Below are 72,089 nucleotides of genomic sequence, written 5' to 3'. Positions count from 1 at the left end.
AATGTTATATTTTATCTATTTTCCTTTGTTATTTTATTTTATTTTATTTTATTTTATTTTTGTAGGTTGATGATCATAAGAAGTCACAAAATCAATTGAAAAAGCAAAAACAGAATGAAAAACAGGAAGAAAAACAGCACACCCTGGAGGAAGAACCTACTGGCGTTTAAATGCCAGTAAGGCTAGCAGGTGGGCATTTAACGCCCAGTCTGGCACCATTCTGGGCGTTTAACGCCAGAAAGGGGCACCAGACGGGCGTTAAACGCCAGAAAAGGGCAAGAACCTGGCGTTAAACGCCAGAAATGGGCACCAGCCCGGTGTTTAACGCCAGAATTGGCTAAAAACGCAATTTTGCATGCCATTTGGTGCAGGGATGAATTTTCCTTGACACCTCAGGATCTGTGGACCCCACAGGATCCCCACCTACCCCACCACCCTCTCTCTTCTTCACCCATTCACCAATCACCTCAACACCTCTTCCCCAAAAACCCTTCACCTATCAAATCCCATCTTTCTCTTCACCACTCACATCCATCCTTCATAAAACCCCACTGGTGGACGAAATTGTGATTCCTAGGAATGTATATTTGAAATGGAATTTGAAATTGGCACGAGTAAAGTCACAACTCCGTTCAACTAACCAGCAAGTGTACTGGGTCGTCCAAGTAATAACCTTACGTGAGTAAGGGTCGAATCCACAGGGATTGTTGGTATGAAGCAAGCTATGGTCACCTTGCAAATCTCAGTCAGGCGAATTTAAACATGATATTTTATTGGATTAAATAAAAGGAATAATAAAAAGGATAGAATACTTATGCAGATTCATTGGTAGGAATTTCAGATAAGCGGAATGAAGATGCTGTAGAGCTCTCGGACGCCTGCCTTCCTATTCCTCCCATTCAATCCTTCTTACTCCTTTCCATGGCAAGCTTTGTATAGGGGTTCACTATCAGCTGTGGCTACTTTCATTCCTCACGGGGAAATAACCTGTGCGGCTGTCACTCGCACAGCTAACCAGTCTGGAGGCATCACCCATGGTTGATAGCTACATCCCATCCTCGCAGTGAAAGCTACGCACGCACTCTGTCACAGCACGGCCAATCACCGGTTGGTTCCCGCTCCTACTGGAATAGAATCCCTCTTTTGCGTTTGTCACTAACGCCCAGCAGGTTAAAGTTTGAAGCACGTCACAGTCATTCATGAACGGAATCCTACTCGGAATACCACAGACAAGGTGAGACTTTCCGGATTCCCAGGATCCTACTCGGAACACCACAGACAAGGTTGGACTTTCCGGATCCAGATAAATGCCGCCATCCATCTAGCTTATACCACGAAGATTCTGTTGGGGAATCTAAGAGATACACATTCAAGCTTGTGGTGCATGTAGAACATAAGTGGTTGTCAATCACGCGCGTTCTTGAGTGAGAATGTTAATGAGGGTTATTAACTCATCACATTCATCATGTTCTTGAGTACGAATGAATATCTTGGAATAAGAATAGAAGAGATTTGAATAAAAGAAAATAGAACTTCATTAATCTTTGAGGTACAGCAGAGCTCCACACCCTTAATCTATGGTGTGCAGAAACTCCACCGTTGAAAATACATAAGCCAAGAGTTCAGGCATGGCCAAATGGCCAGCCCCTCTAACGTGATCAATGATCTCCTAAGATGAAGAATAAAACAAAACTGAGACCAAAGATGTCTAATACAATAGATAAGTGTCCTATATATACTAGACTAGCTACTAGGGTTTACATGAGTAAGTATTTGATGCATAAATCCACTTCCGGGGCCCACTTGGTGTGTGTTTGGGCTGAGCTTGATCAATCCACGTGTAGAGGCATTTCTTGGCGTCAAACTTCAGGTTATGACGTGTTTTGGGCGTTTGACTCCGGATCATGACGTTTTTCTGGCGTTTTACTCCAGACAGCAGCATGAACTTGGCGTTTAACGCCAAGTTACGTCGTCATTCTTCGAATAAAGCATGGACTATTATATATTGCTGGAAAGCCCTGGATGTCTTCTTTCCAACGCCGTTGAGAGCGCGCCAATTGGAGTTCTGTAGCTCCAGAAAATCCATTTCGAGTGCAGGGAGGTCAGAATCCAACAGCATCAGCAGTCCTTTTGTCAGCCTCTTTCAGAGTTTTGCTCAATTCCCTCAATTTCAGTCAGAATTTACCTGAAATCACAGAAAAACACACAAACTCATAGTAAAGTCCAGAAATGTGAATTTAACATAAAAACTAATGAAAACATCCCTAAAAGTAGCTTAAACTTACTAAAAACTATGTAAAAACAATGCCAAAAAGCGTATAAATTATCCGCTCATCACAACACCAAACTTAAATTGTTGCTTGTCCCCAAGCAACTGAAAATCAATTAGGATAAAAAGAAGAGAATATACTATAAAGTCCAAAATATCAATGAATATTAATTTAATTAGATGAGCGGGACTTGTAGCTTTTTGCTTCTGAACAGTTTTGGCATCTCACTTTTTCCTTTGTAGTTTAGAGGTATTGGCGTCTCTGGGGGAATTTAGAACTTGGGATAGTGTTATTGACTTTCTTAGTGAAGCATGTTGATTCTTGAACACAGCTACTCATGAGTCTTGGCTGTGGCCCTAAGCATTTTGTCTTCCAGTATTACCACCGGATACACAAATGCCACAGACACATAACTGGGTGAACCTTTTCAGATTGTGACTTAGCTTTGCTAAAGTCCCTAGTTAGTGGTGTCCACAGCTCTTAAGCACACTCTTTAGCTTTAGATCACGACTTTAACCACTCAGTCTCAAGCTTTTCACTTGGACCTTCATGACACAAGCACATGGTTAGGGACAGCTTGATTTAGCCGCTTAGGCCTGGAATTATTTTCCTTGGGCCCTCCTATCCATTGATGCTCAAAGCCTTGGATCTTTGGCTTTTATTCCTTTTGATTGTAATTATATATATATATATATTTTTTTTTTTTCACTGCTTTTTCTTGCTTCAAGAATCAATTTCATGATATTTTTCAGATCATCAATAACATTTCTCTTTGTTCATCATTCTTTCAAGAACCAACAATTTTAAACACTCACAAACAACAAGATCAAAAGACATATGCACTGTTCATTCATTCATTCAGAAAACAAAAGCATTGTCACCACATCAATATAATTAAACTAAATTCACTAATAATTTCGAAAATTATGTACTTCTTGTTCTTTTGAATTAAAACATTTTTCTTTTAAGAGAGGTGAGGGATTAATGGAATTGAATAGGATATCATCTTAATGGCACTGTTACATACTAATGATCATGAAATAGAGACACAAAAACATAAATAACATAATACTTAAAAACCGAAAACAGAAGGAAAATAAAGACAAGGAATGAATCCACCTGAGTGAAGGTGGCGCCTTCTTGAAGGTGCAATGGTGTCCTTAAGCTCTTCTATGTCCCTTCCTTGCCTTTGTTGCTTCCAATATTTGTGTGGTGGATAACTTATTCCCTGAGGTATCTCATGGATCTCTTGATTTGCAGCCACATGTTCTACCACTGAGCTAAGACGGCTTATATTTTTAAATTCATCTCCCAAGATTCAGAGGTGGAAGCTTTTGTCTTCCCTTTGAGGTTTCTCTGGCTTTTAGGTGCCATTAATGGTAATGGAAAAGCAAAAAAGCTATGCTTTTACCACACCAAACTTAAAATATTGCTCGCCCTCGAGCAAGAAAAGAAAAGAAAAGTAGAAGAAGAAAAGAGATGGAGGAGAGTGAGGGGAGATGGATTCGGCTATATGGGTGGGATTGGGTGGGAAAGAGAAGGTGAATTGTAAAGGTAGGTGGGGTGTATAGGGAAGAGTGGATAGATGTAAGTGGTGAATGAAGAAAAGATGGGATGAACATGAATATAGAGAGATAGGGCGAGGTAGATGGGGATCCTGTGAGGTTCACAGATCCTGTGGTGTCAAGGAATTCCATTCCTGCACTAAATAGGCATGTAAAATGCCTTTGTGCACCATTCTGGCGTGTAAATTGCCTCCATGCATCATTCTGGCGTTCGAACGCCCATTGGTGCACGTTCTGGGCATTAAACGCCCATGTAATGCATGTTTCTGGCGTTGAACGCCAGTTTCATGCTTGTTCTTGGCGTTCAGCGCCAGTTTGTCCTTGCTGTGCACCATCCTGGCGTTAAACGCCAGGATGTAGCTTGTTTTGGGCGTTCAGCGCCAGAATGGTGCACATTCTGGCGTTTAACGCCGGCCAGATGCACCTTCTGGGCGTTGAACGCCAGCCCGTGCGTCCTCCAGGGTGAAAATTTTTTTCTTCTGTTTTTGACTCTGTTTTTAATTTTTTGATTTTTTCGTGACTCCTCATGATCATGTACCTAATTAAACAAAAATAACAAAGAAATAAAATAAAATAAAATTAGATAAATAAAATTGGGTTGCCTCCCAACAAGCGCTTCTTTAGTGTCAATAGCTTGACAGTGGCTCTCATGGAGCCACAAGGTGATCAGATCAACTTAAGTGTGGTATTCCCAACACCAAACTTAGAGTTTGGATATGGGGTTTGGACACCAAACTTAGAGTTTGGTTGTAGCTTCACAACACCAAACTTAGAGTTTGACTGTGTGGGCTCTTCTTGAACTGAGAGAAGCTCTTCATGCTTACTCTCTTTTGTCACAGAGGGATGGCCATGTGCTTGAAACACAAGGTATTCTCCATTTAATTGGAGGACTAATTCTCCTCTGTGGACATCTATCACAGCTTCTGCTGTGGCTAGGAAAGGTCTTCCTAGGATGATGCATTCATCATCTTCCTTCCTAGTGTCTAGGATTATGAAATCAGTAGGGATGTAAAGGCCTTCAACCTTTACTAGCACGTCCTCTACTATCCCATGAGCTTCTCTCATGGACTTGTCTGCCAATTGTAATGAAAACAAGGCAGGTTGTACCTCAATGATTCCCAGCTTCTCCATTACAGAGAGTGGCATAAGGTTTATTCCTGACCCCAGATCACATAGAGCTTTTTCAAAGCTCATGGTGCCAATGGTGCAGGGTATTAGGAACATGCCAGGGTCTTGTTTCTTTTGAGGTAGAGTTTTCTGAATCCAAGTATCCAGTTCACTAATGAGCAAGGGAGGTTTACTTTCCCAAGTCTCATTACCAAACAGCTTGGCATTCAGCTTCATGATAGCTCCTAAATACAGAGCAGCTTGCTCTCCAATCACATCTTCATCCTCTTCAGAGGAAGAATATTCTTCAGAGCTCATGAATGGCAGAAGGAGATTTAAAGGAATCTCTATGGTCTCTAAATGAGCCTCAGATTCCTCAGGATCCTTAATAGGAGACTCCTTCTTGTTTAGGGGACGTCCCAGGAGGTCTTCCTCACTGGGATTTTCGTCCTTCTCCTCCCCTATGCATTCGGCCATGTTGACTAAGTCAATGGCTTTGCACTCTCCTTTTGGATTTTCTTCTGTATTACTTGGGAGAGTACTGGGAGGAGTTTCAATAACTTTCTTACTCAGCTAGCCCACTTGTGCTTCCAGATTTCTAATGGAAGATCTGGTTTCATTCATGAAACTGAAAGTGGCCTTTGATAGATCAGAGACAATATTAGCTAAATTAGAATTACTCTGTTCAGAATTCTCTGTCTGTTGCTGAGAAGATGATGGATATGGCTTACTATTATTCAGCCTATTACGTCCACCATTGTTAAAGCCTTGTTGAGGCTTTTGTTGATCCTTCCAGGAGAAATTTGGATGATTTCTCCATGATGGGTTATAGGTGTTTCCATAAGGTTCACCCAGATAATTAACCTCTGCCATGGCAGGGTTTTTAGGATCATAAGCTTCTTCAGAAGCTGCCTCTCCAGTACTGTTGGATGCATGTTGCAATCCATTCAGATTTTGAGAGATCATGTTGACCTGTTGGGTCAACACCTTGTTCTGAGCCAATATGGCATTCAGAGCATCAATTTCAAGAACTCCTTTCTTCTGAGGTACCCCATTGTTCACGGAATTCCTCTCAGAAGTATACATGAACTGGTTGTTTGCAACCATATCAATGAGTTCTTGAGCCTCTTCAGGCGTTTTCTTCAGGTGAATAGATCCACCTGCAGAATGATCCAATGACATTTTCGAAAATTCAGAGAGACCATAATAGAATATATCCAATATGGTCCATTCTGAAAACATGTCAGATGGACATCTTTTGGTCAACTGCTTGTATCTTTCCCAAGCTTCATAGAGGGATTCACCATCTTTTTGTTTGAAGGTTTGAACATCCACTCTCAGCTTGCTCAGCTTTTGAGGAGGAAAGAATTTATCCAAGAAGGCAGTGACCAGCTTATCCCATGAGTCCAGGCTATCCTTGGGTTGAGAATCTAACCATACTCTAGCTCTGTCTCTTACAGCAAAAGGGAAGAGCAAGAGTCTGTAGACTTCAGGATTAACTCCATTTGTCTTTACAGTGTCACAGATCTGCAAGAACTCAGTTAAAAACTGGTAAGGATCTTCAGATGGAAGTCCATAAAACTTGCAGTTTTGTTGCATTAAAGCAACTAGTTGAGGCTTAAGCTCAAAGTTATTGGCTCCAATGGCAGGAATGGAGATGCTTCTTCCATCAAACTTGGACGTTGGCTTTGTGAAGTCACCAAGCATTCTCCTTTCATTATTATTATTTTCGGCCATCACCTCTTGTGCTAATGTTTCTGAAAGGTTGTTTCTCTTAAAGACGTTGGCTTCTCTTAATTTTCTCTTCAGAGTCCTTTCAGGTTCTGGATCAACTTCAACAAGAGTGCCTTTATCCCTGTTCCTGCTCATATGAAAGAAAAGGGAACACAAAAAAAGAAAAGGAAGCCTCTATGTCACAGTATAGAGATTCCTTTATGTTAGTAGAAGAAGAAAGGGGGTAGAAGAATGAAGAAGGGGGTGACAAAGAATGTAATGTAATGGAAGAAACACAACTGTGAGGATGGCAGAGATGTGAGATGAGATGTTAGAATATGAATGAAGAGAGGTGAAGAGAAGTGTTAGTAATTAATTAATTAAATAGAAGAGGAGAAGAGAAGGAAGAATTCGAAAATAAATTAGAAAAGATGGTTAGTGATTTTCGAAAATTTAGAAATAAATTATAATTAAAATTTAAACATGAAACAATTAATTAATTAAAAAGAATTTTTGAAAAGGGAGGGAGATATTTTCGAAAATAGAAGAGGGGAAAGTAGTTAGGTGGTTTTGAAAAAGATAAAAAACAAACAAAAAGTTAGTTAGTTGATTGAAAAAGATTTGAAATCAAAATTTTAAAAGATAAAAAGATAAGAAGTTAGATAAGATATTTTGAAATCAAATTTTGAAAAATATAAAATTTTTTTGAAAAAGATAAAATAAAAGATAAAAAGATATATTTGAAAAAGATATTTTGAAAAAGATTTAATTTTAAAAATAACTTAACTAACAAGAAACTACAAGATAAGATTCTAGAACTTAAAGATTGAACCTTTCTTAACAAGAAAGTAACAAACTTCAAATTTTTGAACCAATCACATTAATTGTTAGCTTAATTTTCGAAAATTTGATAAAAAGATAAGAAAAAAGATTTTGAAAATATTTTGAAAAAGATTTTTAAGTTTTTCGAAAATAAATAAAAAATGAAAAAGATATGATTTTTGAAAAAGATTTTGAAAAGATAAGATTTTTAAAATTGAAATTTTGACCTGACTTGTAAGAAACAATTAATTTTGAAAATTTTTGACCAAGTCAACCCAAAATTTCGAAAATTGGAGGAAAATAAGGAAAAGATATTTTTGATTTTTAAATTTTTAAAGAAAAACACAAAAATGACCCAAAACATGAAAATTTTGGATCAAGACATAAGATGCATGCAAGAATGCTATGAATGTCAAGATGAACACCAAGAACACTTTGAAGATCATGATGAACATCAAGAACATAATTTTGAAAAATTTTTGATGCAAAGAAAATATGCAAGACACCAAACTTAGAAATCTTTAATGCATGGAAAATATGAATGCAAAAATGCACAAGAAAAACAAGAAACAACACAAAACATGAAATCATCAAGATCAAACAAGAGGACTTATCAAGAACAACTTGAAGATCATGAAGAACACTATGAATGCATGGAATTTTCGAAAAAATGCAAGAAAAATTTTAAAAGCATGCAATTGACACCAAACTTAAAAATTGACTCAAGACTCAAACAAGAAACACAAAATATTTTTGTTTTTTATGATTTTCTAATTTTTTTTGGATTTTTATTAATTTTTTTCGAAAAACAAAGTTGGAAAAACGAAAAATAAAAGAAAAAATTTTGAAAAAGATTTTTGAAAAGAAAATTACCTAATCTGAGCAACAAGATGAACCGTCAGTTGTCCATACTCGAACAATCCCCGGCAACGGCGCCAAAAACTTGGTGGACGAAATTGTGATTCCTAGGAATGTATATTTGAAATGGAATTTGAAATTGGCACGAGTAAAGTCACAACTCCGTTCAACTAACCAGCAAGTGTACTGGGTCGTCCAAGTAATAACCTTACGTGAGTAAGGGTCGAATCCACAGGGATTGTTGGTATGAAGCAAGCTATGGTCACCTTGCAAATCTCAGTCAGGCGAATTTAAACATGATATTTTATTGGATTAAATAAAAGGAATAATAAAAAGGATAGAATACTTATGCAGATTCATTGGTAGGAATTTCAGATAAGCGGAATGAAGATGCTGTAGAGCTCTCGGACGCCTGCCTTCCTATTCCTCCAATTCAATCCTTCTTACTCCTTTCCATGGCAAGCTTTGTATAGGGGTTCACTATCAGCTGTGGCTACTTTCATTTCTCACGGGGAAATAACCTGTGCGGCTGTCACTCGCACAGCTAACCAGTCTGGAGGCATCACCCATGGTTGATAGCTACATCCCATCCTCGCAGTGAAAGCTACGCACGCACTCTGTCACAGCACGGCCAATCACCGGTTGGTTCCCGCTCCTACTGGAATAGAATCCCTCTTTTGCGTTTGTCACTAACGCCCAGCAGGTTAAAGTTTGAAGCACGTCACAGTCATTCATGAACGGAATCCTACTCGGAATACCACAGACAAGGTGAGACTTTCCGGATTCCCAGGATCCTACTCTGAACACCACAGACAAGGTTGGACTTTCCGGATCCAGATAAATGCCGCCATCCATCTAGCTTATACCACGAAGATTCTGTTGGGGAATCTAAGAGATACACATTCAAGCTTGTGGTGCATGTAGAACGTAAGTGGTTGTCAATCACGCGCGTTCTTGAGTGAGAATGTTAATGAGGGTTATTAACTCATCACATTCATCATGTTCTTGAGTACGAATGAATATCTTGGAATAAGAATAGAAGAGATTTGAATAAAAGAAAATAAAACTTCATTAATCTTTGAGGTACAGCAGAGCTCCACACCCTTAATCTATGGTGTGCAGAAACTCCACCGTTGAAAATACATAAGCCAAGAGTTCAGGCATGGCCGAATGGCCAGCCCCTCTAACGTGATCAATGATCTCCTAAGATGAAGAATAAAACAAAACTGAGACCAAAGATGTCTAATACAATAGATAAGTGTCCTATATATACTAGACTAGCTACTAGGGTTTATATGAGTAAGTATTTGATGCATAAATCCACTTCCGGGGCCCACTTGGTGTGTGTTTGGGCTGAGCTTGATCAATCCACGTGTAGAGGCATTTCTTGGCGTCAAACTTCAGGTTATGACGTGTTTTGGGCGTTTGACTCCGGATCATGACGTTTTTCTGGCGTTTTACTCCAGACAGCAGCATGAACTTGGCGTTTAACGCCAAGTTACGTCGTCATTATTCGAATAAAGCATGGACTATTATATATTGCTGGAAAGCCCTGGATGTCTTCTTTCCAACGCCGTTGAGAGCGCGCCAATTGGAGTTCTGTAGCTCCAGAAAATCCATTTCGAGTGCAGGGAGGTCAGAATCCAACAGCATCAGCAGTCCTTTTGTCAGCCTCTTTCAGAGTTTTGCTCAATTCCCTCAATTTCAGTCAGAATTTACCTGAAATCACAGAAAAACACACAAACTCATAGTAAAGTCCAGAAATGTGAATTTAACATAAAAACTAATGAAAACATCCCTAAAAGTAGCTTAAACTTACTAAAAACTATGTAAAAACAATGCCAAAAAGCGTATAAATTATCCGCTCATCACCCACCCACCTCACCATTCAAATTTAAACCACTTTCCCTCCCAAACCCACCCATACATGACCGAACCATGAGCCCCCCTCTCCTATATAAACCCTTCTTCACCACCTCATTTTCACACAACCTAAACACCACTTCTACTCCTCTTTGGCCGAACACAAAGCCATTCCCTTCTTCCTCATTTCTTCTTCTTCTACTCTCTTCTTTCTTCTTTTGCTCGAGGACGAGCAAACCTTTTAAGTTTGGTGTGGTAAAAGCATTGCTTTTTGTTTTTCCATAACCATTTATGGCATCCAAGGCCGGAGAAACTTCTAGAAAGAGGAAAGGGAAGGCAAAAGCTTCCACCTCCGAGTCATGGGAGATGGAGAGATTCATCTCAAGGGTGCATCAAGACCACTTCTATGAAGTTGTGGCCTTGAAGAAGGTGATCCCCGAGGTCCCTTTTTCACTCAAAAAGAGTGAATATCCGGAGATCCAACATGAGATTCGAAGAAGAGGTTGGGAAGTTCTCACCAACCCCATTCAACAAGTCGGAATCTTAATGGTTCAAGAATTCTATGCCAATGCATGGATCACTAAGAACCATGATCAAAGTGTGAACCCGGATCCAAAGAATTGGCTTACAATGGTTCGGGGAAAATACTTGGATTTTAGTCCAGAAAATGTAAGGTTGGCATTCAACTTGCCTATGATGCAAGGAGATGAACATCCTTACACTAGAAGGGTCAACTTTGATCAAAGGTTGGACCAAGTCCTCATAGACATCTGTGAAGAGGGCGCCCAATGGAAGAGAGATTCAAGAGGGAAGCCGGTTCAATTGAGAAGGCATGACCTCAAACCCGTGGCTAGAGGATGGTTGGAGTTTATCCAACGCTCAATCATTCCCACTAGCAACCGGTCAGAAGTTACTCTAGACCGGGCCATCATGATTCATAGCGTCATGATTGGAGAAGAAGTGGAAGTTCATGAGGTTATAGCCAAAGAACTCTATAAGGTGGCGGACAAGTCCTCCACCTTGGCAAGGTTAGCCTTTCCTCATCTCATTTGTCACCTCTGTTATTCAGTTGGAGTGGACATAGAGGGAGACATCCCCATTGATGAGGATAAGCCCATCACTAAGAAAAGGATGGAGCAAACAAGAGACCCCTCTCATCATGAGATCCCTGAGATGCCTCAAGGGATGCACTTTCCTCCACAAGACTATTGGGAGCAACTGAACACCTGCCTAGGAGAATTGAGTTCCAACATGGGACAACTAAGGGTGGAGCACCAAGAACATTCCATCCTCCTCCATGAAATTAGAGAAGATCAAAGAATCATGAGAGAGGAGCAACAAAGACAAGGAAGAGACATTGAGGAGCTCAAGCACTCCATAAGATCTTCAAGAGGAAGAACAAGCCGCCATCACTAAGGTGGACCCGTTCTTTAATCTCCTTGTTCTTTATTTTCTTGTTTTTCGAAAATTATGCTTTATGTTTGTCCATGTTTGTGTCTTATGATCATTAGTGTCTTAGTGTCTATGCCTTAAAGTTATGAATGTCCTATGAATCCATCACCTTTCTTAAATAAAAAAAAATTGTTCTTAATTGAAAAAGAGAAGAATTGCATGAATTTTGAATTTTATAACAGTTTAATTATTTTGATGTAGTGGCAACACTTTTGTTTTTTGAATGTATGCTTAAACAGTGCATATGTCTTTTGAATTTGTGGTTCATGAATATTGGCTCTTGAAAGAATGATGAAAAAGGAGACATGTTACTGAGGATCTGAAAAATCATAAAAATGATTCTTGAAGCAAGAAAAAGCAGTGAATAAAAAAAAACGAAAAAAAAGGGGAGCAAAAGAAAAAGAAAGAAAAAAAAAAGAAATAAAGTTGTGATCCAAGGCAAAAAGAGTGTGCTTAAGAACCCTGGACACCTCTAATTGGGGACTCTAGCAAAGCTGAGTCACAATCTGAAAAGGTTCACCCAATTATGTGTCTGTGGCATGTATGTATCCGGTGGTAATACTAGAAGACAGAGTGCTTTGGGCCACAGCCAAGACTCAATAAGTAGCTGTGTTCAAGAATCATCATACTTAACTAGGAGAATCAATAACACTATCTGGATTCTGAGTTCCTAAAGAAGCCAATCATTCTGAATTTCAAAGAATAAAGTGAGATGCCAAAACTATTCAGAGGCAAAAAGCTAAAAGCCCCGCTCATCTAATTAATACTGATCTTCATAGATGTTTTTGGAGTTCATTGCATATTCTCTTCTTTTTATCTTATTTGATTTTCAGTTGCTTGGGGACAAGCAACAATTTAAGTTTGGTGTTGTGATGAGCGGATAATTTATACGCTTTTTGGCATTGTTTTTAGTATGTTTTTAGTAGTTTTAGTTGAGTTTTTAGTATATTTTTATTAGTTTTTAGTTAAAATTCACTTTTTTGGACTTTACTATGAGTTTGTGTGTTTTTCTGTGATTTCAGGTATTTTCTGGATGAAATTGAGGGGCCTGAGCAAAAATCTGATTCAGAGACTGAAAAGGACTGCAGATGCTGTTGGATTCTAACCTCCCTGCACTCGAAGTGGATTTTCTGGAGCTACAGAAGCCCAATTGGCGCGCTCTTAACGGCGTTGGAAAGTATACATCCTGGGCTTTCCAGCAATATATGATAGTCCATACTTTGCCCAAGATTTGATGGCCTAAACCGGCGTTCAAAGTCACCTTCAGAATTCCCAGCGTTAAACGCCGGAACTGGCACCAAAGTGGGAGTTAAACGCCCAAACTGGCACAAAAGCTGGCGTTTAACTCCAAGAAGAGTCTCTACACGAAAATGCTTCATTGCTCAGCCCAAGCACACACCAAGTGGGCCCGGAAGTGGATTTTTATGTCATTTACTCATCTCTGTACACCTTAGGCTACTAGTTCTCTATAAGTAGGACCTTTTACTATTGTATTTTAATCTTCTGATCTTTGAAATCTTTTGATCTTTAGATCTTTTGATCACTTTAGATCTCTAGATCATCTTTGGACATCTAGTTCTTAGATCATTGGGGGCTGGCCTCACGGCCATGCCTAGACCTTGTTCTTATGTATTTTCAACGGTGGAGTTTCTACACACCATAGATTAAGGTGTGGAGCTCTGCTATACCTCGAGTATTAATGCAATTACTATTATTCTTCTATTCAATTCCGCTTGTTCTTATTCCAAGATATTCATTCGCACTCAAGAACATGATGAATGTGATGATTATGTGACACTCATCATCATTCTCACTTATGAACAAGTGACTGACAACCACTCTGTTCTACAAGCAACAAGGCTCTAATGTTTATCTCTTGGATTCCTGATACACGACGCATGGTTGATCGCCTGACAAACGAGCCAGCCATTCCATGAGATCAGAGTCTTCGTGGTATAGGCAAGAACTGATGGCGGCATTCAAGAGAATCCGGAAGGTCTAACCTTGTCTGTGGTATTCTGAGTAGGATTCAATGATTGAATGACTGTGACGTGCTTCAAACTCCTGAAAGCGGGGCGTTAGTGACAGACGCAAAAGAATCAATGGATTCTATTCCGGCCTGATCGAGAACCGACAGATGGATAGCCATGCCGTGACAGGGTGCGTTGAACATTTCCACTGAGAGGATGGGAGGTAGCCACTGACAACGGTGAAACCCTTGCATAAGCTTGCCATGGAAAGGAGTAAGAAGGATTGGATGAAGACAGTAGGAAAGCAGAGAGACGAAAGGGACAAGCATCTTCATACGCTTATCTGAAGCTCTCACCAATGATATACATAAGTATCTCTATCTTTATCTTTATGTTTTATTCGTAAATCACCATACCCATTTGAGTCTGCCTGACTAAGATTTACAAGGTGACCATAGCTTGCTTCATACCTACAATCTCCGTGGGATCGACCCTTACTCGCGTAAGGTTTATTACTTGGACGACCCAGTGCACTTGCTGGTTAGTTGTGCAAAGTTGTGTTTATGCCATGGTATTGAGCACCAAGTTTTTGGGGCCATTACTAGGGATTATTTGAGTTGTGAAAAGTAGTGATCACAATTTCGCACACCAGCGGGGCGTTAGTGACAGACGCAAAAGAATCACTGGATTCTATTCCGGCCTGATCGAGAACCGACAGATGGATAGCCGTGCCGTGACAGGGTGCGTTGAACATTTCCACTGAGAGGATGGGAGGTAGCCACTGACAACGGTGAAACCCTTGCATAAGCTTGCCATGGAAAGGAGTAAGAAGGATTGGATGAAGACAGTAGGAAAGCAGAGAGACGGAAGGGACAAGCATCTTCATACGCTTATCTGAAGCTCTCACCAATGATATACATAAGTATCTCTATCTTTATCTTTATGTTTTATTCGTATATCACCATACCCATTTGAGTCTGCCTGACTAAGATTTACAAGGTGACCATAGCTTGCTTCATACCAACAATCTTCGTGGGATCGACCCTTACTCGCGTAAGGTTTATTACTTGGACGACCCAGTGCACTTGCTGGTTAGTTGTGCAAAGTTGTGTTTATGTCATGGTATTGAGCACCAAGTTTTTGGGGCCATTACTAGGGATTATTTGAGTTGTGAAAAGTAGTGATCACAATTTCGCACACCAGCGGGGCGTTAGTGACAGACGCAAAAGAATCACTGGATTCTATTCCGGCCTGATCGAGAACCGACAGATGGATAGCCGTGCCGTGACAGGGTGCGTTGAACATTTCCACTGAGAGGATGGGAGGTAGCCACTGACAACGGTGAAACCCTTGCATAAGCTTGCCATGGAAAGGAGTAAGAAGGATTGGATGAAGACAGTAGGAAAGCAGAGAGACGGAAGGGACAAGCATCTTCATACGCTTTTCTGAAGCTCTCACCAATGATATACATAAGTATCTCTATCTTTATCTGTGTGTTTTATTCGTATATCACCCATACCCATTTGAGTCTGCCTGACTAAGATTTACAAGGTGACCATAGCTTGCTTCATACCAACAATCTCCGTGGGATCGACCCTTACTCGCGTAAGGTTTATTACTTGGACGACCCAGTGCACTTGCTGGTTAGTTGTGCAAAGTTGTGTTTATGCCATGGTATTGAGCACCAAGTTTTTGGGGCCATTACTAGGGATTATTTGAGTTGTGAAAAGTAGTGATCACAATTTCGCACACCAATTGCCCACTGTAGGGTTCTTCCAGCTAAGTCTGTTTTCTGTAGGATGCTTTTTATAGGCTAGTTGGTCCAAACTCTAATAGTGTGAGCCTGAAAATATGGGCGGTGTTGTCGAGAAGAGAGTATGAGGGCATAGGCGAACTTTTCTATCTTTTGATAGTTTAGTTCGGCCCCTTGTAGAGCCTTGATGATGAAGTAGACGGGTTGTTGCCCACTTTTGTCTTTTCTAACTAGTGCTGTGGCTATTGCCCGACTTCCCACTGCGAGGTATAATATGAGTTCTTCACTTTTCCCGTGGTCTGGTAAGAATGGGTGGTTGCCCCAAGAAGTTTTAAAATCTCAAAAGTCTTGTTTGCCCTCCGTTTGTCCTTTTCAAACCTTTCTGCCTTCCTTAATATACCTCTTTGAGGTGTCTTTTGCGAGATGACTTAGAGATCCTTCCTCCTGTGAATCCTCCATGAACATGTCTCTCTGGGGTGTGAAGTGGACGTTCAACTCGTCCGACCTCTTTGGTGTGAGACGTTCGACTTGTCCGACCTCTTTGGTGTGAGGTAGACCTTCAACTTGTCCGACCTCTTTGGTGTGAGGTGGACCTTCAATGCGTCCGACCTCTTTGGTGTGAGGTGGACCTTCAACTTTGCCCACCCTCTTTGGTGTGAGGTAGACCTTCAACGCGTCTGACCTCTTCGGTGTGAGGTGGGCCTTCAACGCGTCCAACCTCTTCGGTGTGAGGTGGGCCTTCAACGTGTCCGACCTCTTTGGTGTGAGGTGGACCTTCAACGCATCCGACCTCTTTGGCCTTTCTGCTTTTGATTGGGCGAGGTGGTGAGATCTTCTCAGTGTTGCGTATTTCTCGTTAAACATCCACAAGAGATAGGTTTCTCAGTTGGTTGGTCTTCTTTCTTCCTGGTTTCTTCATCCTTGTCCTGTGGTGGATTAGGAGAATTTGATTTTTGAGCTCTCTCCTAGTCAAGAGTTCTGCTCCATTTTGATGTATTTATCTGCCCGTTCCTGTACCTCATTCCGAGATGTTTGGGTGCTTCTTGGATATTGAGTGGCTAAAAGGTCCTTCTCGTAGACCATTGATAAGACCCCTAATAGCTGCTTCTATTGGCAGACTTTGTATGTCCAGACATGTTTTGTTGAATCTTTCCATGTAGTTGCGAAGTCTCTCTCAATCTCCTTGCTTGATCCCTAATAGAATTGGTGCATGTTTGGCTTTGTCCTTCTGGATGGAAAATAACGGATTGCATCTTAGGCCTCCGTCAGATACATCTTGCTTCTGAAATTGCTAAGATGATAGCTTGGATCTGATGTGCCGTCGTACGGAGTCATGTTGGGAGCTTTGAAGTCCTTTGGGACCTTTAGCTTTCATGATCTCTTTGGTGAATGGGTTTTGATCTTTGTGGGGGCTATCTTCATGACTGGATCGAGCCGTCTTGGTTTTGAGATCGGCTTCGAGTTTTAAGAGCTTATCTTTTAACTCTCGGCGTCGCCTAGTTTTCCTTCGGAGGTCCTTCTTGGCTTCTCGTTGATGCTCGGCTTCTTTTTCGAGTTGTTGGAGGCGGTTTTGTTGAGCTTGTAGTGCTTCCATGATTTCTGTGTTTGGAGTTTGCTTATCTCCCCCGTTTTGGGGTGTGCTTTTTGAGGTGGCGTCCGCGTTTTTATGCGGCGTCCTATTTTCTGGATCAGAATCGTGGTCGTTGTCATGGTTGTTCGCCATAGTGATGGGATGACTTCCAGGTTCCCCGGCAATGGCGCCAATGTTCCGAGGGTTACCTGAAACTGTAGGTCGATCTCGGACGAGATCTTCTATACTGGTCGGAGCTGTTGTGTTCAATTTGATGATGGTGGCTGGAGCCGCCGTGTCTGACTTGTTGGACTTGGTGGTGGTGCTAATCTTTCATCCCCGGAGGGTGGGGGGTACCTGCAAGGGACTCCGATGCTTAAGTTAGCATGGGTATTAAGCAGGTATTGAGTAGAATCGGAGTATGAGTTATACCTGGGTGCTCCAGTGTATTTATAATGATGAGGAGTGACCTTTCTGGAGATAAGATAACTATCTTATCTTATCTTATCTTATCTTTATCTTTGAGTGAGGTCATCTTATCTTTAGGGAAACCGCCTTTATCTTTCTGAGCTTTGGCTACCTTTAGATTGGGCTGTGTTCCTTCGTTTTGGGCCTTCTTTGGGCTTCTTTGGCAATTTGGCCGAGCTCTTTGAGAAGAGGTCAGGCATTTGGCCGAGCTCTTTGAGAAAAGGTCAGATAGTCTGACCTAAAGAGGTCGGTCGGCTTGTCGCGAAACATCCCGGGTCGGACAGCTTGACCCTGGGTATGAACACTCACCAATGAATTACATAAGTATCTCTATCTTATTTTATGTTCTATTTATCTTTTAATTATCAAAAACCCCATTATCATTTGAATCTGCCTAACTGAGATTTACAAGATGACCATAGCTTGCTTCAAGCCGACAATCTCCGTGGGATCGACCCTTACTCACGTAAAGTTTATTACTTGGACGACCCAGTGCACTTGCTGGTTAGTTGTGCAGAGTTGTGAAAAATAGTGGAGATTATAATCGTGCATACCAAGTTGTTGGCGCAGTTGAGATCACAATTCCGTGCACCACTAAGCTTATTATATATATGCAATACCAAAAAAAATGCAACTAAAATTTCTAAAAGACCTAGTAATAGAAGAAAAATAAATGAAATGTGAAAGTGTTAGGATTAGAATTTGTCACCCAAAAATCGCCGATCGGTCGGACGACCTCCCCACACTTGAAAGTTTGTATCGTCCTCGGTACATTCAAAGATAAGCAAGAGGGTACGGCGACTTTTCGGATTGCCACCTTCAGCTGGTGGATCAACCGGCTGCTGCGTGTTCTTTTCTCCGCTTCCCTTTTGGCTTATGGTGACTTATCCTAAAAATAGAAAACAAGATAAGAAGACAAGTAAATGCAAAAGTAAGGAAGCATATATTGTTGGAAAGAGGTAAGAATTAATAAAATGAAGTGAGTGAATAAGTGTGTGACATTACGGAAAAATAGTGTGTGAGTTCTAAGTTTGTGCGCAGTTTAGAACACATACACTAGCATGAAAGGCTATGTCACAATTACACGAAAGAAGTACGTGCTTCACTCATTCTAGTGTACTTGAGATTGTAATTACCCAACTTCTAGCCTGTCATGACCAAGGCTAGTAGCCAGGCGCTACTATATATTTAGCTGACTTTAGATACTTTAGATACTTTAGATCATATATTAAGTGTATACATATGAGCCTGTAGTGCTAGTTGAGAATCATGTATCTAGTCGCGCATATTGGAATAAGTGTAAATCAAGTAGTTAATACAAGAAACGGAAAAGCATAGCATAGCATACTTATATAATACATGAAATGCCCGGAGGCTTAATTCATCACAAAACACAAGTTCATACTTAATTGCTTACTATATTATGTACATACTCTATCGATTATGCTTACAAGTCCCGGGACCCGTTCTATATTATTAAATAAATAAAGAATTAACCCTCTAAAAAGACTATTCAAGAGTGAAGGTAAGGACCACTATTATTAAGACTACTACCATTACTACCACTGTTGCTGCTGATACTAGATGTAAACCCCGTAAAATTAGCGAATAATTAGTCAATAAATTAAATTTTAATAAAGGAAATTAAAAATGTGAATTTCATACTTGTTCATACCCTGGGTCGAGATGTCTGACTCGGGATGATCAACGACAAAGTGACCGACTTGTTCAAAGCTGGAATCCCCGATCTCTTCTCAAAGAGGTCGGCCAAATCGACAATAGAGGCCCAAAGCAGGCCTAAATAAAGGAACGCGACCCAAATCCAAAGGCAGCTCAAGCCTATAAGGATAAGGGCGGTTCCCTTAAAGATAAAGATGACTTCACTCAAAGATAAGATAAGATAACTATCTTATCCCCCGGAAAGATCACTCTACAACATTATAAATACACTGGAGTACCCAGGTATAACTTATACTCTGATTCTACTAAAAACCTACGTAAAACCCATGCTAACTTAAGCATCGGAGTCTCTTGCAGGTACCACCACCTCCGGTGATCAAGGATCAGCAGCTCCACCAGATCCAACAAGTCGGACACGACAGCTCTGGCCACCAGATCCAACAAGTCGGACACGATAGCTCCGGCCACCAGCTCTAAACAGGTCGGACACAGCAGCACCGACCAGCACAAAAGATCTCGTCCGAGATCGACCATCAGTTTTAGGTAACCCTCAGAACATCGGCGCCGTTGCCGGGGAACCTGGGAGTCATCCCATCACGATGGCGGACAACCTGGACAACAACCACAACTTTGATTTGGAAAACCGAACGCCACATAAGAACCCGGAGGTTACACTAGATGATACTTCTCAACCTAACAAAGACAAGAACTCCCCAAGCACGGGAGCCATAGTAGCTCTTCAGGATCGCCTGAAACAACTCGAAAAAGAAGCTGAGTATCAACGGGAAGCCGAAAGAGATTTACGAAGAGAAGCTAGGCGATGTCGCGAACTAGAGGACAAGCTCCTAAATATCGTTGCCGATCTCAAAGCCAAAACTACTAGATCCAGCCACGAAGATAGCTCCCGCAAAGACCAGGACCCATTCACCAAAGAGATCATGAAGGCCAAAATCCCAAAAGACTTCAAACCGCCTGACATGACTCTATACAATGGCACGACAGACCCCGGCCATCATCTTAGCAACTTCTAAAGCAGGATGTATCTCACCAACGCCTTAGATGCAACACGGTGCAAAGCCTTCCCTACTACTCTGACAAAGACGGCAATTAAGTGGTTCGACAACCTGCCCCCCAGGTCCATCTCAAGCTTTGATGGCCTGGCCAAAAATTTTCTAGCTAGATTCTCCATCCAGAAGGATAAAACTAAACATGCCCCAAGTCTACTAGGGATCAAGCAAGGAGATCAGGAAAGCCTTCGCAATTACATAGAAAGATTCAACAAGGCATGTTTGGATATACAAAATCTACCAACAGAGGCAGCCATTATGGGCCTCATCAATGGCTTACGAGAGAGACCCTTTAGTCACTCCATATCGGAAAAACATCCCACATCTCTAAATGAAGTCCAAGAACGAGCAGAAAAGTACATCAACATGGAGGAAAACTCCGGATTAGGAAAGACCTCAAAATCCGGATTCACCTATAAAGATAAAGAGACTAAGAAAAAAAAGATCAGCACGGGGAGAAGATAAAAAAATACCACAATTACACCCCCTATTCGAGTGTCTCTTGTGGATGTCTATCGAGAAGTATGCCACACTGAAGAGATACCCGCACCTCGCCCACTCAAAAGCAAGAAAAGAGGAGGAAATCGGACAGAATACTGTGAATACCATCGAATCTATGGACATCCACCAACGAGTGCTTCAATTTGAAGAACATCATAGAAAAATTGGTAAGAGAGGGGAGGCTAGATCGGTACTTAGCCAACAAAGCAGATGAGCCAAGAAAAAGAAGAAGGGACGAAGAGGTCGGACGAACTGAACGACCACCTCGTACCCCGGAGAGACATGTCCACATGATACATGGAGGATTTGTAGGAGGAGGAGTCTCCAAATCATCTCGCAAAAGACATCTGAAAGAGATATATCATGTCGAAGGAGGAGAAGGAGCACTCGAACTCCCCACTACCACCTTCACTAAAGAAGACGCAGCTGGCATCATCTCAGGACATGACGATCCCATGGTCATCACTATTATATTAGCCAACGCTAATCTCCACCGTACGTTGGTAGACCAGGGAAGCTCGGCGAACATTCTGTTCAAAACGGCCTTCGACAATCTCGGCCTAGATGAAAAAGAGCTCAAAGCATATCCGAATAGCCTATTCGGGCTGGGAGACACTCTAATCCAACCACTTGGATATATCTTCTTACACACCACCTTTGAAAAAAGAAATCGGTAAAGGACACTCAGCATAGACTACATCATGGTTGACGTAGGTACAGCCTACAATGCCCTGATAGGTCGGACAACGCTAAATTAGCTCGGCGCAGTAGTCTCAACTCCACATCTATGCATGAAGTTTCCGACCATAGAAGGAATCACAACAGTAAGAGCAGACCAGAAGACAGCGCACCGCTGCTATAATAAAAGACTGAACTTCAGAGGCAAAGGAGAAGAGATCCACACTATTGAGCTCGGCAGAGTGCGAGGATGGGAAGAACTTCGTCCACAACCTGAAGGCGAAATAGGAAAAGTTCAAATCGGAGATACTCTAGATAAAACGACCAATATTGGCACAATCCTAAAAGGAGACCAAAAGGAGTCCCTCATACAGTTCTTATGAGACAATGTCGACCTCTTTGCATGGAAGGCCGCAGACATGCCGGGCATAGACCCTAAGTTAATGTGTCACAAGTTGGCAGTTTACCAGGATCTCGGCCAGTACAGCAGAGACATAGAAAGCTCGGACCAGAACGATCCCAAGCTATGGAAGAGCAGGTACAAGCTCTACTGGAGCCAAGATTCATAAGAGAAGTCAAGTACCCACTATGGCTAGCTAACGTCGTCTTGATGAAAAAATCAAATGGGAAGCGGCGGATGTGCACTGACTACACTGACCTCAACAAAGCCTGCCCAAAAGACCATTACCCACTCGCAAGTATCGACGCTCTGGTGGATGCCTCCTCCGGATACAAATACCTCTCGTTTATGGACGCCTATTCAGGATACAATCAAATCCCGATGTACCCACCTGATCAAGAAAAAACATCATTCTTAACCCCAAAAGCAAACTACTACTACATCGTCATGCCATTCGGACTCAAAAAAGTAGGAGCTACTTACCAAAGATTATTGAATAAAGTCTTCGCGGACCACATCGGAAAAGTTATGGAAGTCTACGGGGACGACATGTTAATAAAGACACAAAACGAAGAATTGTTACTGTCCAATCTCACCCAACTATTCGACACTATAAGAAGGCATGGCATGAGACTTAACCCTGCAAAATACACCTTCGCAATAGAAGCTGGTAAATTCTTGGGTTTCATACTCACACAAAGAGGAATCGAGGCAAATTCGGACAAATTCCGGGCCATACTTGATATGAAAAGTCCGACCTGTCTCAAAGAGGTATAACAACTCAATGGAAGATTGGCAGCCTTGTCCAGATTTTTAGCCAGATCGGCAATAAGATCTCTACCCTTTTACGCCACTCTAAGGAAAGGAAAAAGGTTTGAATAAACAATGGAGTGCGAGCAGGCCCTCCAGGATTTCAAAAGGTTCTTGGGATAACCACCCATTCTAACTCGGCCACAGAAAGGAGAACCACTTGTATTATACCTCGCAGTAGGAAATCGGGCAGTAGCCTCGGCACTAGTCTGAGAAGACGACAATGGACAACAGCTTTTATACTTCATCAGCAAAGTACTACAAGGGTCCGAACTGAACTAACAAAAATAGAAAAATTTGCCTATGCTCTCATACTAACATCTTGACGACTTCGCCCATATTTCCAAGCCCACATCATCAGGGTTCGAACCAACCAGCCCATAAAAGGCATTCTGCAGAAAACTGATTTAGCAGGAAGAATCCTGCAATGGGCAGTCGAGTTGTCTGAATTCGACCTTCAATATGAAGCTCGGACAGCCATCAAATTGCAATATCTGGCCGACTTCATTGTAGAGTTTACGGATACCCCGGAAATCCCTACATAATGGAATCTCTACGTAGACGGTTCCTCAAACAAAACTAGAAGTGGCGCAGGCATGATAATAGAAAGTGACCAGGGAACCCAAATCGAACTTTCCCTCAAATTTGGGCTCCCTGCTTCCAACAACCAGGCCGAGTATGAGGCACTACTAGCTGGTTTGAAGTTGGCTAAAGAGGTTGGAGCTCAAAAGCTTATCATCTTCAGCGACTCACAAGTAGTCACCTCACAAATAACAGGGAGCTACCAAGCTAAGGATCCTACCATGAAAATGTACTTGGACAAAACCAAGGAACAGCTCGGACAACTTGGGGAATATGAGATCCGCCATATACCTCGGTGTTCACACCCTGGATCGAGTTGTCCGACCCGGGTTGTTTGGCGATAAGACGACGACCTCTTTAGGTCATGACCATCCGACCTCTTCTCAGAGAGCTCGGCCAAATCACCAGGAAAAGCCCAATAAGGGCCCAACCAAGGGACACAGCCCAATTGATAAACCACTATTTTATAGTTTATATTGTGTTTAATTGTGTGGTTTTGTCGTGATCCTTACCCACTTATTCATCAATTTAGCATGCATTTAGATTTCCTTCCTGAATTTATTACATCTTTGAAAATTGCTTCCTAGAGATTTTAATTATTTAATTTTAATTCTCCTTTATTCCATTTGATGCTGTAATCTGTGTGTCAAGTGTTTCAGGCTTTATCGGGCATGAATGAGACGAAGATTGGAGAGAAAGCTAGCAAAAATGGAAGGAACACAAGAATTTGAGGAGATAACCAGCGAAAAGTGACGCGGTCTCATGGCTCACGCGACCGCGCGAAGGAGCGCAAATCGCAGTGACGCGGCCGCATGGCTTGCGCAGCCGCGCGGATTGGAAAGCACAAGCAACGCGGTAGCGTGGACGACGCGAACGCGTGAAGAGGAAAAGTGCAAGTGACACGTCCGCATGGACGACGCGATCGCGTGACATGCGCGATCTGCATAATCTGCAGATTCCGAAACCAGCGATTTTGGACCCTATTTCGCCCAGTTTTCGGCCCGGAACAGCAGACTAGAGTCAGAGAATATGCAGAAATAACGGAGACACATTCATTGAGTAGTTTAGATCTAGTTTTTCGCTCTCTTAGGTTTTTCTCTCTAGTTTTTAGAATTTTAATTTTCAATTGGTCTTAGCATTGGAACATTGAGAAGAGTTATTTCCTCATCAAGGCATCATCATTCTAGTTTGTTCTCTTAACTTGGTTTTATTCTTCTATGTTCTTTGTTATGTTCAATTTTGTCATTCAGATACTTTTATGATTAATTAATGCAAGGATTATTTCTTTTTAATTTAATTTCAATTCCAATAATCATGTCTTCTTTTAATTCCCTTTCATGTGCCATGGATTCTTTATTTACGATGCGTGAGTAGTTTCATTACTTGATGGGGAATTGATTAAAAGGAACTCTTGAGTTGGAAGGATTGAAGGAAAAAATTTGTAGTTGGGTTAATTGTTGGATTGCTATCCTGTCACCAACGCCAATCCCTCTGAACTAAGTGGGTTGTAACTCGTGAACAAATCTGGCATTCCAACTTAATTGTTTGACTTTCCCTTACCTAGTAAAGGATAACCAAACAGAGTAACCATTAATTATAAATCAATCTTAAAAAAATCATTCCATCAATGATAGAGATTCTAACCAATCAATTCCCAGTCAAGGCTTTTATTTATATTATTTAAAATTCCTCAATTTAATCCCAATTTACTTAGCTCAACTTTTTGGAATATCTGATTAATAAAACAGCACACTTTTCTGCAACTCGTTGGGAGACGACCTGGGACTTAAAATTCCCAATAATTTTAATTTAAACTTTCTGTGACATATTTCTAAATTGATAGGCAGATTTTCGGTGAGTTAAGAACTATACTTGCAACGTAACCATTTAAATAAATTTTTAATTCACCAGCTTCTACACTCTATCACCAATCTAAAGGCAGTTAAGGCCTAAAAAGATAAGGGCGGTTCACAGAGAGATAAAGATGACTTCACTTGAAGATAAGATAAGATAACTAACTTATCTTATCTAGAAAGGTCACCCCACACTACTATAAATACACTGGAGCACCCAGGTATAACTCATACTCTGATTCTACAAAAAACCTGCTTAATACCCTTGCTAACTTAAGCATCGGAGTCTCTTGCAGGTACTACCACCCTCCGGTGACGAAGGATCAGCAGCATTGCCAGTCCAACAAGTCAGACGCGACGCTCCGGCCACCACCCGCAAGTCGGGCACGTCTCCGACCAGCTTAGAAGATCTCGTCCGAGATCGACCTACAGTTTCAGGTAACCCTCGGAACATTGGCACCGTTGCTGGAGACCTGGAAGTCATCCCATTGTCATGGCGGACAACCTTGACAACGACCACGACTCTGATCTAGAAGACAAAATGCCGCACAAGAATGCAGACGCTACACCAAAAGACACTCCTCAACCGAAAGACAAGGATTCACCCAATACAGGAGACATAGAGGCGCTTCAAGACCGTCTAAAACAACTTGAAAAAGAAGCTCAACATCAACAAGAAGTTGAGAGAGACCTACGAAGGAAAGTAAGGCGGCGCTGAGAATTAGAGGACAAACTCCTAAAGCTCGAAGCTGATTTCAAAGCCAAAACTACTCGATCTACTCTGAGGGCGGATCTGAAAGTGAATCTGAGGAAGAAACCAGCCCCCGTTCTACTGATTCAATTGTTTTACGTGCAGAAAACATGGCAGCTAGAAGAGTTACCATTCAGGAGGAAGGAGCTCCTGATTTTACAATGCAACCATTTCAAGCGCATCATCCAACGGTAGCTACGGTTTTTAAAATAAAGACCGCACTGCTAAATTTGATGCCCAAGTTTCGTGGCCTACCTGCTCAAGAGCCTGTCAAGCACTTGAGAGATTTCCAGGCAGCCTGTTCTACTGTCAGGCGTGATGGCACTGATGAAACTTCAATTTTGCTGAAAGCTCTTCCGTTCTCTCTTGAGGGAAAAGCAAGAGAGTGGTACTACACTCAACCTCTAGCAAATGTATCCTACTGGGATACTCTCAGAAAAGAGTTTATAGAGAAATTCTTTCCATCTAAAGTTACTGATAAACTGAGAAAGGATATCTCTACAATTGTTCAGGATGACAATGAGACTCTCTTTGAATACTGGGAGTGCTTCAATAATCTTCTGGAAGCATGCCCCCACCACATGATTGACAAGATCGTGCTACTCAGTTATATCACACAAGGTATGAGGCCCCGAGATAAGACCACATTGGAAAGTGCCAGCAATGGGTCTATGAAGAAGTACAAGACCACTGATGAAGCTTGGCAATTGATCAGTGATTTAGCTGAATCTACTCGGAACCACAGACAGAAGCAAGGCCGTTCAAGGGCCGTTGCAGAATTATCTTCTGGCATAGAGACTGCTGCTCTAAATCAAAGCATCTGTGAAATGACTAACCTGCTGAAGCAATTGCAGTTAAATCAACAAGCTCAGCAAACTCAACAGCAGCAAAACCAACAACTAGTTCCACAAAGAATTTATGGAATTTGTGCTGATTACAGCCATTACACTGATGAATGCCCGCAGCTCCAACAAGAAGACAACATGGTGGCATCCACTCACAACTTCTATGACCGCCCCAACCAAGGGTACAATCAAAGTGGAAATAATAACCATGGATGGCAGGACAATTCAAACCAGAATTGGAGGGACAACAATAATAGGGGAGGCAGAGATAATCAGGGAAATCAGAGGTGGAATAATTACAACAACAGGCAGCAAAATCAACCTTACCGAGCACCTCACCTGAGGCAAAACCAAGGACCACTGAACAATTAGCAGCAAACCTCTCAATTTACTCATTCTTCTGTATCTTCTAATGAAGATTTATTACAAGCTTTTGAGAAGAGACAACTGACCATGGAAAATACCATCGTGAACAGTATTAACGCCTGTCTGAATGGTTTCACCTCTACTCTGCAAGCTTTTATGACACAACTTGGTTCAGCACAAAATTCCAGTAACTAACCTTCAAGCACCACTGGAATCCCCTCTCAACCATTACCCAATCCAAAGGGAGGCATTAATGCCATCACCCTGAGGTCCGGAACCACACTGCAGGAGAGGAATCAGGAGGAACCAAGCTCACCAGAATACGCCTCAGCTGAAGAGGTGGTAGAAATCGAAGATGTTGAATAGGAAGAGGATATACAGGACATAGCTGAAGAAGAGATAGCTCAACCACAGGAAGAAGCACAAAAAGATGCAGGCACCACAGAAAACACTACTCCCATTCCATTTCCATAACTTGCAAGGAAGCCTAGGAAGTAGCTGGAACCTGATCCTAAAATGGTAGAAATATTCAAAAAGGTTGAGGTAACTGTTCCCCTTTTTGATGTTATTCAGCAGGTACCTAAATATGCAAAGTTTCTAAAAGACTTATGTATCCATAAAGACAAAATTAATGAATTAGAAACTATTCCTTTAGGTAGTTCTATATCTGCTTTAATGGGATAATTACCTGAAAAATGTAGTGATCCAGGTCCTTGCATAGTTAGTTGTACTATTGGTGGTGTAGTAATTTATGATTGCATGTGTGATTTAGGAGCATGTGTCAGTATAATGCCTTTGTCTATATATGATGTTTTAAGGCTCCCTCCCTTAAAAAGGTCGGCAGCTCGTTTTGTGTTAGCAGATAAAAGCATTATTACAGTGGCTGGAGTTGCTGAAGATGTTTTGGTGAACATTAAAGGGCTCACATTTCCCACTGATTTTTATATCATGGAGATGCCCCATAATGATTCAGATAAGCCATCATCAATCCTACTTGGAAGACCATTCCTGAAGACATCAAAATTCAAATTGGATGCTTTTTCAGGGACATACTCCTTTGAAATAGATGGCCGCATAGTAATCTTCAATCTGAATGGAGTCATTGACAACCCCCCAGAAGATCGTTCTATCTTCCAGTGTGATGTCATAGACGAAAGTGTGGCTGAAGTTCAAAAGGAAGAGTTTGAAGAGAGGCACACTGGACAAGGTCCAAGTGTGGGGACCCTCTTAACCGACAATGAGGACACTTCGCCATTTTCACAAGCCCCAGATAACCCAGAGCCTGCCCATGATCAAAAGTTAGAATTGAAACCTCTCCCTCCACATCTCAAATATGCTTACCTTGAGGATGAGCAGAAGCTTCTGGTTATTATTGCAAGAGAACTGACTTCTCAACAAGAAGAACAGCTACTTGATGTGCTAAGGAAGCATAAGAATGCAATCGGGTGGAGTTTGGCAGACATAGTGGGAATCAACCCTCAAATATGCGAGCACAGAATATTTTTAGAAGAGGGAGCAAGACCTGTCCGTCAACCACAAAGAAGATTGAATCCTACCATTTTGGAAGTTGTCAAAAAGGAAGTGACCAGACTATTGAAGGCCGGTATCATATATCCCATTTCAGACAGTGAATGGGTAAGCCCAGTACAAGTGGTGCCCAATAAGTCCGGAGTCACTACCGTGAAAAATGAGCATGGAGAGCTCATAGCAACTAGAGTTCAGAATGCTTGGAGAGTCTGCATTGATTATAGGCGTCTCAACCAAGCTACTCGTAAGGATCACTACCCACTTTCATTCATTGATCAAATGCTGGATCGCCTGTCAGGTAAATCACATTATTGCTTTTTAGATGGTTACACAGGTTATTTCCAGATTCATATAGCTCCTGAGGATCAGGAAAAGACTACTTTTACATGTCCTTTAGGGACTTACGCTTATAAGAGAATGCCCTTTGGCTTGTGCAATGCACCAGCTACTTTCCAAAGGTGCATGATGAGTCTTTTCTCTGATCTTATTGAGGACTGTATGGAAGTTTTTATGGACGATTTTAGCGTTTATGGTGATTCTTTTAACCTTTGCTTAGATGGATTATCTAGAGTATTAGATAGATGTATTAATACAAACCTTGTATTGAATTTCGAAAAATGCCACTTTATGGTAAAGCAAGGGATTGTATTGGGACATGTGGTATCTAATAATGGCATTTATGTAGATCCAGCAAAAGTGAATGTTATTTCTAGTTTACCTTACCCCTCTTCTGTGAGGGAAGTCCGTTCGTTCTTTGGCCATGCAGGTTTCTACAGGAGATTTATTAAGGACTTTAGTAAGGTGGCACTTCCCTTATCCAGATTACTACAAAAGGATATTGAGTTCGAGTTCAGTGAGGATTGCAAACAAGCATTTGATAAGCTAAAGACTGCTCTAACTCAAGCTCCAATTGTGAGAGGACCCGACTGGAGCCAGTGGTGCGCGAAATTGTGATTCACTACACAACTTTGCACAACTAACCAGCAAGTGCACTGGGTCGTCCAAGTAATACCTTACGTGAGTAAGGGTCGATCCCACGTAGATTGTTGGTATGAAGCAAGCTATGGTCACCTTGTAAATCTCAGTCAGGCAGACTCAAATGGGTATAGATGATGAATAAAGCATAAAGATAAAGATAGAGATACTTATGTATATCATTGGTGGGAGCTTCAGATAAGCGAATGAAGATGCCTTCCCTTCCGTCTCTCTGCTTTCCTACTGTCTTCATCCAATCCTTCTTACTCCTTTCCATGGCAAGCTTATGCAAGGGTTTCACCGTTGTCAGTGGCTACCTCCCATCCTCTCAGTGAAAATGTTCCTATGCTCTGTCACAGCATATGGCTAATCAGCTGTCGGTTCTCGGTCAGGCCGGAATAGAATCCAGCGATTCTTTTGCGTCTGTCACTAACGCCCCGCCTGCTAGGAGTTTGAAGCACGTCACAGTCATTCAATCATTGAATCCTACTCAGAATACCACAGACAAGGTTAGACCTTCCAGATTCTCTTGAATGCTGCCATCAGTTCTCGCCTATACCACGAAGATTCCGGTTAAAGAATCCAAGAGATAAACACTAGAGCCTCGTATGCTTGTAGAACAAGAGTGGTTGTCAGTCACTTTGTTCATGAGTGAGAATGATGATGAGTGTCATGGATCATCACATTCATCAAGTTGAAGAACAAGTGATATCTTGGACAAAGAACAAGCGGAATTGAATAGAAGAACAATAGTAATTGCATTAATACTCGAGGTACAGCAGAGCTCCACACCTCAATCTATGGTGTGTAGAAACTCCACCGTTGAAAATACATAAGAACAAAAGTGATCATTGGTTTCGGCCCCAAAGAGGGAACCAGAAGAACCAAGATGATAATACAATAGTAAAAGGTCCTACTTATAGAAAACTAGTAGCCTAGGGTGTACAGAGATGAGTAAATGACATAAAAATCCACTTCTGGGCCCACTTGGTGTGTGCTTGGGCTGAGCAATGAAGCATTTTCGTGTAGAGACTCTTCTTGGAGTTAAACGCCAGCTTTTATGCCAGTTTGGGCGTTTAACTCCCATTTTGGTGCCAGTTCCGGCGTTTAGCGCTGGGAAATCTGAAGGTGACTTTGAACGCCGGTTTGGGCCATCAAATCTTGGGCAAAGTATGGACTATCATATATTTCTGGAAAGCCCAGGATGTCTACTTTCCAACGCCGTTAAGAGCGCGCCAATTGGGCTTCTGTGGCTCCAGAAAATCCACTTCGAGTGCAGGGAGGTCAGAATCCAACAGCATCTGCAGTCCTTTTCAGTCTCTGGATCAGATTTTTGCTCAGGTCCCTCAATTTCAGCCAGAAAATACCTGAAATCACAGAAAAACACACAAACTCATAGTAAAGTCCAGAAAAGTGAATTTTAACTAAAAACTAATAAAAATATACTAAAAACTAACTAAAAGATACTAAAAACATACTAAAAATAATGCCAAAAAGCGTACAAATTATCCGCTCATCACAACACCAAACTTAAATTGTTGCTTGTCCCCAAGCAACTGAAAATCAAATAAGATAAAAAGAAGAGAATATACTATAGACTCCAAATTATCAATGAAACTTAGCTCCAAATTAGATGAGCGGGACTAGTAGCTTTTTGCCTCCGAACAGTTTTGGCATCTCACTCTATCCCTTGAAATTCAGAATGATTGGCTTCTTTAGGAACTCAGAATCCAGATAGTGTTATTGATTCTCCTAGTTAAGTATGATGATTCTTGAACACAGCTACTTATTGAGTCTTGGCCGTGGCCCAAAGCACTCTGTCTTCCAGTATTACCACCGGATACATACATGCCACAGACACATAATTGGGTGAACCTTTTCAGATTGTGACTCAGCTTTGCTAGAGTCCCCAATTAGAGGTGTCCAGGGTTCTTAAGCACACTCTTTTTGCCTTGGATCACAACTTTATTTCTTTCTTTTTTCTTTCTTTTTCTTTTTCTCCCCTTTTTTTCGTTTTTTTTTGTATTCACTGCTTTTTCTTGCTTCAAGAATCATTTTTATGATTTTTCAGATCCTCAGTAACATGTCTCCTTTTTCATCATTCTTTCAAGAGCCAACAATTTTAACATTCATGAACAACAAATTCAAAAGACATATGCACTGTTCAAGCATACATTCAGAAAACAAAAAGTATTGTCACCACATCAAACTAATTAAGCTAGTTTTAAAGATGAATTAGAAATCCTGTACTTCTTGTTCTTTTGTAATAAAAACAGTTTTCATTTAAGAAAGGTGATGGATTCATATTCATAGCTTTAAGGCATAGACACTAAGACACTAATGATCATAAGACACAAACATAGACAAACATAAGCATGAAAATTTCGAAAAACAGAAAAACAAAGAACAAGGAAATTAAAGAACGGGTCCACCTTAGTGATAGCGGCTTGTTCTTCCTCTTGAAGATCCTATGGAGTGCTTGAGCTCCTCAATGTCTCTTCCTTGTCTTTGTTGCTCCTCTCTCATGATTCTTTGATCTTCTCTAATTTCATGGAGGAGAATGGAGTGTTCTTGGTGCTCCAGCCTTAGTTGTCCCATGTTGGAACTCAATTCTCCTAGGGAGGTGTTGATTTGCTCCCAATAGTCTTGTGGAGGAAAGTGCATCCCTTGAGGCATCTCAGGGATCTCATGATGAGAGGGGTCTCTTGTTTGCTCCATCCTTTTCTTAGTGATGGTCTTGAGGTCATGCCTTCTCAGTTGAACCGGCTTTCCTCTTGAATCTCTCTTTCATTGAGCGCCCTCTTCACAAATGTCTGTGAGGACTTGGTCCAACCTTTGATCAAAGTTGACCCTTCTTCATGGCCACAACTTCATAGAAGTGGTCTTGATGCACCCTTGAGATGAATCTCTCCATCTCCCATGACTCGGAGGTGAAAGCTTTTGCCTTCCCTTTCCTCTTTCTAGAGGTTTCTCCGGCCTTGGATGCCATAAATGGTTATGGAAAAACAAAAAGCAATGCTTTTACCACACCAAACTTATAAGGTTTGCTCGTCCTCGAGCAAAAGAAGAAAGAAGAGAGTAGAAGAAGAAGAAATGGAGGAGAGGGAGATGGCTTTGTGGTTCGGCCAAAAGGGGAAGAAGTAGTGTTTAGGGTGTGTGAAAATGAGGAGTGAAGATGGGTGTGAGTGGTGAAGAGAAAGATGGTGTTGAGGTGATTGGTGAATGGGTGAAGAAGAGAGAGGGTGGTGGGGTAGGTGGGGATCCTGTGGGGTCCACAGTTCCTGAGGTGTCAAGGAAAAGTCATCCCTGCACCAAGTGGCATTCAAAATCACGTTTTGAGCCATTTCTGGCGTTAAACGCCGGGCTGGTGCCCCTTTCTGGCGTTTAACGCCAGGTTCTTGCCCTTTCCTGGCGTTTAACGCCAGTCTGGTGCCCCTTTCTGGCGTTAAACGCCCAGAATGGTGCCAGACTGGGCGTTAAACGCCCAACTGCTACTCTTACTGGCGTTTAAACGCCAGCAAGGCCTTCCTCCAGGGTGTGCTGTTTTTCTTCCTGTTTTTCATTCTGTTTTTGCTTTTTCAATTGATTTTGTGACTTCTTATGATCATCAACCTACAAAAAAACATAAAATAACAAAAGAAAATAGATAAAATATAACATTGGGTTGCCTCCCAACAAGCGCTTCTTTAATGTCAGTAGCTTGACAGAGGGATCTCATGGAGCCTCATATTTTCTCAGAGCAATGTTGGAACCTCCCAATACCAAACTTAGAGTTTGAATGTGGGGGTTCAACACCAAACTTAGAGTTTGGTTGTGGCCTCCCAACACCAAACTTAGAGTTTGACTGTGGGGGCTCTGCTTGACTCTGAGTTGAGAGAAGCTCTTCATGCTTCCTCTCCATGGTGACAGAGGGATATCCTTGAGCCTTGAACACAAAGGATTCTTCATTCACTTGAATGATCAGTTCACCTCTATCAACATCAATCACAGCCTTGGCTGTGGCTAGGAAGGGTCTGCCAAGGATGATGGTTTCATCCATGCACTTCCCAGTCTCTAGGACTATGAAATCAGCAGGGATGTAATGGTCTTCAATCTTCACCAAAACATCCTCTACAAGTCCATAAGCTTGTTTTCTTGAGTTGTCTGCCATCTCTAGTGAGATTCTTGCAGCTTGTACCTCAAAGATCCCTAGCTTCTCCATTACAGAGAGAGGCATGAGGTTTACACTTGACCCTAAGTCACACAGAGCCTTCTTGAAGGTCATGGTGCCTATGGTACAAGGTATTGAAAACTTCCCAGGATCTTGTCTCTTTTGAGGTAATTTCTGCCTAGACAAGTCATCCAGTTCTTTGGTGAGCAAAGGAGGTTCATCCTCCCAAGTCTCATTTCCAAATAACTTGTCATTTAGCTTCATGATTGCTCCAAGGTATTTAGCAACTTGCTCTTCAGTGACATACTCATCCTCTTCAGAGGAGGAATACTCATCAGAGCTCATGAAAGGCAGAAGTAAGTCCAATGGAATCTCTATGGTCTCATTTTGAGCCTCAGATTCCCATGGTTCCTCATTAGGGAACTCATTGGAGGTCAGTGCACGCCCATTGAGGCCTTCCTCAGTGGCGTCCACTTCCTCTCCTTCCTCTCCAAATTCGGCCATGTTGATGGCCTTGCACTCTCCTTTTGGATTTTCTTCTGTGTTGCTTGGGGGAGTACTAGGAGGGAGTTCAATAATTTTCTTGCTCAGCTGTCCCACTTGTGCCTCCAAATTCCTAATGGAGGACCTTGTTTCAGTCATGAAACTTTGAGTGGTTTTGATTAGATCAGAGACCATGGTTGCTAAGTCAGAGGGGTTCTGCTTAGAATTCTCTGTCTGTTGCTGAGAAGATGATGGAAAAGGCTTGCCATTGCTAAACCTGTTTCTTCCACCATTATTGTTGTTGAAACCTTGTTGAGGTTTCTCTTGATTCTTCCATGAGAAATTTGGGTGATTTCTCCATGAAGAATTATAGGTGTTTCCATAGGGTTCTCCTAGGTAATTCACCTCTTCCATTGAAGGGTTCTCAGAATCATAGGCTTCTTCTTCAAATGAAGCATCCTTAGTACTGCTTGGTGCATTTTGCATTCCAGACAGACTTTGAGAAATCAAATTGACTTGTTGAGTCAATATCTTGTTCTGAGCCAAAATGGCATTCAGAGCATCAATCTCAAGAACTCCTTTCCTCTGACTTGTCCCATTGTTCACAGGATTCCTTTCAGAAGTGTACATGAATTGGTTATTTGCAACCATTTTAATGAGTTCTTGAGCCTCTGTAGGCGTCTTCTTCAGATGAAGAGATCCTCCAGCAGAGCTATCCAAAGACATCTTGGATAGTTCAGAAAGACCATCATAGAAAATACCTATGATGCTCCATTCAGAAAGCATGTCAGATGGACATTTTCTGATCAATTGTTTGTATCTTTCCCAAGCTTCATAGAGGGATTCTCCATCCTTCTGTCTGAAGGTTTGGACTTCCACTCTAAGCTTACTCAATTTTTGAGGTGGAAAGAACTTTGCCAAGAAGGCATTGACTAGCTTTTCCCATGAGTCCAGGCTTTCTTTAGGTTGTGAGTCCAACCATGTCCTAGCTCTGTCTCTTACAGCAAAAGGGAATAGCATAAGTTTGTAGACCTCAGGGTCAACCCCATTAGTCTTGACAGTGTCACAGATTTGCAAGAATTCAGCTAAGAACTGAGGAGGATCTTCCAATGGAAGTCCATGGAACTTGCAATTCTGTTGCATTAGAGAAACTAATTGAGGCTTAAGCTCAAAGTTGTTTGCTCCAATGGTAGGGATAGAGATGCTTCTCCCATAGAAGTCAGGAGTAGGTGTAGTAAAGTCACCCAGCACCTTCCTTGCATTGTTGTTGTTGTTGTTGTTTTCGGCTGCCATGGTTTCTTCTTCTTTGAAGATTTCTGTCAGGTCCCCTATAGAGAGTTGTGCCTTAGCTTCTCTTAGCTTTCGCTTCAAGGTCCTTTCAGGTTCAGGGTCAGCTTCAACAAGAATGCCTTTGTCTTTGTTCCTGCTCATATGAAAGAGAAGAGAACAAGAAAATATGGAATCCTCTATGTCATAGTATAGAGATTCCTTGAGGTGTCAGAGGAAAAGAAAAGTAGAAGACAGAAGTAGAAAATTCGAACTTATCAAAGAAGATGGAGTTCGAATTTTGCATTAAGGAATAGAGTTAGTTCATAAATAGAAGGATGTGAGAAGAAGGGAAGTAATTTTCGAAAATTGAGTGAAAGATTTTGAAAACATTTTGAAAAACACTACTTGATTTTCGAAAATCAAGAGTGGAAAAGAAATCAAGTAATTTTTGAAAAAGATTTTTGAAATTAGAAATCAACAAGATATGATTTGAAAACTATTTTGAAAAAGATGTGATTAAAGAGATATGATTGAAAAGTTATGGTTTTAAAAAAGATATGATTGAAAAGATATGATTTTGAAAACAATTTTAAAAAGATTTGATTTTAAAAATTAATGACTTGCCTAACAAGAAAAGATATGATTCAAACATTAAACCTTTCTCAACAGAAAAGGCAACATACTTAAAATGTTCAATCAAATCATTAATTGTTAGTAAGTATCTTTGAAAAAGGAAAGAAATTGATTTTGAAAACATTTGATTGAAAAGATATGATTTGAAAAAGATTTGATTTTGAAAAACTTTGAAAACTTGAAAAAAAATTGATTTTGAAAACAAAATCTTCCCCCTTGTGCCATCCTGGCGTTAAACGCCCAGAATGGTGCACATTCTGGCGTTTAACGCCCAAAACTATACCCTTTTGGGCGTTAAACGCCCAACCAGGTACCCTGGCTGGCGTTTAAACGCCAGTCTGTCTTCTTCACTGGGCATTTTTGAATGCCCAGCTTTTTCTGTATAATTCCTCTGCAGTATGTTCTGAATCTTCAATTCTCTGTATTATTGACTTGAAAAGACACAAATTAAAATATTTTTGGATTTTTTATAATGAGGAAAAATCAAAATGCAACTAAAATCAAATAACAATGCATGCAAGACACCAAACTTAGCAGTTTGTATACTACTGACACTAACAACATGAGAATGCATATGAGACACATAAACACTCAAGTCAAGAGAATTCAAAGATCAAAACAAGGAAATCATCAAGAACAACTTGAAGATAAATGAAGACACATGCATAAATTTGAAAAATGCAAGAAGAACAGAAACATGCAATTGACACCAAACTTAAAATGAGACACTAGACTTAAACAAGAAATATTTTTTTTGTTTTTATGATTTTGTAATTTTTTGGATTTTTCGAAAATTAAGTGGAAGAAGAAAATAAAGGTATCAAAATTCTTAATGAGAATTCCAGGAATCATGCAATGTTAGTCTAAAGCTTTAGTCTAAAGGAATTAGACATAGCTAGCTAAGCTTCAGCAGGACATTGCATTCAAGAGCTAAATTGATGATGATCAATCAGCTTTGGTGATGATAAGAACATCACCTTGAAACACTAGAATTCATTCTTAAGAACTCTGAAGAAAAATAATACCTAATCTAAGCAACAAGATGAACCGTCAGTTGTCCATACACAAACAATCCCCGGCAACGGCGCCAAAAACTTGGTGCGCGAAATTGTGATTCACTACACAACTTTGCACAACTAACCAGCAAGTGCACTGGGTCGTCCAAGTAATACCTTACGTGAGTAAGGGTCGATCCCACGTAGATTGTTGGTATGAAGCAAGCTATGGTCACCTTGTAAATCTCAGTCAGGCAGACTCAAATGGGTATAGATGATGAATAAAGCATAAAGATAAAGATAGAGATACTTATGTATATCATTGGTGGGAGCTTCAGATAAGCGAATGAAGATGCCTTCCCTTCCGTCTCTCTGCTTTCCTACTGTCTTCATCCAATCCTTCTTACTCCTTTCCATGGCAAGCTTATGCAAGGGTTTCACCGTTGTCAGTGGCTACCTCCCATCCTCTCAGTGAAAATGTTCCTATGCTCTGTCACAGCATATGGCTAATCAGCTGTCGGTTCTCGGTCAGGCCGGAATAGAATCCAGTGATTCTTTTGCGTCTGTCACTAACGCCCCGCCTGCTAGGAGTTTGAAGCACGTCACATTCATTCAATCATTGAATCCTACTCAGAATACCACAGACAAGGTTAGACCTTCCGGATTCTCTTGAATGCTGCCATCAGTTCTCGCCTATACCACGAAGATTCCGGTTAAAGAATCCAAGAGATAAACACTAGAGCCTCGTATGCTTGTAGAACAAGAGTGGTTGTCAGTCACTTTGTTCATGAGTGAGAATGATGATGAGTGTCACGGATCATCACATTCATCAAGTTGAAGAACAAGTGATATCTTGGACAAAGAACAAGCGGAATTAAATAGAAGAACAATAGTAATTGCATTAATACTCGAGGTACAGCAGAGCTCCACACCTCAATCTATGGTGTGTAGAAACTCCACCGTTGAAAATACATAAGAACAAAAGTGATCATTGGTTTCGGCCCCAAAGAGGGAACCAGAAGAACCAAGATGATAATACAATAGTAAAAGGTCCTACTTATAGAAAACTAGTAGCCTAGGGTGTACAGAGATGAGTAAATGACATAAAAATCCACTTCCGGGCCCACTTGGTGTGTGCTTGGGTTGAGCAATGAAGCATTTTCGTGTAGAGACTCTTCTTGGAGTTAAACACCAGCTTTTATGCCAGTTTGGGCGTTTAACTCCCATTTTGGTGCCAGTTCCGGCGTTTAACGCTGGGAATTCTGAAGGTGACTTTGAACGCCGGTTTGGGCCATCAAATCTTGGGCAAAGTGTAACAACCCTGATTTTCGAGTACCTGAGATCTTTTCTGAAAGTACGGATTTCTCCGAAAGATCAGTAAAGGGAACACCTCTGTTATATCATCAAGCATCTCAATCCTCATTATCATTATGTCATCCTTAAGCTAGAACCTTCTCTGAGGCAAGCTCGATAATGCAATCGCGAAGAACCTAGTTTTTGAACCGTATCGGTTGGCAGTTTTGATTCTGATTTTCGTAAATAGTCTCTGTTTGACGAACCGGACTCGATTCATGAGAGAAGAGAGATAATAGGGTAATATCATCATTATATGAGTATTAGAAGCTTCTTGAATGATATTATAAGGTTACCTGGTCTATTTTTGTTAAAAACAGAAAATCGGTTTAACCGGGTTTACGGTTTACTGGTGCAGCTTAGCACCAGCACTCTCTGATGACTTTAGCAATGCTAAGGCCTCATCATACATGTTTTATTCTCATAATAAATATGTTACTAGTGTCATTTATGCTAGTAGCTCATAAAATAATTTTTGGAGATGTTTTTATAAGTGTTCCGATACACCTAGTTTTAGTAGTTATACACCAGAGATATTTTAATATTATTTTAATCCACCTTCAATCCAACCAATCACAACTCTCCTTAAACCCCCAAGACACTCCAAGGCTGGTCATTTACTCCCTTTGGCCGAAAATGTGAAGAGAGAAAAGAGAGAAACTTTCATGACCCTTTAATCTTCAAAGCTTGATTTCTTCTGAACTAAAACTCAAATCAAAACTCCGATTTCACCAAAATGATCCTCTCTTCTTCCTCTACATAACCATATAACATATCAAGGCTGGAAATAAGGTGAGATGGCTGTCTCCCTCCCTTTTCAATTCGGTTTTCAAGGAAAACCATGTAAACATGTGTTTTCTTGATGTTTTTCCTTAGGAATCATGCTTAACTTGACTTGAGGGCCAAGAAACGTGAATTTCCAGCAACTCTAAGGTGATATATCTCTTCCTAACATGCTGAGTGAGATTTGGTCAGTTGAGAGTTTTTGGATTTAAAGTTGTTCTTGATGTGATTTAGGAGGAAAAAGTGCTTAAGGACCACCTGAAAGTTTAACTGAATTAGGAGCAGCAAAACCAGGTAGGGTTTGACGAATTTAATCCTGATTGATTGTGTTTGAGTTGTGTGATTATGATATGGTTTGGCTGTGCTTGAAATTGATTGTTTGTATGAGTAATTCTTGTTGAAATTTTGGTGAAAAATTGATGAAATTTGATGAAATTCAAGCTATGAATGTGTGTTCTTATGGCTGCTGGAAAACGAAACCCTAGAGCTTAAATTGGGGTTCAATTTGTGTTGAAATCATGTAGAAAAGTTGGGGTTTTAGTGGCTGCAATTTTATTTTGAATTATGGTAAAAATCGGTTGCTGAAAAGACTGAAAAACGGGTAAAAACAGAGAAAGAATTTGAAGAATATACGAAGAACATGAAGAACACTTTGAGTGTGGTGAAGAACATTGAAGAACAGGCCTTAGATCTTAGAAAGGGCAAGGAAGTAAATATTTTGGTGTTTGAGGGGTTATTTAGTAATTTCTGAAAGTTAGGGTGGTAAAAGTAGAAATATTAAAAGTTACAGGTGGTAAAAAGTGAATTTTAAAGGTTAAAGGTTAAAGTAAAGTTAATTTTCGAAAATATATTAATAAAATAATAAATAATAATAAAATATTAAATAATAATATTTAAATAAAAATAATATTTTAATAAAAATAATAAAATAATGCGAAAAAGGCAGTTTTCCGTAAAAGCTTTAGAAAGACAACTTTAAGTGTAGAATTCTCCTAATTACCTTCATAAAACACTTAGGGAGTGGTAAGAACATATTAGTGAGGTAAAGATAAAAGAAAGATAAAAGTCAAAGGAAAGATAAAAATCGAAGAAAAAGTCTGTAAAATTTTAACAACAGAGAAACAGACAGAGACTAGTGAACAAACTAGGGCAACATAGTTAGTTCTTGATTTGCGAATAGGGTTAGGTATTATATGAAAAGTTAAACTGTTTCAGTATAGACTTAATGAACCTATACTTGGGGCAGGCTAACTAATCATATCGAAATTTACATAAGCTTTAAATACATACGTTAAGCATAAAAACCAGAGCAGAGTAAAGAAACACAGAGAATAGAGTAACCAGAGCAGAATAGAGGGATACAGAGAAAAGAGTAATCTGAGCAAAGTAAAAAGGCACAGAGAAGAGAGTAATGTGACAAAGAGAAATGGTTTGAGTTAAGATGTTGTAAAAGTAAAAGCTGTAGAGTTTGTATAGCATGATTGAATAGAGAAAGAAAGAGGTACATCATAAGAATGTGAAAGTGATGATGAATAATGAGAATGTTAATGAATGATGATAAAGAGAATGATTATGTAAGAATCTGCTGCAGAGAGGCAGTCAGATAGATGGTGGTACGACCACTGAGAACGCTTTCCTGGGATACCTTGCTATAATGCTTTGCTGTAAGACAGAAGTTGCTTACAGAGGTATCAAGATGAATGTGCTCCTGTAAGACAGAGGTTGCTTACAGTGAGTGTGTTGTGGCTCCTGTAAGACAGAGGTTGCTTACAGTGAGTATGTTGTTGCTCCTGTAAGACAGAGGTTGCTTACAGTGAGTCTGTTGGGCGTATATCGGCTAATAAGTTTCGCCCTGCAAGACAAAGGTTGCTTGCAGTGGATACCCTGCAAGACAAAGGTTGCTTGCAGTGGATATTGCCAACAGGAAAGCCTTATCCAGACAGAGGTTGCTGGGTAACGTCGGGAGCGGGTATGTAACCGACAGATGAGCTCATTACCTGCGCTAGGACTAGACATGCATCATACTTGGTTGTGCATTTTCTCTATTATGATTGTTGCATGAATGTATGCTTTCTTTGTTTTCATTCTATTCTCTATGTTTGTGTCTGTGTTTTACTTTCTTGTATTCTTCTGTTTGTGATCTTTTTCTGTTTTCTCTATTTTCTCTATTTATCTGTCTTCTGTTTACTACTTCTCGATATTCTGCTATGTATCTGCTAAACAACACGGAATTAATGAACGTAACTAATAACCCCGACCCTACTAAGAACTCCCCAGTTCTTACCCTTTCTCTCTCCCTTCCCCCTCCAGATGGAAGCAAGAGTTTCTTTCCGTAGTTCGCTGACGACCGTTTGCAAAAAGGATTCCGCTCTAGGTAGTCTTCTGATTCTAGGGTGAATCCCATTCTCTGTTTATATGTATATACCGTGAGACCAGCCAATGTCCGCACCCCGTTTGTACGTGAACTTTAACCTAAATCCTGTGTACGAGACTCCTGTTATGTGGCTACTTGATGAGGTACCAGAGAGACGTCATATGGCAATGTCTGATCGTGCAGAGGAGTAACAAATGATGTTCTACCTTTTGGTGATGTTCCACCTGACTTGAGTTTTGAAGACTTAGAACATACTTTCCCTCGCTTTAGTAGTTTAGAGGGACTAGGTGAGTATAGAGTCTAGGCTAGCCTGGGTGCCAGCTTAGGGACCTCTTGAACAGGTCAGGACCTGGGATGTTGTATGTATATATATGTATATAGTTATTATCTAGCTATATCTAGGGGTGTTCTAACTAACAGTCTATATTCTAATAAAGGCTGAATCACCGAATGTTGTCAACTACTTGTGATATGTTTATGTGTGGTTGTTTGTAAATGTTTTATATATTATTAGTTGTGAATTGATTATGAATGACACTGTTTGTTAATCCAAATGTTTTCAAAAAAAAAAAAGTACCTCGTAAAATAACTACGTTTTTAACAACGAATCAGGCTCATATGATAAATAATAGATAATAATTAGGAAGACAAGTTGGTAGCGCTCAGTTTCTAGTATGATCATGACGTACAAGAAATTGGGTCGTTACAATTTGGTATCAGAGCAGTTCGTTCCCAGTAGAGCCTGGGGAGTGGACTGACTATGCTTCATTGCATACTCTGCTTGTGTGTATCATGCCGTTAGGGTATCTTTAAGATACATTTGGCATGAATGTCTATGAGTGCTCATTTTGGGAATGTTCGTACTTAACTTGAGATATTAAGACTGATCACCTTAATATTGATTGTTTGGTACGGATAAGACCTCAATGACTGTGAATAGGGATGGTTTAATTGAGCTCCGAACGATGAATCGACGTGAGCCACAGCTATCTTCATAGCTGTTATGATCTTAATGGCTATAGATGTGTGAGATTTGAATGTTATCAGCAATGGACCGATCTCTTCGTCAGGATGGATCGAAGGAAATAGACCGCTTAAAGATGGATTTCTTGCACGCGACTGAAATTTTGAGGGCAAAATTTTCTTTTAGGAGGGTAGAATGTAACAACCCTGATTTTCGAGTGCCTGAGATCTTTTCTGAAAGTACGGATTTCTCCGAAAGATCAGTAAAGGGAACACCTCTGTTATATCATCAAGCATCTCAATCCTCATTATCATTATGTCATCCTTAAGCTAGAACCTTCTCTGAGGCAAGCTCGATAATGCAATCGCGAAGAACCTAGTTTTTGAACCGTATCGGTTGGCAGTTTTGATTCTGATTTTCGTAAATAGTCTCTGTTTGACGAACCGGACTCGATTCATGAGAGAAGAGAGATAATAGGGTAATATCATCATTATATGAGTATTAGAAGCTTCTTGAATGATATTATAAGGTTACCTGGTCTATTTTTGTTAAAAACAGAAAATCGGTTTAACCGGGTTTACGGTTTACTGGTGCAGCTTAGCACCAGCACTCTCTGATGACTTTAGCAATGCTAAGGCCTCATCATACATGTTTTATTCTCATAATAAATATGTTACTAGTGTCATTTATGCTAGTAGCTCATAAAATAATTTTTGGAGATGTTTTTATAAGTGTTCCGATACACCTAGTTTTAGTAGTTATACACCAGAGATATTTTAATATTATTTTAATCCACCTTCAATCCAACCAATCACAACTCTCCTTAAACCCCCAAGACACTCCAAGGCTGGTCATTTACTCCCTTTGGCCGAAAATGTGAAGAGAGAAAAGAGAGAAACTTTCATGACCCTTTAATCTTCAAAGCTTGATTTCTTCTGAACTAAAACTCAAATCAAAACTCCGATTTCACCAAAATGATCCTCTCTTCTTCCTCTACATAACCATATAACATATCAAGGCTGGAAATAAGGTGAGATGGCTGTCTCCCTCCCTTTTCAATTCGGTTTTCAAGGAAAACCATGTAAACATGTGTTTTCTTGATGTTTTTCCTTAGGAATCATGCTTAACTTGACTTGAGGGCCAAGAAACGTGAATTTCCAGCAACTCTAAGGTGATATATCTCTTCCTAACATGCTGAGTGAGATTTGGTCAGTTGAGAGTTTTTGGATTTAAAGTTGTTCTTGATGTGATTTAGGAGGAAAAAGTGCTTAAGGACCACCTGAAAGTTTAATTGAATTAGGAGCAGCAAAACCAGGTAGGGTTTGACGAATTTAATCCTGATTGATTGTGTTTGAGTTGTGTGATTATGATATGGTTTGGCTGTGCTTGAAATTGATTGTTTGTATGAGTAATTCTTGTTGAAATTTTGGTGAAAAATTGATGAAATTTGATGAAATTCAAGCTATGAATGTGTGTTCTTATGGCTGCTGGAAAACGAAACCCTAGAGCTTAAATTGGGGTTCAATTTGTGTTGAAATCATGTAGAAAAGTTGGGGTTTTAGTGGCTGCAATTTTATTTTGAATTATGGTAAAAATCGGTTGCTGAAAAGACTGAAAAACGGGTAAAAACAGAGAAAGAATTTGAAGAATATACGAAGAACATGAAGAACACTTTGAGTGTGGTGAAGAACATTGAAGAACAGGCCTTAGATCTTAGAAAGGGCAAGGAAGTCAATATTTTGGTGTTTGAGGGGTTATTTAGTAATTTCTTAAAGTTAGGGTGGTAAAAGTAGAAATATTAAAAGTTACGGGTGGTAAAAAGTGAATTTTAAAGGTTAAAGGTTAAAGTAAAGTTAATTTTCGAAAATATATTAATAAAATAATAAATAATAATAAAATATTAAATAATAATATTTAAATAAAAATAATATTTTAATAAAAATAATAAAATAATGCGAAAAAGGCAGTTTTCCGTAAAAGCTTTAGAAAGACAACTTTAAGTGTAGAATTCTCCTAATTACCTTCATAAAACACTTAGGGAGTGGTAAGAACATATTAGTGAGGTAAAGATAAAAGAAAGATAAAAGTCAAAGGAAAGATAAAAATCGAAGAAAAAGTCTGTAAAATTTTAACAACAGAGAAACAGACAGAGACTAGTGAACAAACTAGGGCAACATAGTTAGTTCTTGATTTGCGAATAGGGTTAGGTATTATATGAAAAGTTAAACTGTTTCAGTATAGACTTAATGAACCTATACTTGGGGCAGGCTAACTAATCATATCGAAATTTATATAAGCTTTAAATACATACGTTAAGCATAAAAACCAGAGCAGAGTAAAGAAACACAGAGAATAGAGTAACCAGAGCAGAATAGAGGGATACAGAGAAAAGAGTAATCTGAGCAAAGTAAAAAGACACAGAGAAGAGAGTAATGTGACAAAGAGAAATGGTTTGAGTTAAGATGTTGTAAAAGTAAAAGCTGTAGAGTTTGTATAGCATGATTGAATAGAGAAAGAAAGAGGTACAGCATAAGAATGTGAAAGTGATGATGAATAATGAGAATGTTAATGAATGATGATAAAGAGAATGATTATGTAAGAATCTGCTGCAGAGAGGCAGTCAGATAGATGGTGGTACGACCACTGAGAACGCTTTCCTGGGATACCTTGCTATAATGCTTTGCTGTAAGACAGAGGTTGCTTACAGAGGTATCAAGATGAATGTGCTTCTGTAAGACAGAGGTTGCTTACAGTGAGTGTGTTGTGGCTCCTGTAAGACAGAGGTTGCTTACAGTGAGTATGTTGTTGCTCCTGTAAGACAGAGGTTGCTTACAGTGAGTCTGTTGGGCGTATATCGGCTAATAAGTTTCGCCCTGCAAGACAAAGGTTGCTTGCAGTGGATACCCTGCAAGACAAAGGTTGCTTGCAGTGGATATTGCCAACAGGAAAGCCTTATCCAGACAGAGGTTGCTGGGTAACGTCGGGAGCGGGTATGTAACCGACAGATGAGCTCATTACCTGCGCTAGGACTAGACATGCATCATACTTGGTTGTGCATTTTCTCTATTATGATTGTTGCATGAATGTATGCTTTCTTTGTTTTCATTCTATTCTCTATGTTTGTGTCTGTGTTTTACTTTCTTGTATTCTTCTGTTTGTGATCTTTTTCTGTTTTCTCTATTTTCTCTATTTATCTGTCTTCTGTTTACTACTTCTCGATATTCTGCTATGTATCTGCTAAACAACACGGAATTAATGAACGTAACTAATAACCCCGACCCTACTAAGAACTCCCCAGTTCTTATCCCTTCTCTCTCCCTTCCCCCTCCAGATGGAAGCAAGAGTTTCTTTCCGTAGTTCGCTGACGACCGTTTGCAAAAAGGATTCCGCTCTAGGTAGTCTTCTAAGTCTAGGGTGAATCCCATTCTCTGTTTATATGTATATACCGTGAGACCAGCCAATGTCCGCACCCCGTTTGTACGTGAACTTTAACCTAAATCCTGTGTACGAGACTCCTGTTATGTGGCTACTTGATGAGGTACCAGAGAGACGTCATATGGCAATGTCTGATCGTGCAGAGGAGTAACAAATGATGTTCTACCTTTTGGTGATGTTCCACCTGACTTGAGTTTTGAAGACTTAGAACATACTTTCCCTCGCTTTAGTAGTTTAGAGGGACTAGGTGAGTATAGAGTCTAGGCTAGCCTGGGTGCCAGCTTAGGGACCTCTTGAACAGGTCAGGACCTGGGATGTTGTATGTATATATATGTATATAGTTATTATCTAGCTATATCTAGGGGTGTTCTAACTAACAGTCTATATTCTAATAAAGGCTGAATCACCGAATGTTGTCAACTACTTGTGATATGTTTATGTGTGGTTGTTTGTAAATGTTTTATATATTATTAGTTGTGAATTGATTATGAATGACACTGTTTGTTAATCCAAATGTTTTCAAAAAAAAAAAGTACCTCGTAAAATAACTACGTTTTTAACAACGAATCAGGCTCATATGATAAATAATAGATAATAATTAGGAAGACAAGTTGGTAGCGCTCAGTTTCTAGTATGATCATGACGTACAAGAAATTGGGTCGTTACACAAAGTATGGACTATCATATATTGCTGGAAAGCCCAGGATGTCTACTTTCCAACGCCGTTGAGAGCGCGCCAATTGGGCTTCTGTGGCTCCAGAAAATCCACTTCGAGTGCAGGGAGGTCAGAATCCAACAGCATCTGCAGTCCTTTTTAGTCTCTGGATCAGATTTTTGCTCAGGTCCCTCAATTTCAGCCAGAAAATACCTGAAATCACAGAAAAACACACAAACTCATAGTAAAGTCCAAAAAAGTGAATTTTAACTATAAACTAATAAAAATATACTAAAAACTAACTAAAAGATACTAAAAACATACTAAAAACAATGCCAAAAAGCGTACAAATTATCCGCTCATCAGCCAGCCATTTGAAATCATGTGCGATGCATCCAACCATGCAGTAGGAGCAGCGCTGGCTCAGCGTGAAGGTAAGAATCCTTTTGTTATTGCCTATGCGTCTAAGACTTTAGACACTGCCCAGTCCAATTATACTACTACTGAGAAAGAGCTACTTGCTATTGTTTTTGCTCTGGATAAATTCCGGGCTTATTTTCTTGGTACTAGAGTAGTAGTGTATTCGGACCATGCAGCTCTAAAGTATCTATTGGCTAAAAAGGAATCCAAACCAAGACTTATACGTTGGATACTGCTGTTACAAGAATTTGATTTAGAAATCAAGGATAGGAGTGGTAATCAAAATTTAGTAGCAGACCACTTGAGTCGCCTTGAACATATTAAGGATGATTCTACTCCTATAGATGATAATTTTCCTTTTGACAACCTGCAAGCAGTATCTGAGGTAGTCCCTTGGTATGCACCTGTTGCTAATTATTTAGTTAGCCGCACATTTCCTCCACATTTTTCTAAACATCAAAGAGACAAGCTGAAAAGCGAGTCTAAATATTATACATGGGATGACCCATATTTATGGAGATGTGGCGCTGACAGATAATTAGACGTTGTGTACCTCAATCAGAATTCCAGTCCATTTTAGAGGCCTGTCACTCATCTGAGAGTGGAGGACATTTTAGCCCCCAACGAACAGCTAGAAAGATCTTAGACTGTGGATTCTGGTGGCCTACTCTTATTAAAGATGCTGCTGAGTTTTGTAAATCTTGTCACCCATGCCAGAAATTTGGTAACATATCCAAGAGGGATGAGATGCCTCAACAATATATGCTTTTCTGTGAAATTTTTTATGTTTGGGGCATTGACTTCGTGGGTCCATTTCCAAATTCTAGTGGATATTTTTATATATTGTTAGCTGTAGATTATGTTTCCAAATGGGTGGAAGCAATTCCTACCCGCACTGATGATGCTAACACTGTTGTTTCCTTTGTGAGAAACCATATTATATGCCGCTTTGGATCACCACGAGCGATCGTGAGCGATCAAGGCACCCATTTTTGTAACAGGAGACTAACAGGATTGATGAAGAAGCATGGGATAATCCATAAAGTTGCAACAGCTTACCATCCCCAAACTAATGGGCAAGCCGAGGTGTCAAACAGAGAAATTAAATGTATCTTGCAAAAGATAGTAAAGCCTCACAGAAAAGACTGGAGCACCAGACTACAAGATGCACTGTGGGCATATAGAACAGCATACAAGACACCCATTGGGATGAGTCCCTACCGCTTAGTTTGTGGAAAAGCTTGTCATCTCCCAGTTGAAATCGAACACAGAGCCTTCTGGGCAGTTAAAGAGTGCAACATGGAAATTGAGAAGGCCGGAGCTGAAAGGAAGTTGCAACTGCAGGAACTGGAGAACCTTCGCCTAGAAGCTTATGAGAACTCCAGAATATATAAGGAAAAGATGAAAGCTGTGCATGATCAAAACATCAAGAAGAGAGAGTTCCAACTTGGAGATTTTGTTCTCCTTTACAAATCTCGACTGAGGCTCATGCCCGGTAAGTTGAGATCAAAATGGAAAGGTCCATACAGAGTAGAGAAGGCTGAATCGTACGGAGTTTATCACCTAAGCCATCCTTCAAGCTCTGAGCTTATTAAGGTTAATGGACACCGCCTGAAGCTGTACCATGGTGAGAAGGTGCAGAAAAGCAAAGAGCTTGAGATCTTCCACTTGGAAGATCCCCACATAGCAACAGATTGAGCTAGTGAAGCGTCCAACTTACGGACGTTAAAGCAAAGTGCTTGGTGGGAGACAACCCACCGCGGTATGATCGTTCTTTTCTTCACTTTTAGTTTTTCTTCTTTAAATAACTCTTCTCTTTATTAGTGCTTTCATTCTCTTTCAATTACATGTCTTTATCTTTCCTTAAAAAAAAAAAATTTTCGCCGCGCGACGCGATCGCACCAGCGACGCGTCCGCGTGGCAGGGGGAGTAAAGAAAAATAAAAATGAACAGAAAGTTACGCAGGAGCAGCGCTGGAGTTGTGCCAAAGGCACAAATTATTCCACGAGACCGCGTCGCATGGAAATCATGGCCTCCCACGCGACCGCGTGCTCCACGCAGCCGCGTGCCCTGCATTTTCGACGTCAAAGGGTGCACAATGCTATATTGTGCGAGAGTAGTGCTGGATTGGTGCTGGAAGCACAATCCTTGTCACGCGACCACGTCGCCGACTCGGCCGTGTCAATTATTTTCTGACGCACACTCACGCGATCGCGTGACCCACACGATCGCGTCACCCAATTTCAGCAATTAAAATGAATCGAACAGAGAGTTGTGCTGGAGCGAGGCTGCACTCACGCCAGCAGCGCAACACAGGTCACGCGAGTAATAATGCAATTACTATTATTCTTCTATTCAATTCCACTTGTTCTTATTCCAAGATATTCATTCGCACTCAAGAACATGATGAATGTGATGATTATGTGACACTCATCATCATTCTCACTTATGAACAAGTGACTGACAACCACTCTGTTCTACAAGCAACAAGGCTCTAATGTTTATCTCTTGGATTCCTGATACACGACGCATGGTTGATCGCCTGACAACCGAGTGCTCGCCTGACAAACGAGCCAGCCATTCCGTGAGATCAGAGTCTTCGTGGTATAGGCAAGAACTGATGGCGGCATTCAAGAGAATCCGAAAGGTCTAACCTTGTCTGTGGTATTCTGAGTAGGATTCAATGATTGAATGACTGTGACGTGCTTCAAACTCATGAAGGCGGGGCGTTAGTGACAGACGCAAAAGAATCAATGGATTCTATTCCGGCCTGATCGAGAACCGACAGATGGATAGCCGTGCCGTGACAGGGTGCGTTGAACATTTCCACTGAGAGGATGGGAGGTAGCCACTGACAACGGTGAAACCCTTGCATAAGCTTGCCATGGAAAGGAGTAAGAAGGATTGGATGAAGACAGTAGGAAAGCAGAGAGACGGAAGGGACAAGCATCTTCATACGCTTATCTGAAGCTCTCACCAATGATATACATAAGTATCTCTATCTTTATCTTTATGTTTTATTCGTAAATCACCATACCCATTTGAGTCTGCCTGACTAAGATTTACAAGGTGACCATAGCTTGCTTCATACCTACAATCTCCGTGGGATCGACCCTTACTCGCGTAAGGTTTATTACTTGGACGACCCAGTGCACTTGCTGGTTAGTTGTGCAAAGTTGTGTTTATGCCATGGTATTGAGCACCATGTTTTTGGGGCCATTACTAGGGATTATTTGAGTTATGAAAAGTAGTGATCACAATTTCGCACACCAGCGGGGCGTTAGTGACAGACGCAAAAGAATCACTGGATTCTATTCCGGCCTGATCGAGAACCGACAGATGGATAGCCGTGCCGTGACAGGGTGCGTTGAACATTTCCACTGAGAGGATGGGAGGTAGCCACTGACAACGGTGAAACCCTTGCATAAGCTTGCCATGGAATGGAGTAAGAAGGATTGGATGAAGACAGTAGGAAAGCAGAGAGACGGAAGGGACAAGCATCTTCATACGCTTATCTGAAGCTCTCACCAATGATATACATAAGTATCTCTATCTTTATCTTTATGTTTTATTCGTATATCACCATACCCATTTGAGTCTGCCTGACTAAGATTTACAAGGTGACCATAGCTTGCTTCATACCAACAATCTCCGTGGGATCGACCCTTACTCGCGTAAGGTTTATTACTTGGACGACCCAGTGCACTTGCTGGTTAGTTGTGCAAAGTTGTGTTTATGTCATGGTATTGAGCACCAAGTTTTTGGGGCCATTACTAGGGATTATTTGAGTTGTGAAAAGTAGTGATCACAATTTCGCACACCAGCGGGGCGTTAGTGACAGACGCAAAAGAATCACTGGATTCTATTCCGGCCTGATCGAGAACCGACAGATGGATAGCCGTGCCGTGACAGGGTGCGTTGAACATTTCCACTGAGAGGATGGGAGGTAGCCACTGACAACAGTGAAACCCTTGCATAAGCTTGCCATGGAAAGGAGTAAGAAGGATTGGATGAAGACAGTAGGAAAGCAGAGAGACGGAAGGGACAAGCATCTTCATACGCTTTTCTGAAGCTCTCACCAATGATATACATAGGTATCTCTATCTTTATCTTTGTGTTTTATTCGTATATCACCCATACCCATTTGAGTCTGCCTGACTAAGATTTACAAGGTGACCATAGCTTGCTTCATACCAACAATCTCCGTGGGATCGACCCTTACTCGCGTAAGGTTTATTACTTGGATGACCCAGTGCACTTGCTGGTTAGTTGTGCAAAGTTGTGTTTATGCCATGGTATTGAGCACCAAGTTTTTGGGGCCATTACTAGGGATTATTTGAGTTGTGAAAAGTAGTGATCACAATTTCGCACACCAATTGCCCACTGTAGGGTTCTTCCAGCTAAGTCTGTTTTCTGTAGGATGCTTTTTATAGGCTAGTTGGTCCGAACTCTAATAGTGTGAGCCTGAAAATATGGGCGGAGTTGTCGAGAAGAGAGTATGAGGGCGTAGGCAAACTTTTCTATCTTTTGATAGTTTAGTTCGGCCCCTTGTAGAGCCTTGATGATGAAGTAGATGGGTTGTTGCCCACTTTTGTCTTTTCTAACTAGTGCTGTGGCTATTGCCCGACTTCCCACTGCGAGGTATAATATGAGTTATTCACTTTTCCCATGGTCTGGTAAGAATGGGTGGTTGCCCCAAGAAGTTTTAAAATCTCAAAAGGCTTGTTTGCCCTCCGTTTGTCCTTTTCAAACCTTTCTGCCTTCCTTAATATAACTCTTTGAGGTGTCTTTTGCGAGATGACTTAGAGATCCTTCCTCCTGTGAATCCTCCATGAACATGTCTCTCTGGGGTGTGAAGTGGACGTTCAACTCGTCCGACCTCTTTGGTGTGAGACGTTCGACTTGTCCGACCTCTTTGGTGTGAGGTAGACCTTCAACTTGTCCGACCTCTTTGGTGTGAGGTGGACCTTCAATGCGTCCGACCTCTTTGGTGTGAGGTGGACCTTCAACTTTGCCCGCCCTATTTGGTGTGAGGTAGACCTTCAACGCGTCTGACCTCTTCGGTGTGAGGTGGGCCTTCAACGCGTCCAACCTCTTCGGTGTGAGGTGGGCCTTCAACGCGTCCGACCTCTTTGGTGTGAGGTGGACCTTCAACGCATCCGACCTCTTTGGCCTTTCTACTTTTGATTGGGCGAGGTGGTGAGATCTTCTCAGTGTTGCGTATTTCTCGTTAAACATCCACAAGAGATAGGTTTCTCTGTTGGTTGGTCTTCTTTCTTCCTGGTTTCTTCATCCTTGTCCTGTGGTGGATTAGGAGAATTTGATTTTTGAGCTCTCTCCTAGTCGAGAGTTCTGCTCCATTTTGATGTATTTATCTGCCCGTTCCTGTACCTCATTTCGAGATGTTTGGGTGCTTCTTGGATATTGAGTGGCTAAAAGGTCCTTCTCGTAGACCATTGATAAGACCCCTAATAGCTGCTTCTGTTGGCAGACTTTGTATGTCCAGACATGTTTTGTTGAATCTTTCCATGTAGTTGCGAAGTCTCTCTCAATCTCCTTGCTTGATCCCTAATAGAATCGGTGCATGTTTGGCTTTGTCCTTCTGGATGGAAAATAACGGATTGCATCTTAGGCCTCCGTCAGATACATCTTGCTTCTGAAATTGCTAAGATGATAGCTTGGATCTGATGTGCCGTCGTACGGAGTCATGTTGGGAGCTTTGAAGTCCTTTGGGACCTTTAGCTTTCATGATCTCTTTGGTGAATGGGTTTTGATCTTTGTGGGGGCTATCTTCATGACTGGATCGAGCCGTCTTGGTTTTGAGATCGGCTTTGAGTTTTAAGAGCTTATCTTTTAACTCTCGGCGTCGCCTAGTTTCCCTTCGGAGGTCCTTCTTGGCTTCTCGTTGATGCTCGGCTTCTTTTTCGAGTTGTTGGAGGCGGTTTTGTTGAGCTTGTAGTGCTTCCATGATTTCTGTGTTTGGAGTTTGCTTATCTCCCCCGTTTTGGGGTGTGCTTTTTGAGGTGGCGTCCGCGTTTTTATGCGGCGTCCTATTTTCTGGATCAGAATCGTGGTCGTTGTCATGGTTGTTCGCCATAGTGATGGGATGACTTCCAGGTTCCCCGGCAATGGCGCCAATGTTCCGAGGGTTACCTGAAACTGTAGGTCGATCTCGGACGAGATCTTCTATACTGGTCGGAGCTGTTGTGTTCAATTTGATGATGGTGGCTGGAGCCGCCGTGTCTGACTTGTTGGACTTGGTGGTGGTGCTAATCTTTCATCCCCGGAGGGTGGGGGGTACCTGCAAGGGACTCCGATGCTTAAGTTAGCATGGGTATTAAGCAGGTATTGAGTAGAATCAGAGTATGAGTTATACCTGGGTGCTCCAGTGTATTTATAATGGTGAGGAGTGACCTTTCTGGAGATAAGATAACTATCTTATCTTATCTTATCTTTATCTTTGAGTGAGGTCATCTTATCTTTAGGGAAACCGCCTTTATCTTTCTGGGCTTTGGCTACCTTTAGATTGGGCTGTGTTCCTTCGTTTTGGGCCTTCTTTGGGCTTCTTTGGCAATTTGGCCGAGCTCTTTGAGAAGAGGTCAGGCATTTGGCCGAGCTCTTTGAGAAAAGGTCAGATAGTCTGACCTAAAGAGGTCGGTCGGCTTGTCGCGAAACATCCCGGGTCGGACAGCTTGACCCTGGGTATGAACACTCACCAATGAATTACATAAGTATCTCTATCTTATTTTATGTTCTATTTATCTTTTAATTATCAAAAACCCCATAATCATTTGAATCTGCCTAACTGAGATTTACAAGATGACCATAGCTTGCTTCAAGCCGACAATCTCCGTGGGATCGACCCTTACTCACGTAAAGTTTATTACTTGGACGACCCAGTGCACTTGCTGGTTAGTTGTGCAGAGTTGTGAAAAATAGTGGAGATTATAATCGTGCATACCAAGTTGTTGGCGCAGTTGAGATCACAATTCCGTGCACCACTAAGCTTATTATATATATGCAATACCAAAAAAAAATGCAACTAAAATTTCTAAAAGACCTAGTAATAGAAGAAAAATAAATGAAATGTGAAAGTGTTAGGATTAGAATTTGTCACCCAAAAATCGCCGATCGGTCGGACGACCTCCCCACACTTGAAAGTTTGTATCGTCCTCGGTACATTCAAAGATAAGCAAGAGGGTACGGCGACTTTTCGGATTGCCACCTTCAGCTGGTGGATCAACCGGCTGCTGCGTGTTCTTTTCTCCGCTTCCCTTTTGGCTTATGGTGACTTATCCTAAAAATAGAAAACAAGATAAGAAGACAAGTAAATGCAAAAGTAAGGAAGCATATATTGTTGGAAAGAGGTAAGAATTAATAAAATGAAGTGAGTGAATAAGTGTGTGACATTACGGAAAAATAGTGTGTGAGTTCTAAGTTTGTGCGCAGTTTAGAACACATACACTAGCATGAAAGGCTATGTCACAATTACACGAAAGAAGTACGTGCTTCACTCATTCTAGTGTACTTGAGATTGTAATTACCCAACTTCTAGCCTGTCATGACCAAGGCTAGTAGCCAGGCGCTACTATATATTTAGCTGACTTTAGATACTTTAGATACTTTAGATCATATATTAAGTGTATACATATGAGCCTGTAGTGCTAGTTGAGAATCATGTATCTAGTCGCGCATATTGGAATAAGTGTAAATCAAGCAGTTAATACAAGAAACGGAAAAGCATAGCATAGCATACTTATATAATACATGAAATGCCCGGAGGCTTAATTCATCACAAAACACAAGTTCATACTTAATTGCTTACTATATTATGTACATACTCTATCGATTATGCTTACAAGTCCCGGGACCCGTTCTATATTATTAAATAAATAAAAGAATTAACCCTCTAAAAAGACTATTCAAGAGTGAAGGTAAGGACCACTATTATTAAGACTACTACCATTACTACCACTGTTGCTGCTGATACTAGATGTAAACCCCGTAAAATTAGCGAATAATTAGTCAATAAATTAAATTTTAATAAAGGAAATTAAAAATGTGAATTTCATACTTGTTCATACCCTGGGTCGAGATGTCTGACCCGGGATGATCAACGACAAAGTGACCGACTTGTTCAAAGCTGGAATCCCCGATCTCTTCTCAAAGAGGTCGGCCAAATCGACAATAGAGGCCCAAAGCAGGCCTAAATAAAGGAACGCGACCCAAATCCAAAGGCAGCTCAAGCCTATAAGGATAAGGGCGGTTCCCTTAAAGATAAAGATGACTTCACTTAAAGATAAGATAAGATAACTATCTTATCCCCCGGAAAGATCACTCTACAACATTATAAATACACTGGAGCACCCAGGTATAACTTATACTCTGATTCTACTAAAAACCTACGTAAAACCCATGCTAACTTAAGCATCGGAGTCTCTTGCAGGTACCACCACCTCCGGTGATCAAGGATCAGCAGCTCCACCAGATCCAACAAGTCGGACACGACAGCTCTGGCCACCAGATCCAACAAGTCGGACACGATAGCTCCGGCCACCAGCTTTAAACAGGTCGGACACAGCAGCACCGACCAGCACAAAAGATCTCGTCCGAGATCGACCATCAGTTTTAGGTAACCCTCAGAACATCGGCGCCGTTGCCGGGGAACCTGGAAGTCATCCCATCACGATGGCGGACAACCTGGACAACAACCACAACTTTGATTTGGAAAACCGAACGCCACATAAGAACGCGGAGGTTACACTAGATGATACTTCTCAACCTAACAAAGACAAGAACTCCCCAAGCACGGGAGCCATAGTAGCTCTTCAGGATCGCCTGAAACAACTCGAAAAAGAAGCTGAGTATCAACGGGAAGCCGAAAGAGATTTACGAAGAGAAGCTAGGCGATGTCGCGAACTAGAGGACAAGCTCCTAAATATCGTTGCCGATCTCAAAGCCAAAACTACTAGATCCAGCCACGAAGATAGCTCCCGCAAAGACCAGGACCCATTCACCAAAGAGATCATGAAGGCCAAAATCCCAAAAGACTTCAAACCGCCTGACATGACTCTATACAATGGCACGACAGACCCCGGCCATCATCTTAGCAACTTCTAAAGCAGGATGTATCTCACCAACGCCTTAGATGCAACACGGTGCAAAGCCTTCCCTACTACTCTGACAAAGACGGCAATTAAGTGGTTTGACAACCTGCCCCCCAGGTCCATCTCAAGCTTTGATGGCCTGGCCAAAAATTTTCTAGCTAGATTCTCCATCCAGAAGGATAAAACTAAACATGCCCCAAGTCTACTAGGGATCAAGCAAGGAGATCAGGAAAGCCTTCGCAATTACATAGAAAGATTCAACAAGGCATGTTTGGATATACAAAATCTACCAACAGAGGCAGCCATTATGGGCCTCATCAATGGCTTACGAGAGAGACCCTTTAGTCACTCCATATCGAAAAAACATCCCACATCTCTAAATGAAGTCCAAGAACGAGCAGAAAAGTACATCAACATGGAGGAAAACTCCGGATTAGGAGAGACCTCAAAATCCGGATTCACCTATAAAGATAAAGAGACTAAGAAAAAAAAGATCAGCACGGGGAGAAGATAAAAAAATACCACAATTACACCCCCTATTCGAGTGTCTCTTGTGGATGTCTATCGAGAAGTATGCCACACTGAAGAGATACCCGCACCTCGCCCACTCAAAAGCAAGAAAAGAGGAGGAAATCGGACAGAATACTGTGAATACCATCGAATCTATGGACATCCACCAACGAGTGCTTCAATTTGAAGAACATCATAGAAAAATTGGTAAGAGAGGGGAGGCTAGATCGGTACTTAGCCAACAAAGCAGATGAGCCAAGAAAAAGAAGAAGGGACGAAGAGGTCAGACGAACTGAACGACCACCTCGTACCCCGGAGAGACATGTCCACATGATACATGGAGGATTTGTAGGAGGAGGAGTCTCCAAATCATCTCGCAAAAGACATCTGAAAGAGATATATCATGTCGAAGGAGGAGAAGGAGCACTCGAACTCCCCACTACCACCTTCACTAAAGAAGACGCAGCTGGCATCATCTCAGGACATGACGATCCCATGGTCATCACTATCATATTAGCCAACGCTAATCTCCACCGTACGTTGGTAGACCAGGGAAGCTCGGCGAATATTCTGTTCAAAACGGCCTTCGACAATCTCGGCCTAGATGAAAAAGAGCTCAAAGCATATCCGAATAGCCTATTCGGGCTGGGAGACACTCTAATCCAACCACTTGGATATATCTTCTTACACACCACCTTTGAAAAAAGAAATCGGTAAAGGACACTCAGCATAGACTACATCATGGTTGACGTAGGTACAGCGTACAATGCCCTGATAGGTCGGACAACGCTAAATTAGCTCGGCGCAGTAGTCTCAACTCCACATCTGTGCATGAAGTTTCCGACCATAGAAGGAATCGCAACAGTAAGAGCAGACCAGAAGACAGCGCACCGCTGCTATAATAAAAGTCTGAACTTCAGAGGCAAAGGAGAAGAGATCCATGATGTGCGGAAAACGATCCGACACAAAACTCACCGGCAAGTGTACCGGGTCGCATCAAGTAATAATAACTCACATGAGTGAGGTCGATCCCACAGGGATTGAAGGATTGAGCAATTTTAGTTTAGTGGGTGATTTAGTCAAGCGAATCAAGTTTTGGTTGAGTGATTAGTGTTTAACAGGAAGTAAATGACAGTAAATGTAAAGGGGGAAGGGAGAAGTGCAGTAAAATAAAGAACAGGAAAGTAAAAGTGCAAAAACTTAAAGAGCATGAAAGTAAATGACTGAAACTTAAAGTGCAAGAAACTTAAATTGCAGTAACTTAAATGGCAAGAAAGATAAATGGCTTGAATATAAAAGGGAATTGAGGAATGGGATTGCAAGATCTAAACAAAGAAGAAGTAAATTGCAGCAATTGATTGAGCAGAATTTGAATCCGAAGCAAAGAGCATTCAAACAGAAAGGAAATAAAATGCAGTAAAGGTTCACAGAAGAACCCAAAATGAATTGTGATCTCAGGATCCCAAGGGCTTAGGTTGCAGAGCCTAAAACCCAATTTCCTTCCCAGATCTGAATTATCTAAGCAATTGACAGAAAATTAAAGAAGAAGCAATAGAAGAACAGAATTGAAACTGAATTATGCAGAAAACAATTTGAGAAGAGTTTGAATGGGAATTGGGACAGAATTTCCCCAATTTCACACACCCAAAACTCAAAAACAGGAGAGTAGAATTGCCCAAGGGAAATGAGGAAGGAGATCAGTCAATTCTCCCTTGATCCTCTTAGTGCTCGGTCAATTCTCTCAAGAAAACTCAAAGAAAGTGAAGCTCAAAGTAAAAGTAGCTAAAAAGGTTAAAAGTAAAAAGCCAAAAATCCAAAAGTTCTAATTCAATCAAACTAACTCCTATTTATACACTTTCTATTCTTGGATTTTGGGATTTGGATGGGCTTTTGAGTTGGTGAAGAAATGAATTCAAATGAATTTTTAATTTAAATTCTGGCCCAAAAAGTCACTCCCAGGAGGCTGCCCTGCCCTTGTGGAGGGCAGGGCAGAAAATTGAAGCTTGGTGCGTGGATTTGGTGCGGTCATGGTGCGAGTCTGGCACGAGTTTGGTGCGCCAGAGGCTGCCCTGCCCGCGCCAAGGGCAGGGCGGGAAAGTTGGTGCTGCCAAATTGAGGATTGCGTGTGGATGGTGCTGCCAGGAACAAAACTTGGTGCGCCAGAGTTGATTTTGGTGCGTGGGACGCTGCAAAACGCTGCCCTGCCCGCGCCAAGGGCAGGGCAGGAATGGTTTGGTGCGCCAGGGACGAGTTGGTGCGCGCGGATCGTGCCAAGGAAGGAATTGGTGCGCGCGTTGGTGCTTCTTGATGCGCCATACTCACAATTCTGCCCTGCCCGCGCCAAGGGCAGGGCAATGACCCTTCCTTCATGGCCCGTGTTCGAAACTGGGCGGAGGCATGCGCTACACTAATTTTCCTTGGTTTCTTGGCACGGTAGTCATCCTTAAGTCTTGGCTTCCTCATGGTTCCTTGTTCGAACCTTGTAGCATGCATGGGTGACCTTTTCCCTTTGATTTTCTTCCTTATGGTACCCGATTCTGCCCTCCACAAGGGCAGGGCAATGTTCTCCTTCTCTTGGCTCCAAGGCATCATTTTGTGCTCTGCCCTTGGAGTGGGCAGGGCAGGGTTGCCTTCATTGTTTGGTCACTTAATGTTGCTCTCCTAGAGGGCAGTCTGCCCTTGTGGAGGGCAATGTTGCTTCCCCCATTAGTTGCGGCACGCTTCTTCTTGATTCGGCCACGCTTTTCTTTCCTCGGCTACACTTTTTATGCCACGCTTTTCCTTTTCTCTTCTTTTCTTCACCTATAATAAACCAAACAACCACTCAAAGTATCACTAAAATCAAGAGGCTTATAAATCAATTAAAATTCAATTAAAATTAGCTTAAACCTCATGATTTAACATTAATTTCATAGTGGTTGCTTGAATTAGAGAAGTTATGCATTTTCACTCCAAATCACTAACTTAGGATGCAAGAAAGTGCATAAATGCTAACAAAACAAGTGAAATTAGCTTGAAAAATGGGTATATGATGACTTGTCATCACAACACCAAACTTAAACCTTGCTTGTCCCCAAGCAAGCATCAAAATTAAGAGTAAATGAGATGAACAAGAAAAGAATGCATATCCTTATTATGCAGATAGCAGAACTTGATCTATAGGGCATTTATGCAGACAATGACAACTCATTTATTGTTGCTGCTGCATAATACACATTTTGCATCAAAGGTTTGCTAGACTTGCTGTTATAAGACTCACTTTGTTACTCTCTCCCTTGCTAACTTTTCTTGGCTTACAAAGCTTAACAAGCTTATTATTCTTTCATAGGTTGGGTGTCAAATGCTGCAGCATAGCCTTTGGCTTTATTTTTTCTTTCTTTTTGCTCAACATCTCTCCACCACAGACACTTGGCTTGCTAATTCTTCCTAGGATCATTGATGCCTAGCATCTCTTTGGATAACTAAATGCTTTGTATCTATGTTGCTCTTTATTGTGGATTTTCAATTGGCCATCCCAAATCAGTTGATCTAAGTGACCGGGTTTCAAAATACCCCTTAGAATTTACTCATCCAAGCAGATCTTAGTACAAGAACACCACAGGCATTTGTCCTAAGGTTCAAGCCATTGGTGTCCAACCTTTATTCTTTGTTTTTTTTTCCTTGCCATTTTGGCTTTTTCTTTCCCTTTTTCTTTCTGTTTTTGTTACCAAGGGTTGTTTATCATTATTGATAGGAGTTTTTATAACAGCAAGCTAACTCACAATTGAATGAGAATGATATTATGCAACACTTATTTCATGAGTTATGCATTTAATCAAACACATATACCACCACCAACTTCCATTCATACTCATGCAACATTGGATATTTTACTTTTCAATTCAAACCAAACTCTTTTATTTAAGCATATGGGAAACAAGCAATATTTAAAGCTAAGTGATGGATAACAAGCATTATGCAGACTTGGCATTTTTCTAGCTAATTATTAACTAACTTAAAATGAAAAGCAAAGAACAGAAAATGCATAAAGTAAAGGAAATAAATGATGGAGGCATATCATGTTTCAGACATGCATCTCCTTATTAGAGATATGGAAGAAGAAGTATGAAAGAACTTTGCCACCTTCTAATGGTCATGGCTGCTGCTTGATTCTCCCTTCTTCTTCTTTCTCTTCCCTGTCTTGGAATAATCTTGGATCTCTTCTCCAGGACATCTTCTAGCCCAAACAGAATCTATGAGTCCTTTGAGCCCAAAATTTTCCAATGTGTTAAAGGTTGACTCAGTGTATTGACGAGATTTTGCTTGTTGCTTGGCTAAGAATTCAGGGCATTGCTCAAATGGCTTGATCTCAGGATTGAGTGTTGGCAAATTGTGGGTCAAGTACTCCAACCTTGCTTGCATGTTTTCATCATACTCCATTCTTTGTACGTGTCTAGCTTCTCCCAAGGTATGATGAACATTCTTCCATTGATACAGGTTGTGACTGTATTCCGATGCTTTAGCTTGACTGAAATACAGCTTATCATATGATTCCTTGAATTCTTTGTATTGCTCTTTCTGCCCTTCAAGGATCTGTGCTTGAAATTCTTGCTGCTGAGTCATCATTTGTTGCTGCCATCTTTCTTGTTTTTCTTCCATTTGATGCTGCCAAGCTTCTCGTTCTTCTTTTTCTTTCAAGAATTGCTCCATAAATTCAGGATGGGGCTCTCGATATTTCTCTTGGCCCTCCTGATTTTGGCCTTGTTGGGCCTGCATGAGTTGATTCTGACCTTGTTGAGCCAACATGAGTTGCTGAGATAATTCTTCAATTGATCTTTGCAATTGGCTCATATCTATGGCATTATAGGCCTGATTTCGTCCTTCCTCTCTTTGTGATCTCCTTTGTCTAGGAGCTACTACCCCTTCTTGGTCTTCTTCTTCATTAATTCCCTCCATACTCTTCTTGGTAATTCCTTTTCCTACTTTCACTTTTGTTGTGTCTTCATCTTCAAAGATCACATTGGCTTTGTTACATAGCCTGAGGATGGTGCTTGGATGCCCAAGACCTTTTGATTTGCTTGTGCTATTGGCCATTTCTTGAATACTGTCAGCTATGAGTTGTGCAATGTTGATCTCACCTCCATGCAAGATGCAGTATGTCAAGAGTGCTCTTTTGATTGTGACCCAAGATGCATTTCCAGTAGGAAGGATAGATCTCCTTACTATTTCATACCATCCCTTAGCCACAGGAGTAAGATTTATCCTCCTTATGTGACTTGGAACTCCCTTTGAATCTCTTTCCCAATCAGTATTCTCCATGCATAACCCCTGCAGAATTTCATCAGGATTATTTTCCCGTTGCAATCTGGCCTCATAACTAAGCTCTGGATAGGTTATAGTTCTCAACTTGAGAGCTCTTGTGATAGCAGCTGGGCTAAAACTCACTTCAACCCCTCTGACATAACTTGTGTAGGAAGCACTATTTTTGCTTTCTTTTGCAGCATTTGCATAGAACTCCCTAATCATTACTGCACTGATGTCAGTCAGAGGAGCACACAAGAGTTCCCACCTTCTTTCTCTAGTAATTTGCCTCATGATGGGGTATTCTCCTTCCCTCAAATCAAGGCCTTTCTCATAGATGACATTCTTTGCCTCCATGAACCTATGATATCTCCCTTCATGGAATTGGGATCTAAACTTGGTTGCATTAAAGGCTGGAGGTTCGGTTATCATAGGCTCTTTTCCCGGCCTTCTTTGTGAGCTTGAGGATGCCATTGAAAATTAAAGTGAAAAGAAAGAGGAAGTAAGAGTAGAAGAAATATATGTTGTGTTTGGGGTGAACTTTGGTTCGGTTTTGATGTGTGAGGTAAGGGAATTATGTTGGCTTTGGAAGTGGAATAGAGTGTGGTTTCATATGAAAGTAGCTTGAATAGGAATGTGGATGCCGTGTTGATGCAACGGCTATTAATAGGCCATGTTTCCAAGCCTTTCAACAAAACCACAATGAATGAATGAGGAGGGGACCGTGAGTGTTCATGAAGGGCTGAGATTGGTTTGCTCATTCAAAGAATGCATGAGATGGACGGCTTGCATGCATGGTTGAGGCTTGACGAGGATCCTCCTCCCATTGGCTGCATGCACTTCGGTGTCCAATGTTGCATGCATGCAAATTTTGTTCCCCATGAGCACGTTCTCCTAGGCACATGTGACCTCCCTCACATAGCTCCTCCTAGCCGTGGCCCTTCCTTGAGTTTTGTCTTAATTCTTTTTCTCCTGCAAGAATCAAGATAGCTAGCCTTAGATCATTAATATGGCCGTTGGCAATTAATTTGTATTTAATAGGAAAAGAATTATTTTGTTTTGTTTATTATTATTTAAAATAATTTTTTTTGTCAATTATGCCCCTTAATTAAAGATGTTAAAAGTTGGTGAACACCAAACTTATCCTTTATTTAGGGGATGGCTTAGCAATTGCAAACCATTCTCACAATTGATGTATTTTAAAAGAAATATTGATGTATGATCCCTTGTCTGTATGGTTTTGAGTTCATGATTGGAAAATAATCCTCTTTTTTTTTGAACAATGAACGTGGGTGTACCTTAAGGTACACCAAACTTAGAAGTTTGCCATGTGCTTCAAAATGATATATGCATTTACCAGGCATGAAAATTCAAGATCATATTCAGAGGGATCATAGCTTATTAAATAAGAGAAAATAGAAATCTTAAACCATGGGTTGCCTCCCATGAAGCGCTCTTTTATTGTCATTAGCTTGACATTAACCTCCCTTTAAGGTGGTTGATGTTGGTGATGTCTCAGCTTGTCACCTCTCACTGTCAACTTTCTCTGTGTGCTTTGATGCTCAATTTCCATATGCTCAAGAGAAAGAATTTGGTTGACAGTGTAATAATCTTCTGCTCCCTGCTGTTGGTATATTAATTGCACCTTATCACCCTTAGAAAATCCTTCAGTTGGGATTTTCTTCTTCTTCCACCCTTTGTGAGCCTTTTTCTTGCTCTTCACCTTTTTCTTGATTGTTGATCCTTTTTTCTTGACAGTTACTTGAGTTGTGATGCCTTCCTTCTTGCTGATCACCCCTGCTTCCTTGTGAATCCCCTTTTCTTCTTGTATCTGTTTGTTTTTCTGTTCCATTTCCTTTTCAGTTGATTGCTTTGGAAGGATATCATCACTCATTCTGCTTGTTTCTTCATCCCTTTGTAATTCTGGGAAGACTTTCAAGATGATGCTCTCCTCATGCATCCTAAGGGTTAACTCTCCTTGCTCTATGTCCACAATGGCTCTAGCAGTGGCTAAAAATGGTCGACCAAATATTATGGAATCATTTCCATTTTCTGAAGAATCCAGGATCACAAAGTCTGCTGGATAGATGAACTTGCCAACCTTAACTAAAAGGTTCTCAATCAGCCCCTTAGGATAGACTATTGATTGATCCACCAATTCCAAAGTCATCTCTGTTGGTTTCACCTCCTCTATGCCAAGCTTTTTCACTAGAGAATATGGGATTAGATTTATGCTTGCTCCTAGATCGCACATCCCTTTGTTAATGAACAGATTTCCAATAGTGCATGGTAAGAAGAAACCTCCAGGGTCCTCAAGCTTGGGAGGGAGTCCCTTTTTAATGAGTGCACTGCATTCCTCACTAAGCATCACCGTTTCCTTCTCATTCCAATCTCTTTTCTTGTTGATGAGCTCTTTTAAGAACTTGGCATACAGGGGCATTTGCTCCAAAGCCTCTGCCAAAGGTATGTTAATTTCCAACTTCGTGAAAGTTTCAAGAAATTTGTGGAAGTGCTGGTCCTTTGTTTCCTTGTGAAATCTTTGTGGATAAGGGAGTGGTGGTGTTGAGCTCTTCTCCACTTGATGCTGTTTTGGAGTTGGTTCCTCCAAGATCTTCTTTCCTTTCTTCAAATTCTGTGGCTTGTTGTCTTCCTCTGTGAGCTTTTCTGGAGCATTCTTGCTTATTGTCTCCTTGTTAATGGTCTCATCCTTCTTTATTGGCTCAGTGTCATTCTCCAGAAGCTTCTTTGTTGCTCCTTGGCTACCATCTGTTAACACCCTTCCACTTCTTAGTTGCACAACCTTGCATTCTTCCTTTGGGTTGGGAATGGTGTCACTAGGTAGTGAACTTGATGGCTTCTCAACAGAGATCTTCTTAGAGATTTGTCCAATCTGCCTTTCTAGGTTCTTCATGGAGGCTTCTTTATTCTTGGTTGTCAATTCTTGGCTCTTCATTAGTTTCTCCATGAGTACCTCTAGATTGGTGATTCTTTGTGAGTCTTGGGAGATGGTTTGATTTTGGGGTGTTGATGGATGAAGATAAGTGTTTTGGTTAGTTGGATGGCTATTGGGTGGGTATTGGTTAGAATTTGGGTAGTTGTTTTGTGGTTTTCTGTATGAGTTTTGGTTAGTGTTTGGCTGGGGGTTGTGGTTTGTGTTTTTCCAATTGTTTTGGCCTGTGTTTCTTTGCCATGGTTGTTGGTTTTGGTTATGGTTGTCTCCCCATCTGAGGTTGGGATGGTTCTTCCAAGATGGATTGTAGGTATCACCATAGACTTCATTTGTTCCCGGATTTTGGTTGTGCATGTATTGGACCTGCTCTTGTTGTTGCTCTTCTTGAGTTTCTTCACTTTGCACCCAAGTGGTTGGAGGTTGGCTTGTGGTGCTCACTGCTGCCACTTGCAAGCCATCAATTCTCTTAGCCATTTGCTCAAATTGTTGTTGAATCTGTTGCTGCATCATCTTGTTTTGAGCTAAGATTGAATCAACTCCTTCCAAATCCATTACTCCTCTTCTTTGTGATGGTTGGCGTTGTCTTTGATGAGCAAAGAAATATTGGTTGTTGGCCACTGATGAGCGGATGATTTGTATACTTTTTGGCATTGTTTTTAGTATGTTTTTGATATGATCTAGTTAGTTTTTAGTATATTTTTATTAGTTTTTAGTTAAAATTCACTTTTCTGGACTTTACTATGAGTTTGTGTGTTTTTCTGTGATTTCAGGTATTTTCTGGCTGAAATTGAGGGACCTGAGCAAAAATCTGATCCAGAGACCAAAAAGGACTGCAGATGCTGTTGGATTCTGACCTCCCTGCACTCGAAGCGGATTTTCTGGAGCTACAGAAGCCCATTTGGCGCGCTCTCAACGGCGTTGGAAAGTAGACATCCTGGGCTTTCCAGCAATATATGATAGTCCATACTTTGCCCAAGATTTGATGGCCCAAACCGGCGTTCAAAGTCACCTCAAGAAATCCCAGCGTTAAACGCTGGAACTGGCACCCAAATGGGAGTTAAACGCCCAAACTGGCACCAAGGCTGGCATTTAACTCCAAGAAGAGTCTCTACACGAAATTTGCTTCATTGCTCAGCCCAAGCACACACCAAGTGGGCCCGGAAGAGGATTTTTATGTCATTTACTCATTTCTGTACACCTTAGGCTACTAGTTTCTTATAAGTAAGACCTTTTACTATTGTATAAGAAATCTTTGGATTGTTTTTGATCCTTTGATCATCTTTGGACATCTAGTTCTTAGATCATTTGGGGGCTGGCCATTCGGCCATGCCTAGACCTTGTTCTTATGTATTTTCAACGGTGGAGTTTCTACACACCATAGATTAAGGTGTGGAGCTCTGCTGTACCTCGAGTATTAATGCAATTACTATTGTTCTTCCATTCAATTCCGCTTGTTCTTTTACCAAGATATCACTTGTTCTTCAACATGATGAAGGTGATGATTGACGCCCATCACCATTCTCACCTATGAACAAGGTGACTGACAACCACTCTTGTTCTACAAGCATTCGAGGCTTGGTGAATATCTCTTGGATTTCTGATTGCATGATGCATGGTTGATCGCCTGACAACCGAGTGCTCGCCTGACAAACGAGCCAGCCATTCCGTGAGATCAGAGTCTTCGTGGTATAGGCAAGAACTGATGGCATCATTCAAGAGAATCCGGAAGGTCTAACCTTGTCTGTGGTATTCTGAGTAGGATTCAATGACTGAATGACTGTGACGTGCTTCAAACTCCTAGCAGGCTAGGGCGTTAGTGACAGACGCAAAAGTATCAATGGATATTATTCCGGCCTGAACGAGAACCGACAGCTGAATTCCGCTATGCCGTGACAGGACATATGCAATCGCTTTCACTGAGAGGATGGGAGGTAGCTGCTGACAACAGTGAGACCCTACACAAGCTTGCCATGGAAAGGAGTAAGAAAGGATTGGATGAAGACAGTGGGAAAGCAGAGAGACGGAAGGGAAGGCATCTTCATACACTTGTCTGAAGCTCTTACACCAATGATATACATAAGTACCACTATCTTTATCTTCTATGTTATTTTCGTTCATCATCATATACATTTGAGTTTGCCTGACTAAGATTTACAAGATGACCATAGCTTGCTTCAATGCTAACAATCTCCGTGGGATCGACCCTTACTCACGTAAGGTTTATTACTTGGACGACCCAGTGCACTTGCTGGTTAGTTGTGTGAAGTTGTGTAATGCCATGGTATTGAGCCACCAAGTTCTTGGAGTTCATGACCAGGGATTATTTGAGTTGTGAAAAAGTATTATTCACAATTTCGCGCACCAAGTTTTTGGCGCCGTTGCCGGGGATTGTTCAAGTTTTGAGCAAGCTTTTGGTAACATCAGTGCCAAGATCCGGCAACAACATCAAGTTTTTGGTGTTATTGCCCGGGATTGTTTAGGCTGGACAACTGATGGTTCATCTTGTTGCTTAGATTAGGTATTATTTTTTTCGAAATTCTTGAAGATGAATTCTAGAGTTTCATGGTGATTTGTTGAAATCTGGCTGGCTGAGAAGCCATGTCTAATCTCATTGGACCGAGGTTCCAACTTATCACCACAAGAACTTGTTGATTTCTTATCAATCTTGCTTTTGGAGCAGTGATTTGCTAAGGCTTGGCTGGCCTCTGGCCATGTCTAGTGTTTTGGACCGAAGCTTTCTTTGAAAGCTTGGCTGGCTGTGAAGCCATGTCTAATTCCTGGACCGGAGTCTTAGACTAGCACTGCACTGATTCCTGGAATTCTCATTAAGAATTTTGATACCTTTTCCCATTTAATTTTCGAAAAACACAAAAAAATTACAAAATCATGAAAAGACCAAAAATATTTGATGTTTCTTGCTTAAGTTTAGTGTCTCATCCTAAGTTTGGTGTCAAATGCATGTTTTTGTTATAATTTTCGAATCCATGCATATATTTCTTTGTTTTGATCTTTGAATTCTATTGACTTGAAGTATTTTGTGTGTCTCATATGCATTTTCATATTGTTAGTGTCAGTAGTACACAAACTGCTAAGTTTGGTGTCTTGCATGCATTGTTATTTGATTCTTGTCACATTTTGATTATTAAAAAATCCAAAAATATTTTTAATTTGTGTCTTTTCAAGTCAATGATACAAAGAATTGAAGATTCAGAACATACTGCAGAGGAATTATACAGAAAAAGCTGAGCATTCAAAAATGCCCAGTGAAGAAGGCAGACTGGCGTTTAAACGCCAGCCAGGGCACCTGGTTGGGCGTTTAACGCCCAAAGAGGTAGCATTTTGGGCGTTAAACGCCAGAATGTATACCATTCTGGGCGTTTAACGCCAGGATGGTGCTAGGGGGAAGATTTTGTTTTCAAATCAATTTTTTTTAGTTTTTCAAAATCAAATCTTTTTCAAATCAAATCTTTTCAATCAAATGTTTTCAAAATCAATTTCTTTCCTTTTTAAAAGATACTTACTAACAATTAATGATTTGATTGAACATCTCAAAATTGTTGCCTTTTCTGTTGAGAAAGGTTTTATGTTTGAATCATATCTTTTCTTGTTAGGCAAGTTATTAATTTTTAAAAATCAAATCTTTTTCAAATTGTTTTCAAATTACATCTTTTAAAATTGTTTTCAAATCATATCTTCTCAATCACATCTCTTTGACCATAACTTTTCAATCATATCTTCGTAACCACATCTTTTTCAAAATAGTTTTCAATCAAATCTTTTTGATGTCTAATTTCAAAATCTTTTTTTCGAAAATCACTTGATTTCTTTCCCACTTTTGTTTTCGAAAATCAATTAGTGTTCTTCAAAAATGTTTTCAAAATTTTATAATTAATTTTCGAAAATTATCCCCCCCTTTCTTCTTCACATCCTTCTATTTATGGAGTATCACTCCTTCTTAATGCACAATTCGAACTATATCTGATCAAGTTTGAATTCTCCTTCTTCTTTCTTCTATTTTTCTTTTCCTCTGACACCTAAAGGAATCTCTATACTGTGACATAGAGGATTCCACACTTTCTTGTTCTCTTCTCTTTCATATGAGCAGGAGCAGAGACAAAGGCATTCTTGTTGAGGCTGATCCTGAACCTGAAAGGACCTTGAAGAGAAAGCTAAGAGAAGCCAAAACACAACTCTCTTTGGAGCACCTGACCGAATTCTTCAAGGAAGAAGAACAAATGGCAGCCGAAAACAACAACAATGCCAACAATGCAAGGAAGGTGCTTGGTGACTTTACTGCACCTACTCCTGATTTCTATGGGAGAAGCATCTCTATCCCTGCCATTGGAGCAAACAACTTTGAGCTTAAGCCTCAATTAGTTTCTCTAATGCAACAGAATTGCAAGTTTCATGGACTTCCAATGGAAGATTCTCATCAGTTTTTAGCTGAGTTCTTGCAAATCTGTGACACAGTCAAGACTAATGGGGTTAACCCTGAGGTCTATAGACTGATGCTATTCCCTTTTGCTGTGAGAGACAGAGCTAGAATATGGTTGGACTCTCAACCTAAAGAAAGCCTGGACTCTTGGGAAAAGCTAGTCAATGCCTTCTTGGCAAAGTTCTTTCCACCACAAAGATGGAGTAAGCTTAGAGTGGAAGTCCAAACCTTCAGACAGAAGGATGGAGAATCCCTCTATGAAGCTTGGGAAAGATACAAACAGTTAATTAGAAAATGTCCCTCTGACATGCTTTCTGAATGGAGCATCATAGGTATTTTTTATGATGGTCTCTCTGAACTATCCAAGATGTCTTTGGATAGCTCTGCTGGAGGATCTCTTCATCTGAAGAAGACGCCTACTGAAGCTCAAGAACTGATTGAAATGGTTGCAAATAACCAATTCATGTACACTTCTGAAAGGAATCCTGTGAACAATGGGACTAGTCAGAAGAAAGGAGTTCTTGAAATTGACACTCTGAATGCCATTTTGGCTCAGAATAAAATATTGACTCAACAAGTCAATCTGATTTCTCAAAGTCTGTCTGGAATGCAAAATGCACCAAACAGTACTAAGGATGCTTCATCTGAGGAAGAAGCTTATGATCCTGAAAACCCTTCAATGGAAGAGGTGAATTACCTGGGAGAACCCTATGGTAACACCTATAATTCTTCATGGAGAAATCACCCAAATCTCTCATGGAAGAATCAAGAGAGACCTCAACAAGGTTTCAATAATAATGGTGGAAGAAACAGGTTTAACAATGGTAAACCTTTTCCATCATCTTCTCAGCAACAGACAGAGAGCTCTAAGCAGAATACCTCTGACTTAGCAACCATGGTCTCTGATCTAATCAAAACCACTCGAAGTTTCATGACTGAAACTAGATCCTCCATTAGGAATTTGGAAGGACAAGTGGGTCAGCTGAGCAAGAAAATTACTGAACTTCCCCCAAGCACTCTCCCAAGTAACACTGAAGAGAATCCAAAAGGAGAGTGCAAAGCCATAAATATGGCCGAATTCTGGGAGGAAGAAGAGGCAGTGAACGCCACTGAGGAAGGCCTCACTGGACGTCCACTGGCCTCCAATGAGTTCCCCAATGAGGAACCTTGGGAATCTGAGCCTCAAACTGAGACCATAGAGATTCCCTTGGACTTACTACTGCCTTTCATGAGCTCTGATGAGTATTCTTCCTCTGAAGAGGATGAGTATGTCACTGAAGAGCAAGTTGCTAAATACCTTGGAGCAATCATGAAACTGAATGACAAGTTATTTGGAAATGAGACTTGGGAGGATGAACCCCCTTTGCTCACCAAAGAACTGGATGACTTGTCTAGGCAGAAACTGCCTCAAAAGAGGCAAGACCCTGGGAAGTTTTCTATACCTTGTACCATAGGCACCATGACCTTCAAGAAGGCCTTGTGTGACTTAGGGTCAAGTGTAAACCTCATGCCCCTCTCTGTAATGGAGAAATTAGGGATCTTTGAGGTGCAAGCTGCAAAAATCTCACTAGAGATGGCAGACAACTCAAGAAAACAAGCCTATGGACTTGTAAAGGATGTTCTGGTTAAGGTTGAAGACCATTACATTCCTACTGATTTCATAGTCCTAGAGACTGGGAAGTGCATGGATGAATCCATCATCCTTGGCAGACCCTTCCTAGCCACAGCAAAGGCTGTGATTGATGTTGATAGAGGAGAGTTGATCATTCAAGTGAATGAAGAATCCTTGGTGTTTAAGGCCCAAGGATATCCCTCTGTCATCATGGAGAAGAAGCATGAAGAGCTTCTCTCAAAACAGAGCCAAACAGAGCCCCCACAGTCAGACTCTAAGTTTGGTGTTGGGAGGCCACAATCAAACTCTAAGTTTGGTGTTGAACCCCCACATTCAAACTCTAAGTTTGGTGTTGGGAAGTTCCAACACGGTTCTGAGCATCTCTGAGGCTCCATGAGAGTCCTCTGTCAAGCTAATGACAGTAAAGAAGCGCTTGTTGGGAGGCAACCCAATGTTTTATAATTAATTATTTTCTTTTGTTATTTTATCTTTTTTGTAGGTTGATGATCATAAGAAGTCACAAAAACAATGAAAAAAGCAAAAACAAAATGAAAAAACAGGAAGAAAAACAGCACACCCTGGAGGAAGATGCTGCTGGCGTTTAAACGCCAGTCAGCCTAGCAGTTGGGCGTTAAACGCCCAGTCTGGCACTCTTCTGGGCGTTTAACGCCAGAAAGGGGCACCAGACTGGCGTTAAACGCCAGTAAAGGGCAAAAACCTGGCGTTAAACGCCAGGAATGGGCACCAGCCCGGCGTTTAACGCCAGAAAAGGCTCAAAACGTGGATTTTGATGCCATTTGGTGCAAGGATGCCTTTTTCTTGACACTACAGGATCTGTGGACCCCACAGGACCCTACCATCACTCTCTCTCTTCTTCCCCCATTCACCAATCACCTTAACACCTCTTCCCCAAAAACCCCTCACCTATCAAATCCCATCTTTCTCTTCACCACTCACATCCATCCTTCATAAAACCCCACCAACCTCACCCTTCAAATTCAAACCACTTTCCCTCCCAAACCCACCCTCAAATGGCCGAACCCTCATCCCCCTCTTTCCTATATAAACCCCTATTTACCCCTTCATTTTCCCACTACCTAAACACCACTTCTCCCCCTCCTTGGCCGAATACACCACCATCTCCCTCTTCCTCATTTCTTCTTCTTCTACTCTCTTCTTTCTACTTTTGCTCAAGGACGAGCAAACATTTTAAGTTTGGTGTGGTGAAAGCGTTG

At 41.0% G+C, this 72,089-nt stretch overlaps 1 protein-coding gene and 4 non-coding genes across 5 annotated transcripts; 3 read left to right on the top strand and 2 right to left on the bottom strand.

Annotated features, from left to right (window-relative positions):
- Window positions 1–6,182: 6,182 nt before the first annotated feature.
- LOC130963934 (small nucleolar RNA R71) lies at window positions 6,183–6,286 on the top strand. The gene has a single exon (XR_009080050.1). It is a non-coding gene; the product is annotated as a small nucleolar RNA R71 (small nucleolar RNA).
- A 19,926-nt stretch (window positions 6,287–26,212) lies between these two features.
- LOC130963846 (small nucleolar RNA R71) lies at window positions 26,213–26,320 on the bottom strand. The gene has a single exon (XR_009079964.1). It is a non-coding gene; the product is annotated as a small nucleolar RNA R71 (small nucleolar RNA).
- Window positions 26,321–34,863: 8,543 nt separating this feature from the next.
- On the top strand, window positions 34,864–34,967 carry LOC130963830 (small nucleolar RNA R71). The gene has a single exon (XR_009079949.1). It is a non-coding gene; the product is annotated as a small nucleolar RNA R71 (small nucleolar RNA).
- A 13,202-nt stretch (window positions 34,968–48,169) lies between these two features.
- LOC130963439 (uncharacterized) lies at window positions 48,170–48,658 on the top strand. Its single transcript, XM_057889557.1, has one exon. It carries the CDS (start codon window positions 48,170–48,172, stop codon window positions 48,656–48,658), a length of 489 nt encoding a protein of 162 aa, XP_057745540.1.
- A 20,789-nt stretch (window positions 48,659–69,447) lies between these two features.
- On the bottom strand, window positions 69,448–69,555 carry LOC130964123 (small nucleolar RNA R71). The gene has a single exon (XR_009080231.1). It is a non-coding gene; the product is annotated as a small nucleolar RNA R71 (small nucleolar RNA).
- Window positions 69,556–72,089: the final 2,534 nt, after the last annotated feature.

This window comes from Arachis stenosperma, chromosome 2, assembly GCF_014773155.1.
Source record: "Arachis stenosperma cultivar V10309 chromosome 2, arast.V10309.gnm1.PFL2, whole genome shotgun sequence".
Taxonomy (NCBI): domain Eukaryota; kingdom Viridiplantae; phylum Streptophyta; class Magnoliopsida; order Fabales; family Fabaceae; genus Arachis; species Arachis stenosperma.
Note: the sequence above shows the minus strand (reverse complement) of the source record. Positions and strands in the feature narration are given on the sequence as shown.

Excerpts from the sequence above, each read along its gene's own strand:
- LOC130963439 (XM_057889557.1), top strand. The coding sequence starts at position 48,170 with ATGAGTCCCTACCGCTTAGTTTGTGGAAAAGCTTGTCATCTCCCAGTT.